This window comes from Arachis ipaensis, chromosome B7, assembly GCF_059453495.1.
Source record: "Arachis ipaensis isolate K30076 ecotype BB chromosome B7, ASM5945349v1, whole genome shotgun sequence".
In the NCBI taxonomy this organism is placed as follows: Eukaryota; Viridiplantae; Streptophyta; class Magnoliopsida; order Fabales; family Fabaceae; genus Arachis; species Arachis ipaensis.
Genome location: NC_142442.1, coordinates 21150197 through 21222285, shown reverse-complemented (window position 1 = coordinate 21222285; position 72089 = coordinate 21150197). Strand labels below are relative to the sequence as shown.

The window sequence follows — 72089 nt, the reverse complement described above, 5'->3', positions numbered from 1 at the left end:
ACTAGAAAGGTCTAAGGAATTAGGGTCTAGTCACATATAGTTTGCCATGAATTAAATCTTGCATGATTAAAATAGTTAGTAAGAAAAGTCAATCCGAAAAATAGATATCTCTGAATCCTTAACTGTTTCTCCATATATTATTCTCATCAATTTACTGCTTGCTGTTTTAATTTCCGAATTATTGTTTAATGCTTTTGAATACCAAAACACTCTTTTCTGTTTGTCTAACTAAGCCACTCACTCAATCATTGTTACTTAATCCATCAATCCTCGTGGGATCGACCCTCACTCACCTGAGGTATTACTTGGCACGATCCGGTGCACTTGCCGGTTAGTTTGTGGTTATAAATTCCACACCAAGTTTTTGGCGCTGTTACCGGGGATTGATAGTGATTAACAACTATCAGTTGTTTGGTTGCTTAGATTAGGTGTTTTAGTTTTTATTTTATTTAAATTTTACTTTAGTATTTTCGAAAAAAATATATAATATATATAGCACTAATATTTTTCCTTAATTTCTGAAATTAAGTTTGGTGCCCCTTAGTTAATTTCATTTTAATTTTCTTGTTTATTTTCTCTGTAAATTTTCAAAATTTTTTGGTCTAATTTCAGTTATCATTTTCAAAATTTTTCTGTTTTATTTATTTAGTATTTCTATTTTATTATTTTACATAGGTTACCTCACTGGGAATTCTCTACACTCTGACGTAGAGATTCCCATCTTTTCTTGTTTTCTGTTTGTTTATGCGCAGGAACAGAGACAAGGAACATCTCTTAGATTTTGATCCTGAACCTGAAAGAACTTTCAGGCGGCGTTTGCAACAAACAAGACTTTACAAGGCTGCAGAATCTACTATGGATCCTAATAATGCTGTTAATGCCAATGTGGCAAATTCGAATGGAAATGATCAACAAAGGAGAGTGCTTGGCTCTTACTCTGCTCCTACTGTAGATCTTTATGGAAAAAGTATTGTGGTGCCTCCTATAGCTGCGAACAACTTTGAGTTGAAGCCACAATTGGTCACCCTGGTGCAACAAAACTGACAGTATCATGGTCTTCCCCAAGAAGACCCAAATCAATTTATTTCTAACTTTCTATAAATTTGTGATATTGTGAAGACAAATGGAGTGAACCCAGAGGTGTACAAACTCATGCTCTTCCCGTTTTCTCTGAGGGATGGAGCAAAGCTATGGCTAGATTCCCAACCCAAGGAGAGTTTGGATACTTGGGACAAGGTTGTTACTGAGTTTCTTACTAAATTTTTCCCACCAAAGAAGCTGACTAAGCTTAGGGTGGAGGTTCATACCTTCAGGCAGAAGGATGGTGAAACTCTTTATGAAGCTTGGAAGAGGTACAAGCTATTGACTAGGCAATGCCCTCCGGACATGTTCTCTACATGGACCCAATTAGATATCTTTTATGATGGCTTGGGTGAAATGTCCAAGATGTGCTTAGATAATTCTGCAGATAGTTCATTGCAAAAGAAGAAGACACCGGAGGATGCTATTGAGCTGATTGAATTGGTTGCTAGTAACCAATATTTATACTCATCTAACAGAAATTCGGTGAACTCTGAGGCTCCTCAGAAGAAGGGTGTTATGGAAGTAGAAGCGCTTAATGCTATTCTTGCTCAGAACAAGCTTATGTCTCAACAAATAAATCTACTTACTCAGCGGATGGGTGGCATGCAAGTCTCAGCTATCAACACCCAAAATCCACCTCAAGAGGTCTCTTATGACATGACAGGTAATTTTGTGCAAAATGATAATTATGATTATGCTCAATCCTCTTCTGAACATGTCAATTACATAGGGAGTACTCCTAGAAATCCCAATAATGATCCCTATTCCCAGACCTACAATCAGGGGTGGAGAGAGCAACCTCAGAGGACACAGAATTTTAATAATAGTTCTCAGGGTAGTTTTCAACAGAAAAATTTTAATAACCACCAGTTTCAGTCATTTCAACAAGCAACTTCTCAGCCCCAGCAGAACAATGATTTGGAAGCAATATTGGCAAGTTTTAGATAGGAAACCAGAGCATCCATCAAGAACTTGGAGATTCAGATGGGTCAACCAGCCACAAAAGTTAATGAAATTGATCAGAGGACCATTAATAGCCTTCCTGGTAACACAATTCCAAATTCAAGAGAGAAATGCAAGGCTATCACCTTGATAAGTGGACAAGTGGCAAGTACGGAAGCACAAGTTAATGAGGAGCTAGTTGAAAAAGAAGCTTCAGATGAGAAGAAGGAAGAAGTAGAGCATGTGCCTCCAAAGCGTGCAGACAACCCATTCCCAGACTCTCTTGACACTTATCCTACATTGCCAAAAGCCCCTGAGTACAAACCTAAAATGCCATATCCTCAGAGACTTCAAAAGAAGACCAAGGACAAGCAGTTTTCAAAATTCTTGGAAGTCTTCAGAAAGTTGCAAATCAGTGTTCCTTTTGCTGAGATTTTGGAGCAAATGCCTCTCTATGTCAAGTTCATGAAGGAGTTGTTGTCAAAGAAGAAGCCTTTAAAGGGAGATGAGACAGTGGTCCACACTAAGGAATGTAGTGCCATCATTCAGAATAACTTGACAAGGAAGATGCCGGATCCAGGGAGCTTTCAAATTCCATGCACCATTGGGAGAACAACCTTTGAGAAAGCGTTATGTGATCTAGGAGAAAGTATAAATCTAATGCCCTTATATGTGATGAAGAAGCTGCAAATCCAAGAGGCACAACCAACAAGGATAGCATTACAGATGGCAGACAAATCTATGAAGCCTGTATATGGATTAGTGGAGAATATCTTGGTCAAAGTGGGTAAGTTCTTCCTCCCAGTAGATTTTGTGATTCCTGACACAAGGGAGGATGAGAATGCCTCTATAATTCTAGGAAAGCCATTCCTAGCCACTGGGAGAGCTCTAATTGATGTAGAAGTGGGTGAATTAGTGCTTAGAGTGCATAATGAGCAACTGGTCTTTCATGTCTTCAAAGATATACATTCAGCAGGTAAAGAAGAGAAGTGCATGCAGACTGAGCTTATTGTTCCAAACCTTCAAGAACCCCCTGATGACGCACAGCAAAAATTGCGACTCAAACCTCCTTTAGTGACAACCAATAAAACTCCTCCTGACATCAAACCTAAGTTTGGTGTCGGGAATGCATCATCCACTAAGGAGGAGGTCCCCAAAAAGAAGAAAGTACCCAAGGGATGGAGAAACAAAAAGATCCCACTGAAGGTTTCTCCCCAGGAATGAAGGTGGTGTTGACTAGGAATCCAGTATAGACTTATACAGTAAACAGAATCCTCTCTCTGGAGCATATTGAGCTAATTTATGGAGACACAGGACAGAAGTTCAAAGTAAGGGGTGAAGAGCTAAGCTCCTATGATCCTCCTCCTTAGAGGAGCTGACCGTCATGCTAGTGACGGTAAAGAAGCACTTGTCGGGAGGCAACCCGATAATTTCGTATCCTTAGTTTTTTTTCGTAATAGTAGTTTTCTTACTTATTTAATTCTCATTGAGTTTTTACTGTTTTTCTTTCGTTTTACGTTTGTTATGATCATGCAGCTATTTTAGAACAGGAACCGAACACTTCGAGAAGGATTATGCTCGAAAAAAAATGAGCACACGATGCGCAAGTATCGCTGACGCATACGCGTCATATGTGTGTGCGTGAAAAATAGAAGTGAACAGAGAGTTGAGTGGGAGTGGCGCTGGAACTATGTTTTGCGCACAAACAAGCCCACGCGTGCGCGTCGTTTGTGCTTTTAGCCATCCACGCGTGCGCGTCCCTGACGCGTACGCGTGACCCTGAAAAACGACGTAAATGAGTGTATGGCCAGAGAGTTATGATGGTGTGGGGTTAGAATGGTGTTGGGAGCACAAGTCCCATCACGCGTACGCGTCCCTGACGTGTGCGCATCCTTTCCGAAATTGGCCATCCACGCGTGTGCGTGCATGACGTGCACGCTTCATCTGAGAATTTTTGTTTCCCAGGCCACGCGAGCAGAGAGTTATGCGTGCGCGCGGCCTCCTTCGCGCGATTCGCACAAACCAAGGGCACACATACGCGTGCCAGACTCTTACGCGTCACTTTCAAAATCTGGCGACCCATGCATACGCGTGCCTTATGCGTACGTGTCGCATGCGACGCCGAAATTAAACCCCTCAGCACCTGATTTCATATCATCCACCCCCAATCCTAATTCTCTCTTGTTCTTTTATCCTTTTATTCTTCTTTCATTATACTATTTTTTTATATCTTTTTTTTATGTCCCTCTCTGTTTTCAGTTCTTCTTTGCTTGAGGACAAGCAAACCTTTAAGTTTGGTGTTGTTGCTTCGCTTATGGCTTTTCTATGGGACCAAAGGGAGGCAAATCATCTTCACTGAGGAGCATAGCTGGAGGAATGAGATGGCCACCAACATAACTGAGGTGGTTGAGTTCTTTTCATTCTATATTCCTTCCCGCTCTTACTATGTTATGTTTCGGTTTTCTGCCATTTTGTCTCGTTTATTGCATGATCCTTTATTAGATAGCTTTCTAGGTTCTAGTTTAGTCTACTATTTTGAATTTTTTTGTTATTTGCTTTAATGTTGAAAGGTGCCTCATGTATTGCCCACTGAGCTTGAAATCAAAAAGAAAGAAGAAAAGATGTAGTGCATGAGAAATTGAGTTTAATTTTTTAGAGTAGTCTCATTTATTCAAATGTGGTGGTATTTTCTGTGACTCTGAATGCATGACATGAACAATGCATATTTAAATTTGAATCAAAGAATGTTGATGTACAAGGATTATAAACAAAAATTTAATCCTTGAAGCAAAAGAAATAGCCAAAAAAAAAGATATAAAAGCAAGGTCCAAGGCTCTAAGCATCAATGACTAGGGAGGTTAGACATGATTAAAAGCTCAAAGAGTTGTTTCCCTAGTCATATGCTTGTGATGTTCTTGTGTCAAGTAATCCTTGAGATAAAACATTTAGAGTCGAGATCAATTGCAATCAGTAGAGTATGCTAAAGGCTTTGAGCACCACTGTCTGGGAGTAGCTGAAAGAAAAATCAGAACTTCAAAAGAGTTCCCCAGTTAAGTGCTTGTGGTGTTTCTGTGTCAAGTAAAGCTTGAGACAAAACATTTAAAGTCACGGCTAGGCTCAAGGTGCAAAGCACCAAAGAAAAGAGAATTAAAGTAAATTTTGCTGTGTTCAAGGATTAAACTGGCGTATAAAGATCAGAGAATTCATAATATGATCCGGATTCTAATTCCGAATGACACTGACATCCTTCTGATTCAAAGATGAGTGAGATGCCAAAACTATTCAAGATTGCAGTTGTAAACCCCACTATAAGAAGAGACATGAGCTTAATCGAACTCTCATTCTCATGCAAATTCACATTCTAAGCCTATATTTGTTTGGTTGTTTGAGGACAACCAACAATTCAAGTTTGGTGTTGTGATGCGTGAGCATCTTTCCTATCTTTTCCTAGTGAATTTGCATTTAAATTGTTGAGTTTAATCAAGAATTAATTATCTTTTATCCACTATGGATGCTACTTTGAGTCTTGTGCAATTCTGTTTATTTTATGTAGCATTTGGTTAGATTTGATGGAGCTTCCGCAGAAAAAGAGAAGAAGGTTATATAGGTCAGGAATGGCTCAGAGGATGGAGAGGAAGCTTGCACAAATGGAATCAACACAAGAATTAAAGGACATGACAGCGAGGAGCGACGCGTGCGCGTACCTGACGCGTGCGCGTGATTTGGAGTTTTCCATGGCGACGCGTGTGCGTACCTGACGCGTACGCGTGAAAAGCGAAGTTGCACAGCGACGCGTGTGCATACCTGACGCGTACGCATGACACGCGAAGAAGACCATCGACGCATACGCGTGACTGACGCGTACGCGTGACATGTGCCACGTGCAAAAAACGCAGAAAATGCTGATTTCAAATTCTGATTTAAACTTTAATTATTTTAAAATAGGAAAAGATATTATTTTAGTTTTTAGAAAATATATTTTAAACTAATTAGGATTAGATATAAAAGAGAAAAGAAACTTCTCTATTGGGGATTCCAATTAGTTAACTTTTCATTCCACCTCAGCCCAATTTACAATCCTTGTTTTCTCTCTGAACCATGAGCAACTAAACCTCCACTGTTAATGTTAGGAGCTCTGTCTATTGTATGGATTGATACTATTATTTTTCTATTTTAATTCATGTACTGATTTATATTTCAAGAATTGTTTTCGTTCTTTATCTTATGAATTTGGGTGGAACGGAAGTATGACCCTCTTTCTAATTGAGTTCTTGTATAACTTGGAAAAGCTCTTTACTTGAACAACATCTTGAAAACAATTTCTCCTAATTTTTTAATTATCTGGACTTAACGGGATACGTGACATATAATCCTCTTATATTTGGGTAATTAGGATTTCTGTGGCATATAAACTAGAATTGAACTTCACCCTCTAATTGGAATTAAGTGACCAAGGAATTGGCGGTTGATGAATTTTAGAGGAGACTAAAAAGGTCTAAGGAATTAGGGTCTAGTCACATATAGTTTGCCATGAATTAAATCTTGCATGATTAAAATAGTTAGTATGAAAAGTCAATCCAGAAAATAGATATCTCTGAAGCCTTTACTGTTTTTCCATATATTATTCTCATCAATTTACTGCTTGCTATTTTAATTTCCGAATTATTGTTTAATGCTTTTGAATACCAAAACACTCTTTTCTGTTTGTCTAACTAAGCCAATCACTCAATCATTGTTGCTTAATCCATCAATCCTCGTGGGATCGACCCTCACTCACCTGAGGTATTACTTGGTACGACCCGGTGCACTTGCCAGTTAGTTTGTGGTTATAAATTCCGTACCATCAGGACCGTTTGTGGTTACCAGAGCTTCACCATATGGTCATGTGGAAATTCAGGAAGAGAATTCTGACAGAAAGTTTACAGTGAATGGCAAAAGGTTGAAGCATTATCTTGGAGGCGAGATTGATCGCCAGAGGTCCACTTATCTGCTGAACTAGCAGAATTGACCGTCAAGCTAGTGACGTTAAAGAAGCGCTTGTCGGGAGGCAACCCGATAATTTCGTATCCTTAGCTTATTTTCCATTGCATTGATTTTATTATTTATTTGATTTTTATTGAGTTTTTATTGTTTTTCCTTTGTTTTACGTGTATTTTGATCATGCAGCAATCTTAGAACAGGAACTAGACACTTAGAAGAATTTTTGCCAGCCCTGGAGCCATCTTATTCGGATTGGTTGGTGCCAAACTTTCAATTTCCAAGTTCGGCGCCGAATACTATGTGAATCAGGGTAATTTGGGTCCGTAAGGTTGACGCCAAACTTGGGCCACTCAAGTTCGGCGCTATATATGCGTGCACAAGAGGAATTAGGCTCTGGAAGGCCCACGCCGAACTTGGAAAATCCCAAGTTTGGCGTGGAGAATGACGTAAAGAAGAGAAAAAGGGGAAGAATTGGCGCTGAACTTAACCCCCTTCAAGTTCGGCATGAGAATTGTGTACAGAAGGAGAGAAAGCTCTGCCAGGGGGACGCCGAACTTGTCTCTCCCGGCGTTTGGCGCAGAAAATTCTATACAAAAAAAAAGAGAGATGGTGCCGAACATGGCATACACCATGTTTGGCATGGGGAGGGATTACTCGTTACGGAGCCTGCGACGCCAAACTTCCCACTATTCAAATTTGGCGCCGGTTTGGTTAAATTGAAGCATAATCAAAGCAATCTCAGCAGATCCTTACCCAAATCCCATCCCATCTGGTCCCCACCCCCCCTTCAATGATCCTTTCTCTTTCCCAATCCCCCAACCTACCCGTGACCCCCTCCCAACACTGCCACACCCTCTTTTCCTCATCCCATTCCCTATATATTCCTTCAAATCCCCATAACCTTGCCACACTCCCATTGACCAGACTTCTTTCCTTTTTCATTCTTTCTCCAAGGACCCCACATACCCTGCGACCCTCTTCCTTTGACCACATCTGTGACCCAACCACAATCCCTTCCTTCCCTTCCCAATACAAGGCCTGAACCCCTACCCCACATTAAACCAACGTAACACCCCACCCTCCCCAACCCCTCCGCCTATATAAAGCACTCCTAATCACCATCTCTTCCAACCACATTCACCTACTCTTAACTCCCTCCCTCTACCCCCCCTTCTCTATACACTCCACACTCAAAGCTCCCTCCCTTATTCTACACTCAGAAAACTCCCATTCCCCCTTCTATATTCGTCACCTTCCTCTTCTTTCCCTTAACCGCATCCTACTAGCCACATCTCTTTCCCTTTTCACAACCACAAACCATTAACCCCCACCCCAGCCGTGCACCCCCCTCCTCTGTCCCTAACCCCCCCCCCCCCTTTTCTTTTATTCTGCTTCTTCTTTTCTTTATTTCAGTAAAAAAAAATATTCAGCACAGCATATTCCTTTTAGCATTAATTTTTATTTTCTTCTGTTAAAATTTCTGCTCCTCTTTCTTCTTCCCTTTTGTATTTCTTTAGAATAAATGACCATATGTACCCATGAAAGATGAAAACGCTGACAATTGTATCCATAGAAGACCGAAACTAACTTTGTACCCATTCAAGATGCGGTCCGTGTGACAGAAATACCCATCCTTGGTTTGACACTAGCTTCGTTCCTATACGAACCTACGTGGCACTCCAACCCCCCCCCCAAACCCATATCTACGTGGATTTGAACGTTGCTATAAGGATTAACCCATGAAATGGAAACCCTAGGGAGTCATATTCTCCAATTCGAACCACACCCCAATAAATGCAATCGAGTTCAACCTCATCCAGTGTCAAGTGCACCTAAGGAGGGAAGGAATTTTTTCGTGAGCCCTGGCATGTCTTTGCGAAGATTTAACTCTCCTGCAAGTGATGAAAGTCGCAGCAGTTCTTCGAGTTCGAAGAGGATGAAGGAAAAGATGCTCGACGGCAAATGCTTGTGTGGGAGGGATGTTGTGTTGATAAAGTCTGGCACCATGACAAACCCTAATAGATGGTTCATCAGATGTCTTGGGTGGGCGGTAATGTACACACGGTGTTGTTGTTCAGGTTAGAAATCTATTTTTGCCATTGTTGTTGACACTTTGGTTAGGTTTTTTTTTCAGACAAGAGATTGCAAATTCTTTGTGTGGATGGATGAAATTGAAGAAGGATGGGAGGGCCTAGCAAGAGCTTTAGCAAAAAGAAATTCCGATCAGTCTTATTCAAGGCATGAAGATGGTCTGACTGTCACGACTGGTGTGGAAAATCAGCAAGCATCCTCAATGATGGCTAGTAAGTTAGAAAAATTCAGGGGTGAAGTTAGGGGTGAACTTAGGGTAATGAAACTGTTGCTTTCAACCATTGCGTTGGGGGTTGCCTTCTGCTTATTTTGTGAGTTGTATTTGGTGATAAAATTGTAAAATGTGTATGAGTTGGGAACTTTGGTATGACATGATGCTTAAGTGATGGTAACTTTGATATGGTTTTTATTAATTCTGATGCATTAACATAGGCACGAAATCTTTGATCTCTGGTAGCGTTTTGTTTAGTTTGTAGTTGATGCAAACATGTAAATTGTCGTAAAGTTTATCTTGAGACAATGCCAATGTAAATTCACCTGACTCTGTCTATTCCTCCTAAGGAAGCAAGTATAACTAGAACAAGAAACATAGCAACAATATGCTTTCGGTGTCCATACCAAGGTTTCTTCCAAAATCAAAAGAAGGTGCTGTTAAAAGACTGATAAAATAACCATTCTAAATAGTGAATTCTGATTCTCAAAAAATAGTAGTTATGACATAAGCCAAAGAAGGCAAGTTTGGTTGCTCAAAAAACACACCCTCAAATCAAGTTTAACTAACTGATCCTAAACCAGACCATGAGGATTACCTAATACAAGAGTCTTGAGTTGCTCTTTAATATAACAAAACAACCAAATGCCAGCATGAGTTTGACGATCAAAGTCAAGTACATTAAAAAAAGAAAACATAACATTAATTAAGATTCAAATTCCTGTCTTGATTGGGTTTCCAAACCCATGACTTTCTATCAAACTGGGATTGAGTTATTGCTCCCACTTGAGACACCGGTTTTTGATCCGTTGAAAGCGCCTTTCCTTCCATGTCCCCTGCTTTGAAGTCTACCCCTAGCAGCTGTTCCTTGGCCTGTAGCACCCGTCGTTACTCCCAGTGTTGACATGAATTGCACAAACTGTGTGGATGTCCCTGCACTAGCACCTTGCAGTGGATGTGGTGTAGTTTCAGAGTTGTGTGTGGATGGGGTGGTAGATGGTTTGTTGGCAGATGGGGCAGGTGTTTGCTGTGTTTTTTCACTGGGAGGTGGTCGCTTAACACTTCTCCTTTTAACTTTTTTCCTAGTTGTTGCATTGTTGGTTGGAGGTTGTTGTTGTGTGGTTGTTTGCGGCAGCATTCCCTGTGGTGTGCCAAAATCCAGGAAACAAACCGATCTTAGGTCAATAAGTGATTGTTGCAGCAAACTAACAAATGCTAACTAATGTAATGCACTTACTTGAGCAGGGTGTAGTGTTGCGGAATCGTTTCCATCCTCAGTGGTTGCTGCTTCAGCATCTGCAGCCTCTAATGTCTCCTCCCAAAACATTTCTTCCAGCATGTCTTCATCAGAAACCCCTTCAGGCACTTGTGAAGCAGCACTCCCTTCACCCATTGCCGCTTTTCTCTTTTTACAACTCCTTTTATTATGACCAGCCTAAAGCAAAGAATACTTAATGTAAGTTGCGCATACATCATAATTAGATAATTATTACATTCGAAACTGATATCAATAAACAACAGTTATGGACACGCATACCCGGAGGCAGTATTTGCACACAATAGTCCCAATCCTCCTCTTTGTGTGGTGAGGGTCATTCTTATCACCGGGGGCATCGTTTCTCTTGTCTCTCTTGGTTGAAGGTCTCCCTATTGGTTTTCTGTACCGTGGTGGCAGAATGGGTAGGGTGTCTAAGTACTCCCATAACTCCTGGCTTGGAACTGGACGCATAGAACACTGATAGGCTGCATTATATTCACCCATGGTCAGCCAGTTATGGGCATACTCTTCGGGTCGCCTGTTTTGGTAAGCTAACGCAACACATGCATGTCTACACGGTAGACCAATTAGTTGCCAAAGCCTACAACTGCACGTAGCCTTGCCCAAATCCACACTCACCTTCACGAGCAGACATTGGACTTCGTAAACATTGCCCGCATCATTTCCGGTTGGTAGAGGCCTCCACTTGTTGCTCTCTCTCTCTTCTCCCTTTCTAACCTACTCTGCTGGGTTGGGGCTAACCTTCCACTATGCCCAACCAAGGCCTTCTTATTCCTAGCTATAATCCTCATTACGTAGAACCTCACCTCCTCTAACATTGTAATTATTGGTTTGCCTCTCATCTTCTTCACCTTGGCATTAAACACCTCGCAGTTGTTGTTTGTGTAGTTGTCTGCTTTCGGATATTCACTAAAATGTGCTCTGCTCCATTATTTTGGACTGATCTTATCCAAGTATTCCCATGCCCCAACATTGATCTTCTTTAGCCTATCCATGGCAGCATTGAAGTCCTGTGTTGTGGTTGACTTAGCACATGACCACAAACACATTTTCAACTATAAGTCACTCCATTTCTTGCAAAAGTTTTGCCATATATGCATGGCACAGAACATGTGGTTTGCATTCGGGTACATCTCCTGCACGGTAGGTATTAACCCCTGCAGACATACATCAAAATCAATGTCATAACAACACAACAACAAGATTGTTACCGTTCCTGCCAAGTAGAATATACAAGATACACATGCTTGATAGCAGGGGATAACTCCTATCAGTAATCATCCTAACACTAACTTAGAAACAGGGTGAATGTAGCTGGGTGTAAAATAATTAACACTTTCAGCAACCAGGAACATATCAGCAATCAATTACATTTTCTAAAATCTCCTATCAGCAATCAATATATCAGCATTCATGAACATTTTCTAAAGTATCCTATCAGCAATTAACATAGCAGAATTCATGAACATTTTCTAAAGTCTCCTATCAGCAATTAACATATGTTCACAATTAAACTTATATTTGGACACATCAATATACATCAATTGTATACATCAACTACCCTAAACAAGCATAATGATATAGAAAGTGGAAACTCTCTTCAGAATACACCAGATTTCATTGCACTACATTAATAAAAAAAAGGTACCTTCTGCATATCTGACAAAAAGTTAAACCCGTTCGCCTGAAAATCTCCCACGTCCTCCTGAAGTATCTCTAGAAACCACTTCCAACTTTCTTTGTTTTCTGACTCCACTATTGCATAGGCAATAGGATAGATATGATTATTTGCATCCTGTCCTATTGCTGTCAATAACTGCCCCCCGTAGTACCTCTGAAAAAGGTCCCATCCAACCCTATTAAAGGTCTACAACCACCCACACATCCCTTCTTGCACGCATCAAAGCATACATAGATCCTCAGAAATAGAGGATTTGAATCAGGCATAGGATTCGTGTGTATCCTTACCGTCGAGCCAGGGTTAATCTTTAGTATTTCATTACCATAATCATGAAGTCTTGCATACTGTGCAATCTCGGATCCCTCAATCCTCTCCTTCGCCTTCTTCATAGATCTGTAAATTTTCCTCTCATTGATGAGTACATCATACTCAGCTCTGAAGTATTGGTCAGCCTCCCTCACTGTCAAATTTGGTTGAACTCTAATCCTCTCCTCTAGCTCATCTATTATCCATTTTCTATCTGCTGACATACAGTGATTATTTCTGCTGCAAGTGTGTTCATTTACAAATTTCTTTACCTGATAACTTGTGGGAAATGTTCTCTTGGCACAGTAGATTTACCAAGGACAGTCCTCATCGTAGCATATAGCCTTTGACCTTGTTGAATCACAACGAGCAAAGAATATGCTCCTGCCAATGTGGATATTAAACTTTCGGATAGCCTTCCTGAACTGGTTGAGAGTCTCAAACTCCATCCCCAATTCCAATCGCACCTGGCTAACCGGAGCATCAGTATTGCTCTGAGGAAAAACTGGAGTCTTAGTATCATCGTCACTTGCTATGCTATGCAAGTCCTCTGACGAATAGCAATGATGTCCAGGGTTTTCATCAAAAAATCATCATCCTCAACTGGCACATAAAAGGTTGGCGGCTTGTCCGGATCAGGGTTCGGGATGAAGGATTGCCCTGTAGGGGGAGGCCTCCCTGTTGATCTCCTCTTGTTCACCTTTGGCCATCCATCAACCTCATCTGAAGGATTACTTTGATTATTTTGGGGGGGGGGGCTATTGGAATCAGAGGATCGGCCTGAATCAGGGATCGATTGTGAAAGTGGATTCCTACATGGCTGTGGGGTGTATTGGGTAAGTTGTTCAGGTGCAACAAGTTCAAAAACATTGGCTTGAGACTGCGGGGCTGGATCTGAACCATCATTGTGTGGTGGTTACTGATCTTCTTCAAATGGTGGCTGGGAAGGTTGGGACTGACTTGATGGTGGCTGATCTGGTAGGACAGGTGTTGGAGGAGGCTGAGAAATCTGTCCTGCTTCATGGGATGATGCTAGTGGTGGATCTGCTGTCTCCTGGGGCATACTAAGACTGTCCTCTTTTTGGGCCTCAACTTCAGCCTGTTTATTTTCTTCATAGGCCTCTTCCCTATCCTAGGCCTCACCCCTTCTTTGGTCCTCTTTTCCAACTTGCACATTACCTACAATTTCAGCATCGTCATGATCTTCCACTACTAGCAATCTTCTCTTTGGACTCTTCTTTGGTGTTGAACCCTTTTTGGCACATGTCTTTATTCTCCTCTTTGACGGAGTCATATTGTTCTCCTCAACTAACACAGGCTGGTCCACCGGATGCTCTGTATAAATATTTATTTTGTTACCATTCTTTATGGCTGCCTCATACATTCTAACTACGTCCATATCAACCCTTAGGTCTCTCAACCTATCATCAAGCTCCTTCCCAGGTTCTTGCCAGTAAAAATTAGAAACGGACGTATATCCAATGTCCTTCAACAAATCAGATATGAAAAAACTGTTCAGTGTATCAACGTTCACCCTATTAATTTCTGTGACTTTACCACCAGTATAACTAATTATCCCACCAGGCCCTCTCTCAAACCGTCGTCTATGATTAATACACAATGTTATATGGATGGTGGTCATTCCTGGAAGTGAAAATAACCAACACAAGCTAAGAAAAGATTGTATCTAACCACAGGTAACACAAACCCTAACCCAACTTTTCTAGCAATTCTCAGCAATTACAGGATTTAATTAGGTACAAGAATATGTCTAACTAATGGGAATGACATGAAATTAATCAACAATGGCTATGAGATACCTCTGTTCGCTACGCAGCAAAGGTAGTAACCTCTGTTCCGTCCACTACGAGACCCCTGGGTTACGTATTGGCTTCGTACTGTCTTCTCCGACTTGGGAATGATAATGACGAAACCCCTGGATTCACCTTGTTCGCTTGGGAGTGCTTCACAAGACTTCTCCAACTGGGAAAGCAAGCGATCGTGACCTACAATCTCTGCTAGGGCACACCTTTCCTCTCCCGCGCAATGTTCCTCAAAAACCAAACAGTTAGCAACAAAAAAAGGCTTAATCCACGTAGATAGGGGTTTGGGGGGGTTGGAGTGCCACGTAGGTTCATATAGGAACAAAGCTAGTGTCAAACCAAGGCTGGGTATTTCTGTCACACGGACTGCATCTTGAATGGTACAAAGTTAGTTTCGGTCTGCTCTAGGTACAATTGTCAGTGTTTTCATCTTTCATGGCTACATATGGTCATTTATTCTACTTCTTTATTTTGCTCGGAGACGAGCGACAGTTTTAAGTTTGGTGTTGTGTCACTTTGCTGTTTTATTCTGTTATTTCTATGGCACCAAAGACCACACAACCTTCCAAGAAAAGAAAAGGAAAGGAACCGGCCACCGGTTCTCATGATTCAAGAAGATTCCGCTCTAAACTGCATGAAGAGCACTTTTATGATGTTACTGGCAAGAGACCGGTTCTACCGGAAGTGCGGTTTAATCTCAAACTGGATGAATATCCGGAAATTTAGCATGAGATTCAGAGGAGAGGGTGGCAGTTTCTGTGGAATCCGCACACACAAGTGGGACAATTAATGGTTCAAGAATTTTATGGGAACCTGTGGATTACTTACAAGGATGCTGGAGTTAATGAAAGGAACCACAGGAGTTTTGTGAGAGGAAGAATCATTGACTTTAGTCCAGAGACCATCAGACAGACCCTCCAATTACCACTCGTAGACCATGATGAAAAGGAATGCTACAGTGAGAGGGTAAACAGAGATCAGCAATTAAAGCAAGTACTCGCTAATATTTGCATTCCGAATGCCCAGTGGAAACTGGGGGCAGAGGGGAAGCCAGGCCGTATCAGAGTCGGTGACTTGACGCCTTTGGCTAGGCGATGGCACCATTTTATTCGTCGGTCTATCATGCCCACAAGCAACCGGTCCGAATACACTGTGAACCGGTGATGGATGGAAAAATGCCGGTTAAGAAATTTTAATAAAAAGCAGCGTTGTCAGTTCAGTTTTAACCGACAAAATTTCCACTACCAATTTAATTTATGTCACAATTAAGATTAAATAACTGGGAATAGAATTTCCAAGTCGTTTCCCAAAGAGTTGACACAGCAATGTAAATTATTGATCAGGAGTTTTCTGAGTATTTTTAAGGTTGAGAACGAAAAAATTAAATAAGCAAAAATTAAAGCAATGTATAATGACAAGAGGTGTTATGTATTTGAAATCAAAGGCCTTGGCTAGGAGAAGATTAATTGGATTTTGTATCCTTGTTGACCTTCCCAGGTATAATAGTAAAAGGTTGTTGCTTCCACTTAGTGATCCTCTAACTACTAAAGGAAAGTCAAGTAGGTGACACTAACTCTGATTCACAAGTCCTAATCACTTCACAGGGAAGGATTAGAGTTAGTGAAAATTGAGTTATCCAGCAATTTCCAATTACAGATTAATACTTGAGTATTCCAACTCAAGAGTTTCCAATTAATTAACTCCAAAGCCAAGTTGGGAGCTCTACTCCATTAACATGAATGCCATTTTCACAAACATGTAAAGGGAGTAGATAGGAGACATGGTAATTAAAATTAAATTAATAAAAGTAAATTTGGTGCTAATAATTAATTGAAAGAAATCAAACAAGTAATGGAATTAAATATAAAAATAGTTTATTGCATTAATAAATTCAAAATTAACAATATCCAAATATGACCACAAGCAATTAAATGAAAAACAAAAGAGTAGAATGATAGAAAGGCAAACTATAACGATGAAGACTTCAATCGAAGGTAGTAGCAGCTCTCTCAATATCCAATCCAAAAGCCAAAAACTGAGAATGCTTAAAACCCTAGGAGAAGTGGTGTTTTTCTCTAAAATTCAAAACTAAAAACTAAAACTAAGTGAAAGTGAATGTATCTTCTGTCTCGGCTTGCCCCCTGCCTCTAGTCTGTGTGGGGAAATGTGGAAACTTTGGTTGTGTTGAGGTGCTTGAGCTTGCCTTTGGTGAGGTGTCTGGTAACTTTGGCCTTGGTTCTGCTGTTGGTATGGAGGGTTTTGTTGATACCGGTTATGTTGATAGTTGTTGTTCCACCTTTGATTTCCACCATTGTCTCTGCCTCCTTGGTTGTGGTTGTCCCTCCATCCTTGGTTGGAATTGTCTTTCCAACCTTGATTGTAGTTACCACCTTGGTTATAATTACTGCCTTGTTGATAGTACCCTTGATTCGGACGATTGTAATAAACATTAGTAGCCACCAAGGTGTTGTCTTCTTGGAGTTGTGGACATTCATCAGTGTAGTGAGAATAGCAAGCGCATATTCCACACACTCTCTGATGGACCAACTGTTGACAATGTTGTTGTGGAGGAGGCTTAGGTTGTTGTTGATTGAGCTGGAGCTGCTTCAGTATATTGGTCATCTCTCCCAGAATCTTGGTGAGAGCAGTGGTCTCACTACTAGAGGAAACTTCTGCAATAGCCTTGGAATGATTATTCCTTTACATTGTATTTCGGGTAGACTCAGCTAGATCAGTGATCAGTTGCCATGCTTCTTTTGCCGTCTTGTACTTAGTCAGAGAGCCATTACTTTTAGCATCTAAGATGGTCTTGTCTTGAGGCTTCATGCCTTGGCAGAAATAGCTAATCAACACCAACTGGTCAATCTTGTGATGGGGACATGAATCAAGAAGATTCCTGAAGCGTTCCCAATACTCGTAGACAGTCTCTAATTTGCCTTAGATGATGCAGGAAATTTCCTTCCTCAGTCTATCTGTAACCTTTGCTGGAAAGAACATGTCCAGAAATTCCCTTCTGAGCAAGTCCCAATTAGTAACAACAGCTTCTGGTTGAGTGTAGAACCACTCCTTTGCCTTTCCCTCAAGAGAAAATGGGAAGACATATAGCCAAACAGTAGCCTCATCCGCACCATGCCGCCTAGTAGTTGAGCAAGCTGTCTGAAAATCTCTAAGGTGCTTGATAGGCTCTTGAGAAGGTAGGCCCTGAAACTTAGGCAGTAGATTAATCAGAGCGGTCTTTAGTTCAAAATTTGCAGCCAAATTTGGATGACGTGCTTGATATGGTTGCAATGTAAAGTCCGGAGCTCCTGCTTCCTGGAGAGTAATCCGTCTAGGCTCTGCCATAGTACCTGCACTTAAATCAATAGAAGAGGCATCAATAGAATCAGTAGAAGAGTGACTAGTTTCTTGCTCAAATGACGCTTCAGACTCAACCTCAGATAAGACTGGTGAATTGGTCAAAACCCCTTCACCACCCTGAGAGGCCAACTGACGCCGAGCTCGCCTAATACGTGAAATAGTTTTTTCAATTTCATGATCAAATGCGGCTAAGCTCGGATCTGGTAATGAACGTGTCATTCAATGAAAGAAACATAGAGCTCATGGTAATAAAATATATTAAGAAAATTAAATAATAAAACGACTAATAAACAAAAACACAGAATAAAATAATAAAAATAATGCACTTATGTAAATATAAAAAATATTTACACCAACCAATAATTTAGCACACTGTTGCAACTCCCCGGCAACGGCGCCAAAAATTGATGGATGGAAAAATGCCGGTTAAGAAATTTTAATAAAAAGCAGCGTTGTCAGTACAGTCTTAACCAACGAAATTTCCACTACCAATTTAACTTGTGTCACAATTAAGATTAAATAACTGGGAGTAGAATTCCCAGGTCGTTTCCCAAATAGTTGACACAGCAATGTAAATTATTGATCAGGAGTTTTCTGAGTATTTTTAAGGTTGAGAACGGAAAAATTAAATAAGCAGAAATTAAAGCAATGTATAATGACAAGAGGTGTTATGTATTTGAAATCAAAGGCCTTGGCTAGGAGAAGATTAATTAGATTTTATATCCTTGTTGACCTTCCCAGGTATAATAGTAAAAGGTTGTTGCTTCCACTTAGTGATCCTCTAACTAATAAAGGAAAGTCAAGTAGGTGACACTAACTCTGATTCACAAGTCCTAATCACTTAACAGCAGGGAAGGATTAGAGTTAGTGAAAATTGAGTTAGCTAGCAATTTTCAATTACAGATTAATACTTAAGTATTCCAACTCAAGAGTTTCCAATTAATCAACTCCAAAGCCAAGTTGGGAGCTCTACTCCATTAACATGAATGCCATTTTTACAAACATGTAAAGGGAGTAGATAGGAGATATGGTAATTAAAATTAAATTAATAAAAGTATATTTGGAGCTGATAATTAATTGAAAGAAATCAAACAAGTAATAGAATTAAATATAAAAATAGTTCATTGTATTAATAAATTCAAAATTAACAATATCCAAATATGACCACAAGCAATTAAATGGAAAACAAAAGAGTATAATGATAGAAAGGCAAACTATAATGATGAAGACTTCAATCAAAGGTAGTAGCAGCTCTCTCAATATCCAATCCAAAAGCCAAAAACTAAGAATGCTAACAACCCTAGGAGAAGTGGTGTTTTTCTCTAAAATTCAAAACTAAAAACTAAAACTAAGTGAAAGTGAATGTATCTTCTCTCTCGGCTTGCTCCCTGCCTCTAGTCTGTATTTTTGGGCTGAAAACTGGGTCTAAAACAGTCCAGAAATTGCCCCCAGCAAGTTCTGATGAGTGCAGCACGTGACGCTCTGCCACCGCGTACGCGTCGCTGGTCTTCTGTGCTTGTCACGCGTACATGTCGATGTACGATGCGCCAATTCACGCGCACGCGTCAGCCATGCGTGCGCGTCGATCCTCGCTACTCAGCTCCTTAGTTTCTTGTGTTCCTTTCACTTTTGCATGCTTTCTTTCCATCCTCTAAGCCATTCCTGCCCTATAAAACCTGAAAACACTTAACACACAGATCACGGCATCGAATGGTAATAAAGGAGAATTAAAAATTAGTAATTTAAAGGCTTAGGAAGCAAGTTTCCAATCAGGGAACAAAATTAGGAAGGATTTGTAAAATCATGCAGTTTGTATGAATAAGAGTGTGAAGAACTGATAAAATCCACTAAATTTAGCACAAGATAAACCATAAAATAGTGGTTTATCAACCGGGCCATTCTGATTCATTGCATCATGAGAGGAGAGATAGTGGAAGTGGAGGACGTCATTGCCCAGCAGATTTACCATGTCGCTGCCAACACTAAGGATAATGCCAGGTTGGGCTTCCCACATCTCATCTTCCACCTCTGTGAGGCTGCTAGGGTGAAGATAGAGAATGATTTCCCTATTCCAGTCGAGAAGCCCATCACAAAGAAGACTATGGAACTGGTAGGGGACTATCAGAGACTCCCAAGAGTCGAACAGGCTGAAGAAGGAGCTCAAGAAGAGCAGCCACTGCCTCAGGGACAATACTTTCCTCCGACGGGACAATAGAGAGGTTCAAAGCAAGACTGGTAATTTTAAAAAATAATCAAGTGAAAGGCTTGGGTTACAATGAAACGTTTTCTCCCGTGGTAAAGATGGTATTAATTCGCACAACACTCGCAGTGGCAGCAGCCCAGGATTGGGAACTCCACCAAATGGATGTCCACAATGCATTTCTTCATGGAGAACTTGATGAGGACATTTACATGAAGTTTTCCCTGGTTTTCAAGTGTCTCAACAAGGACTGGTTTGTAAACTTTAGAAATCTCTCTACGGATTGCGACAAGCTCCACGATGCTGGTTTGTAAAACTTTCATCTGCTCTCCTTCGATATGGTTTCAAGCAATCCCCAAAGAATCATTCCTTGTTTAGCCTTCGCCACAATAGTGTGCAATTGGTAGTTTTGGTATATGTTGATGACCTTGTAATTGCAAAAAATGATGGTGCTGCAATTTAATATTTCAAAGAGTATTTACACACATGTTTTCACATGAAAGATTTAGGCCGGCTGAAATACTTCTTGGGAGTTGAGGTTGCCAAATCTCCTACTGGAATCTTTCTGTACCAAAGAAAATATGCTTTGGACATAATCACCGAAACGGGACTTCTAGGGACTAAGCCTGTAGCAACACCGTGCGAAGAGAATCATCGACTGGGGTCAGCTACAGGTTCTATTTTATCCGATCCTAGCATATATCGTCGACTTGTTGGAAGACTAATTTATTTGTGTTTTACTCGGCCTGATCTGGCCTACATTGTTCACATGTTGTCCCAGTTCATGAAAAATCCACGCATCGAACACTGGCAAGCTGCTTTGCGTGTTGTACGCTATTTAAAGGGACATCTTGGACAAGGAATTCTTCTCCCACGAGAGACTGATTTGCAGCTCTGTGGATGATGTGACTCCGATTGGACTAGTTATCCACTCACTCGCAAGTCAATCACAGGCTGGTTCATCCAGCCTGGTAACTCACCAATATACTCAGAAATAATAGACAGTGTCTGCCTGCTGAATATCGTTCAATAGCTCAAACAACAAAAGAATTGAAGTGGATTAAAGATATACTCTCCTCTCTATACGTGCCTCATCTTGCCCCATTCGTCTCTATTGCGACAGCTCTTCACATTGCTAAAAATCCAATTTTTCGTGAATGCACAAAACACATTGAAGTAGATTGTCATCTTGTTCAGGATGAGATCGTGCACCAATGCCTCCTTCCATCTTATGTTCCCACTCAAACTCAGTTGGCCGACCTTTTTATTAAAGTTGTTGGTGCCAAAAAGTTTGAGGCAATATTGATCAAGTTGGACATTCAAGACTTGCATGCTCCAACTTGAGGAGGTATTAATGGATAATTTAGATATACATAGAAATATTATATTAATAATATTTATATAATTTAAGTATAAATACGGTACTCCAAGAGTACTCTCATGTATATCTTTACTAGGATAGAAAATTATGCATTCTAATTTGTTAGGATCGTAAATTATGCTTTTTAAGATAGAAAATATTTGATATAGTTTCATATCAAAAGTTGTATATATATGTATTCATGACTAATAGAAAAACAGATTGAATTTTTTACACATCTCTTGAATAAATAATTTATCTATATTTACAAAACTTTTTTTTATTTTCTTAAATGCTACTCTTGTAATTAGACCAGTTGATATATAACAATTTTTAATTTATCTCACAGAACTCATCATATCATACATGCCGAAAGATATTTTGGAAAGAAAATATATTTATATAATATAATTAAAGTTAAAATAAAGTATAAAATATTATTTTTTATTAGTCAATATTAATCAATTTTTTATTATAAAATTATTTTTATCTTATTTTTAAAAAAATTTAAGATCTAAAATTAAAATTTAAAATTTAATATTCAAAATTTAAAATAATAAATAATTTTAAAAATTGACTGATATATTAATTAAAAATTGTTAACTCTCTAAGGCTGTGTTTGTTTATATAGACAGGACACACAGAGACACTGAGACACAAAATTGTGTTTGGCAGAGGAGACATGGACAGAGACAATGTATCCAGAAACAGAGAAGGACACAGAGACATTAACAAGGGACACAACTTATTTTTTATTTTTCTTTCATTATTCTTGTTAATTTTTTATAATTATATTTTTTATTGTTATGTTTTTCATCTCAAATTTTTTGAATGAAAAAAATAAGAATAAATTGAATTTTCATAATTTGTTCTAATTTACCACCAAACAGAATACAAGAACACAAAATTTTGTGTCTCTGTCCATCAATGTCTTGTCCTGTCCTGTTCTTAGAAACAGACGCAGCCTAATTGAACTAAAAAGTGCACCATTCCTTAAGGTAGCATTTGGTGGAGAAACAGAGACAGAAAGATTGAGACTGAGAGACAGAGACTAAGAGACAGAGATGGAAATAAATTTCAATATTCTGTTTGGTGCAAAATGGGAGACAGAAATTGAAACAAAAATGAAACTCTAATTTAATTTGCACAAAGAATAAAATTGGAATTAATTAATTGAAATAAGGATATTTTAGGTATAAAATGTTATTAAAATTTCAGTTTTCATCTCTAAAAATTTTAGTCTCCTGTGTCCCCACTTTTTGGAGGTACTGAAATGCTGAAATTTTGGAGACAAAAACAAAAATTTTAGTATCAATCTCTCAACTAACAAACATGATATTGAGTCTCAGTCTCGCAGTCTCTGTCTCAATACCTCAAAACAAACGCTACCTTAGAGTCACTTTATTATACCACGAAATGGATAATTGAGTAACAGACATGGATCATAGGAAGAGGCCAAGAAAGTGATGCTTACATGTTAAAGCTCAGAGACAATTCTGTGATGAACCTTTTATCATTTTCTCTACTATTATTGTAGCTTTGATCCGCTAAATCAGTTCTATGTCCTCCAACCAAATTAAATGAAACTATCTGCAAGTTCATAAGCATCAATTATACGATAACAGATTGGTGACTCTCTTTTTTATGTAAATTTGTTGAAGGCAATTACGATAGTAACCAAAATCCTATATAAAGGATAATTTATAAATTAACCTCAAAATTATAAAAGATAAGATAGATAAATTATACTACATCAACATCTTTCACTAAATTTGAAAAAATTCTTTTATGGAACATCTATATATTACTAAATTAACAACAACCAATAATAGTGAATTCCTATTTCCGGAAAATTACGTTTCATCACTCTTCATATAGATTTTTTTCATTATTAGGTTTATAACGCTTTATCATGGGTCCAGGAGCAAGGAGAGTGTTTCTTCATTGTTGTTCTCATTATTAATTTGTTACAATTATTATCATGATTAACTATATATATAAACAGGTATGTAATGAGAAAAACCGTTACCTGGCCTTTTCCCTTTTTCTTTTTTATTTCCCTCTTTTTATGATGCAGAATTAAGCTATTTGGAGGAATATAATTTCAAAATAAATAAATAAAAAGTTATATGTTTATGAGATTTTATGCGCGATTATAATAATAATAAGCGGCAATGCGGTATGATACATTCAAAGTACTGTCCACTTTCCAGCTAATTTTCTTCCATTATTAACAACATTATAATTATTAACCGGGAAAAAATAAGGAAGCATCATATTGTATATTAATTAATATGAAGACTCATTCGAAGCCGAAGGAGGTCATAGGACGCTAATGAGTAATAGGTCAAATGATATAAATTTTTCATATTTAATTAAGAGATTGCGGGTTCGAGTCTCCTATCTTTCCAAATTTTTAGGCCAATGAGTAATAGCTCAAATGGCATAGTCTCCCCATACTCAATTAACAATGAGTTATATCTCAAAATAATATCATTTCTCTATTTTATTTAAAAGTCTCAAATTTAAATTTTACTCTTAATTTTAGAAAAAAGAATGTAGTAATACGATATTAACGAGCTGCAAATAATAATAATAATAATAATAATAATAATAATTTTATTAACAGAATAGTAATTAAAGAAAAAAGTATAAAAATTCGTAAATTTTTCAATGTATTTAATGCTTGATACTTTAAAAAACTTATATCTATATTTGAAAAATGTATTTATTTATATATGATATCTTTAGAGTAAAATATGAAAATATACTTTAAAAAAAAATAGAGTTGAAGAACTCATATTTAAACATATTCCCACACCAACCATGTTTTGTGTGTGATAATGCACAATCTGTCCGAAATTATGATGACAGCTAACAAGAAACACAATAAGCTGGTTATGTGATGCAATAGGAGGAACATATGCAAGTATACACTTGATTTGCCACGGTTTTTTGCCACATTATGTCTATAATTAAATTCAACGGTTGGTAGATGGCTGGTTAATTTGATTTGTAAGAATGCGGTGGTATCGAAATCCCGGAAGGAAAACATAATTGGATTTATTTTATTTTGGTTCAAATATACTGTTTGCGTTATTTTTAAATTTTGAAATGTGTAATTTGGCATTTTTCAAAACATGCTTTATAACGTTTATTTTTATTCCAAAATCTCCTGCACTTGATATGCTAAGTTATGAAAATTATCCCTTAATAAAAACTTATGCATTTCTTATATTGTAAAGGTGTTGAAGTTGTCAAAACTTCCTTGTTATAAGGAAATTTAGTTGCTCGTTCTCTAGCTAAATTTGTCCTTAGTTAAACTTGTCCTTACCATGTTAAAATACAGTATAGGTGAAAAAAGTTCCAACAGATATGTGTAACTTAATCCATTTAAACATTCTAGATTTTTTTTCTAAATTAAATATCATATTCTGCTTTCAAAAGAAAATGTATATTTTATAAAATGTATTTTCCCAACAAAAAAAGACAACCACCATATTTGACATATTAACTGGTCACGATTTAGATTTTTTATATAAGTTTTATGTAACTGAGATCTATTAGAGTTTTTAGAAATTTAATTGATGTTCTCCAACATCTTCAAAACGACAACAATAACAAGATTAATTTGGAAAATTTAGAGCTCTAGGAACAACAAAAAGTTTGTTTAAATTTTAATAGGTATCAATCATATAGAATCTAGGCAAGAAACCCAAATCGTAGCAAGTTAAATGATTTCTCAACAAGGGTGGTTTGGGCAGCGTATTCCGCAGTGAAATACGACAGTGTAATGGACGAATATTCCAATATGGTGAAGGAGCCAAAAAGAGGGAGAGACAAAAAAAGAGAGAATTGATGCTCAATGTTAAAACTCACACTTGATGAGGAGATTGTTAAGGTTGTAAATGTGAAGAAGTTAATAAATTAACTGCAAATAAAAAAAGGAAGAGTAACAAATTTATAAGATAGAGACTCCATTAACTTGATATTTTAAAGTTTTGAGTTGAATATAGCGTTTTCATTTTATGATCTCTTACTTAATTCCTTTCTAAAATTTCTCCAATAATAATCGAGAGCTCCGCACAGTGCCCAATAGGTTTGGCATGTAAGACTCGATCACATATACCCCATGAATTATTGCCATGAAATCTGCATGGCTGTTAACCAAACATAGGGAGAGAATGCTACAGCACAGTGCATGCATGTAAAGCTTGATTTATTTATCTTGTGTTACAACTTTTGGACCTTTCCTTGTACCATATACAAAACACCTAAAGCAAAAGACAAATAATATAACTGCTACTACATGTGAACCTCTTATCCTCTGCAAGCAACACTAGAGTTTGACAGAACCATAAGGAGATACAAAAAAATTATTGAAATCAGAGATAGAGTTCAAGAGTGTGTTCTTCAAGAATAAAATTTTTGTATAGTCCTTGTATTTGAGTTCCAAAATCAAGCACTGCCTTAATCACATGGTGCCTATAAATTTTGTGCCTAAATTGTCCAAACGTGAGTGTTAATTGATGGAACCCACTCTTCTATAAAGTTGAATCATATGTATTTTATAGATACCATAAAACACACCTTAATCATAAACTACTAGTATTCAGTATACTTTATCCCAAACTCACTTTATTAGACTCCTTTGGCATATAAAAGATTTGGAAAAACAAGGCATAAAATTGCCAACAATTGAGAAAAACAAGAAGAAAAGGCAAGCTATATAAATAGAGTAATAATTATTCTAATTTTTGCTTTCCATTATGAGGGAAGCCAGACAATTGTCTGATATATAAACAATACAGTAAGACACCCTTAATTTATTTTCAACATTTACAGAGAGGGAAAGAAAAATGTAAAGAAGAAGCATAAATATTCATCATCATCATCATCATTGCTGGAGTCTCCACCAATCCTCCAATCAACATCATCCTACAGTTCAAACATTGGCAATATCCATGGCTGCCAAAACTACACCATGACCCACCATGATTACTGCGTTGGGTCTCTCAACAGCAACACCACCATTGGCAGTAATAATCCCATGTGTGCCAGAACTACAACATGACCCACCAAAATGTACATTTTGGATACAATAACAATAATAAACAACAAATATTTCAACCTATATATATATGTATATATATATCTTTGTTTTTCCAACAAAAGACTTTTTAAAAAAAAAAGGGAAAGAAAATGGATTAAAAGAAAGGGGCTGAATAAGATCAGACACTAGCAACTTGCTCAGACTCGGAAATCTCCGATTGAGTCTCTGCTGAATCAGAAATGCTATCACTTTCTGTGGTAGCATTACTTAACAGCTTAGGTGTCAGTTTGTTCCTCCACATATCCCTAAATCCGAAAAGATCCCCGGTTTTCCTCGTTGCCTCCACCACAACCAGGTTGGCAGTTACCCGGCAAACCTCCACCACAAGTCCGAAATTACTATTTTGCCCCTCTAGCTCCACACCACATTCTTTCAACCCTCTTACTATAAGCCCCTCTGCCACAGCCACCTCCTCCACCCTAGCCAAAACCGCCTCAACTGAACCGTTGAGCATGAGCCTCTCGGTGTCCTCTGCGGCCGCTGATGTGGAGGCGCCACCACCAACAAACAATCCAGAAAGATTCAAACCAGAAGAGAATGAGATTATATCAAAAGCATTCAATTCCTTCACCTTGTCCTCAGACCCAAGATTCCAATCCTCATGAAACTTGATCTCCTTGTAGCCTTTTCTAAACCAAGGGTCCCTGGTGATCTCATCAACGGTGAACCTTGTCTCGGGGTTGATGTCAAGAACCCTTGAAAGGAACCGTCGTAGATCCGGCGACATCCACCGTGGACACCGGTACTCCCCCTTGTAGATCTTCTTGTACATCACCATCAAGTTTGGATCATTGAAAGGTAGGTACCCTGCTGCAAGAACAAAGAGAATCACCCCACAAGACCATACATCAACCTTTGCACCGTCGTAGCCCTTCTTTGCCAGAATCTCCGGTGCCACGTAAGCCGGAGTGCCACACAACGTGTGCAACAACCCATCAAACCTCACCTGCAAAAAGGATAGATGACCGATTATTAATTAGGCATGTTCGATCATTCAATTGTAAACCACTATTATTTGACGTGTATCATTCAAAATTCCTAGGAATCATAATCGAAAATTGGACCTACTCTTAATAAAGGTTTACCTATCATCATAGGAGAGAGATCATTAATTGTTTTAGAGCAAGAAAGATTGGTGTTCCAGAAAATATTAATTCAACTAGTCATTATTATTGTTCCCGTACATTATCCTCAATATAAATTACTAAATTAATGTGCAAGCCATGATTTTAAACTCTGCAACCAAGATTACGGCATTGATGTTACAATTTTCTAGCCCTTTACAACAATTACAGCAGCATCAACTGCAAATTTTACTGCAGCTAGAATTGCAACCACAAATCCAAACCACAAATTTCTTCAATAAACCATTTAATTTTGTAACAAATTAATTAAATTCATAAATTTAGAAGCAATCCTCCAGCACCATTGATTACCCTAAACACAGGACTCTAAAATCCACCATCTATCACATTAATTACTCTGAACTCTAATTTGAGCTCTAGCATTTCAGTTCATTACGGTAAGAATTTTGACAGAAATTTTTTTGTTCAAATTCGTTATGAAAAATCAAATTCTCCAACAATTTAACTGAACAAAAAGAACATAATGATGCTGTAAATGCAAATTACAGTATTTTGGGGCTGACCTGGTCTTTGACGGCACTGAGTCCAAAATCGGAGACCTTGAGATTCCCATTCTCATCAAGCAAGAGATTCTCCGGCTTCAAATCACGGTGGAAAACGCCGCGCGAGTGGCAGTACCCTACGGCGGAGATAAGCTGCTGGAAATACTTGCGGGCGAGATCCTCGCTGAACCTCCCTTTCGAAACCTTAGCAAATAACTCACCGCCTTTAACGAACTCCAACACGAAATAGATCTTGGTCTTCGTCGCCAGCACCTCGTGCAGCTTCACGATGTTCGGGTGGTTGAGCTTGCTCATGATCGAAACCTCGCGCTTCACGTTCGAAACCAGCGACGTTCCCATTATCTTCTTCTTGCTTATCACCTACGCATTCCACAAATTCAAATACGTATTTTAACGAATTCGATCACATTGAAGAATTCAATTCAAAATTCAGAAGTTTCTGCAAATCATTCCTTAATTATTAGTTATTTACCTTTATCGCCACGCTCTGCATCGTTTTCACGTTCCGCGCGTAGTAAACCTTCGCGAACGCGCCGCATCCTAGGAGTCTTCCTAGCTCGTATTTTCCAAATAAGGCGGAGGTGGTGACGGTGGATGTGGAGGTGTTACTAGTTGCCGACGCCGCATGCGGCGGCGCCTGTTCGATCTCTGGCATCGTGATTTTTGACACCAGAGACCGAACCTTCTTTTTTTTGTTTTTTTCTTTTTTTCGATCTAAAAGCTATGAAAGAATAAATAGTTGAGAAGGAGAGAATTTGATGTTGTGATTGGTGTTTTTGAATTCGCTCGTAAAAAAGATTTTGATTTATTGCGGAATATGGTGTTTTCGTTTATTTTTCTTGTTTTGTGGGTTCTCATTCCGTTATTTTGTGCGGAAACACAGGATGTTCGGAATTGCACGGCGCTTGTTTTCTTTATTATTTTATGGTTGTTTCCGTATTTATATTTTTCTAAAATTTGCTTTCAGGACAAAGGTTTCCTATGCTTTTGCGTTTTGTTTTCCCGAAAAAATTAAAATTGCATCTCTCCTCCCTAATAAAAGATAGAGAAGAGTAGTTATTTGTATCTCAATTCTCAAATTCTCAAGCTGTATCTGGATCCCGAAAAGGAAAATATTTAAAATTAAATTTGTCAGCAATTAATTAATATTTTAAATTTTAAATTTATCTTTTATTATTTGTATTTATTCATTATTTTGTTGGATAATTATTGTATTAAATAAGATTAGTTCTTTAAAAAACTGATGAGAAAATTAATGTTGTTTTCGAAAAAATTATTTAGTATATAACAGAAAATTCTCACTTTTAAATATAAAAAAAAATTTAGTTTATTGAAGATAAAAAAGGGTTCGTTTCCGTGTTTTTGGGCTACGCGGGTATATAGTTGGGAGTTGAATTGACGAAAGCTAAGTAACTGCAGCTTTGTTTTGAAAGCGGAAAGAGTAGTCACGCTGTTTTTTATTACTTTTCTTTTTTTAGGTATATTGAGAGGTAATTATAATTGGCCATACACATGTTGCATTGTGATTAGAAGATATAGTTGATAAGTTGAATATAATTTAGTAATTAAAAATGACACGTCGGTGCCGACTTGAGCCGTCTCTTTTATGAAATAAAATAGACTTAATTTTTTCAATTTACATTCATCATCTTGTCTTCTTTTTTTTTTTTTAAGAGTTAACTATTAATTTAGTATTTAAAACATTTGACAATGACAAAAATTTTTTTAAAAAATATTATTAACAAAATAATTTTTAAATTATTTAAAAATAAATAAAAATAAGCAGTAAATATAAGATTTTTATAAATATTAAATTTCGTATTTAGTAAATGAGTTATTCATTTAATCTAAATTTTTGTATCAATATTTAAATAAATATTTAGTAGATATATTAAAAAATCAGAGTAAAATTTAATCTTTAATTTTTTTATTTTTAAAAATTAGTAATTCACAATAAATTTTTTTTTTAAATTTACTTGACATAAAAGTTATAAAATTTTGAGGATGAAAAGATTTTATTTTTGTAATGATGCTTGCAAAAAAGGCATCAAAATATGATTTCTAAAGTATTACTTTAGAATATATATTTATAGTTATACTACACATTTATATAATTTTTCATCCAAGTTCATCCAAGTTAGTCCAATACCAAAAAAACTCAATCTCATTAAATGAAACTGACTTCCACGCACCCAAACACACGAAAAGTTAAACATTCATTCGCGCTTCATTAAGAAAAAATGTTCCTTCTTCAACATTGAAACCGCTACTGTAGAAGTTCGAATCTCTCTCAAAATCAGTCAAACTTCACTCGTGTTCTCTGTGAAAACCGCTACTGGAGAAGAATCGCGAGAAGATTTCGGAAGGAAGAAGCAAAACGAACGAAAACAGCAACAAAGACTGCGAAAAGTATGAGAAAACTACTGTTCATTTAAAATCTTGCAATCTCGCATTTCTCCTAGTTGCATTTTAGGTTTAATGGATTGAGTTGCTTTGTTTAGTAGATCGACGTATTCTGATTTTACAGCGTAACTAGGGCTTGGAACGAAATGTGTTCTTATTTTCATTCAGTTCAGTGGAGTTGCTAATTTTGATTCACTTGATTGTTAGTGTGTTCAGTTGACTTCTTTTACATGGAGAAATACTATTCTTGATGATTGAATGTTTATAACGTTTTATTCAGCACATGAATATTGCTCGGTCTAGTGGAGTTACTCATTTTCATTCACTTGATTGTTAGTGTGTTCAGTTGAGTCCTTTTGCATGCAAAAATATTTTTCTTGATGATTGAATGTCTATCACGTTTTATTCAGCACATGAATGGCGTTCGGTTTAGTGGAGTTGGTTATTTTCATTCACTTGATTGTTAGTGTGTTCAGTTGAGTCCTTTCGCATTCAGAAATACTTTTGTTGCTGATTGAATGTTTATCACGTTTTATTCACAACATGAATAGTGTTCTGTTCAGTGGGCTTGGTGATTTTCATTCACTTGATTGTTAGTGTGTTCAATTGAGTCCATTTACATGCATAAATATTTTTCTTGATGATTGAATGTCTATTATGTTTTATTCAGCACATGAATGGTGTTCGGTTCAGTGGAGTTAGCCATTTTCATTCACTTGATTGTTAGTGTGTTCAGTTGGGTCCTTTTGCATGCAAAAATGATTTTCTTGCTAATTGAATGTTTATCACATTTTATTCAAAACATGAATTGTGTTCAGTTCAGTGGAGTTGCTAATTTTGATTCACTTGATTGTTAGTGTGTTTAGGTAGGTTCTTTTGCATGCAGAAATACTTTTCTAGCTGTTTCATTATTTATCATGTTTTATTCAGTACATCAAGGAAGTTTGGTTCAGTGGGCTGGGACATTTTCATTCACTTGATTAAAAATATGCATACTTGTGCTTGTCGGTGTATTGAGTGAAGTATTGGCCAAATTTTTTTGTCCTTACAGCAAAAATGAAGAAGACAATGGTGACAAAGAAGGAGAATTCGCGCTATAACGTAAGCACATTAAATATATTTATCCGCTTTCAGTCGAATAAAATCTATTTTGTATTATAAATATATCGTGATATTCTGTTTCAAAACCTTGCAGAAAATTCACAATTGCAGATGCCAGACAAAGGCAATAGCAAATGTGTTCAAGGATATGAGTCAGGAAAAGAAAGATATTGTTAAAGAAATGGGATTCAGTGCACTGGCACATGTCCTGGAAATGAACGTCTCTCACAGCCTCTTGAGAGAATTGATTGCTTGCTATGATGACTATCATGACTCTTCATGGGAAGATATACATAACACCTGCCAAGGTAGCACCTGCGCTGGGCATAAACCATGGCGGTAATACACTTTCCACTTTCTGTTTATTTTCGGTTCATTTGGGTACAGAAAATTAAACTGAGCCTTTTTGGCTGATTTGTTGCTATTAAAATATTGTAGGAAATCGTTTTCCTGAAAAGGTTGAGTATGGCAATGATAAACCCTAATTTTGTGGTTTATCTTGTATTGAATTTAGGGGATTTTATCAACTTTTCTCACATTTATTCAATGAAATAGCATGATTTTGTGAATTTCTCCTAATTTGTGTTTAAAAGTAAAAACATGCTTTTTAGGCCTAAAAATTAATAAATTTAATTCACTTTAATTTCATTCGATGCCTTGATATGTTTGTTAAGTGATTTCAGGATTAGAAGGCAAAGATTGGGTTGAAGGAATGAAGAAAAGCATGCAAAAATGGATAATTCATGAAGAAATGAGGATTTGCTGAACTCAAGGCCACGTGCATGCGACACCTACGCGTATGCGTGAAAACGAGATTTTCCAGCGACGCGCACGCGTCACCCACGTGCACGCGTGAAGAGGAATTTTGCCAGTGACGCGTACGCGTGACCCATGTGTACGCGTGACAAGCAGCATGTGACCTCACTAAAGGCAATACGCTGGGGCGATTTTTGAGCTCAATGAGGCCCAAATACAACTCATTTCTGATGCTTTTGAACCCCAAGGATTGCAAAGGAATTGGGGGCAGGGGAAAAGTAGTCATAGTATAGTTTTCATCATATTTTATGGTAGAATTCTAGAGAGAGGCTCTCTCCTCTCTCTAGATTTTAGGGTTCTTATTTCAATTCCTTTTAGATCTATATTTTAATCTTGTTTCATTTTAGTTTTCCTTTACTTTTATTTGTTCTAACACTTTAGTTTATCTACTTCTCTTGTTAATTTCTTATTTTGCTCTCTTTTATGTTTTTGAAGCCTTGTTGGATTTTTATTTTCTTTCAATGCAATTTTATGTTTCCATGTCTTTTTATATTTATCTTAATTGCTATTGTTGATTTCTTGTTTGTGTTAGTTATGGGTTTCATTAATTCTTGTATTTTGTGATGTTTATTTTTATTGCACTCTAGATGTTTGATGAAATATTTTCACTAGTTGTAGAGTAGTTTTCTATACTCCTGGCCAAGGCTAAGGGAATTAGGTGACCTTGAGTCATTGTGTCTCATTAAATTGGTGATTTGAGAACCCTTAGTGGTCAATTTGATACCCATATACTACTAAGTCAATTAGTAGCTAGGTTGGGACTTATGGGTTGATGTTGATCAAACCTATTTGACGTACTTCAAGCATAGAAGTAGACTTGATGGGTTGACGTTGGTTAAGCCTATTTGACGTACTTCAAGCATAGAAGTAGACTTGATGGGTTGGTCCTTCATAATTGTCAATACATGGTTCGTAGATAAGGATGGTGATCTCAATTTCCATGCCTTAGCCAAGAGTTCTTTTCATTCCCTTTATTAGTTAATTGTCATTTACTTTCTTGTTATTTAATTTTTTTGTCAAATACCAAATCAAACCCCCTTACCCCTTCATAGCCAATAATTGATCACTTTATTACAATTTCTTGTGAGATGACCCGAGGTTTAAATACTTTGGTTTATTTTTATTGGGGTTTATACTTGTGACAACCATTTTTAAAACTTTGAATGAGTGTTATTAGTTGGTTGGAAACTATACTAGCAACGGAATTATTTTGTGTGAAATTCCTAACCGACGAAAATACTCTTTCAGGCAGCCTAAATGAGGCAGACAAGGCAATAATTGACAGCCTCAAATGTGTTACATTGGCGTCTTTGACAAAGTATGTCCTCAATTTGAGTGTTGAAGGGGAGGAGAACCAGTAGAAATTCCAGAGAACTTTTGTCATCTTCGTACAGAAGTGTTTCTTGTTGCCAACGACAGTAAGCATGGCCTCCCCGATCCATAAGCCACCTGCCCTTCGTGTGGACAACATTCGACAGTGGAATTGGGCAAATCATGTGCTCAGTTTCTTGAGGAAGGGAATCGAAAACAAGAGAAAGGGAAAAAAAATAATCCATTGACGGCTGTGTTTTTGTTCTGATGCTGATTTATTTCCATGAAACCAAGTTTCCTCATTTGGATGGACCTGATGCTCCCCTGCCACCGTGGGTGGCCCACTGGACAAAGAAGATGATGCTTGACCGGATTACTCAGAAAGCAACTGACACAATGGTAAATTAAACAAAAATTTCCCCCTGAAATTTTGTTTTAGATGCTTCTAAAATACTCTGCTAACTAAATAAGCTTGTGTTTTATGTTGTAATTAATTTATTTCTCCTAGTTGCATTTTAAGTTTATTGGATTGAGTTGCTTCATTTAGTAGATCGACTTATTCTAATTCTATTTTTCTCGCGTAACTAGGGCTTGGAATGAAATGTGTTCTTATTTTTTTCTGTTCAATAGAGTTTCTAATTTTGATTCACATGATTGTTAGTGTGTTCATTTCAATCCTTGTGCATGCAGAAATATTTTTCTTGATGATTAAATGTTTATCACGTTTTATTCAGCACATGAATGTTGTTCGGTTCAGTGGAGTTTGTAATTTTGATTCACCTAATTGTTAGTGTGTTCAGTTGAGTCCTTGTGCATGCAGAAATATTTTTCTTGATGATTGAATGTTTATCACGTATTATTCAGCACACGAATGGTGTTCGATTCAGTGTTTTTGCTCATTTTAATTCACCTGATTGTTAGCGTATTTGCTCATTTCAGATGCTTCTAAAGTACTCTGCTAACTAAATAAGTTTGTGTTTTAGGTGCTTCTGTATAGAAAGCAAATAAAAGAGGAAAAACAAAAAGAAAGAAGGTGGAGAAGCCAACTTTTTTTAGGGGGAAAGAGAAAGGAAAAGGGAAGAAAGAAGAAAAGAAAATTGTTGATCTGGATTCTTCTTCGGAAGAAGACACTTTTTCCGAATCAAAATCCGAATCCGAATCCGACAAAACACCGCCAGCTAAGAGAACAAGACAACAGAGGTTGGTTAAAAAATAAAACATTGTTACGATGGATTCAAAAACAACAAGAGAAACTGAAAGCAATCCCACGGATTCAAAAAGCAGAAGTGAATCCGAAAACCAGTAAGTTTGATGTTCATATTGGTTTCATTTTACTTGTATTTGGTTAACATTGTTCTTATGTGCTTGTTCTTATGTATTGCAGAGAAGAAGAAGAAATTGAAAAAATAGCGACAAAGAAAAGAAAACAACCACAGAAGGTGGTTAAAAAAGAAAGCAAAAAAAGGAAGACTGTGCCGATGGATTCAGAGAGCACATGCGAATCTGAAAGCCAGTAAGTATTGGAGATGTTCATTTATGTGATTGTATGATGTTCATCTAGTTTAGTTTTGCTTTTATTTGCTGAAAATTGTTTATGTATGCTTGTTAAGTAAATTACAAATGTTATATTGTTCAGTGGAGTTGGTCAAGTTGATTCATTTGATTGTCAAGTGTTTAGTTAAGTCCTTTTTCATGCAGAAATTTTTTCTTGATGATTGAATGTGTATCACGTTTTATTCAGCACATGAATTGTGTTCGGTTCAGTGGACTTATTCATTTTTGTTCACTTGATTGTTAGTGTCTTCAGTTGGGTCCTTTGACATGTAAAAATGTTTTTCTTGCTGATATTTGTCTCCGGTATAAATTCGATGTGTTTGTGTGTGTTGCAGAGAAAAAGAAATCGAAAAAACACCCATAGTGAAAAGAAAACAACCGGAGAGGGTGGCCAAAAAACAAACCAAATCAGGAAAGCTTGTTCTGATAGATTCAGAGAGCAAAACTAAATCTGAGAAGAAGTAAGTTTCTGGAATCATATTTTCGGTTATAGATGCTTTCCTTTTAAGTTCATTGATACTTATTTCATGAATTTTCAGAACTGAACAAGTAAAGGACAACACTGAGGAAAGAAGAAGACAGGCGTTGCAGATGTTAAGAGAAAAGAGATCAAAGCTAAGAAATGATGGAGCTCAGACAACAAATGTTGCTCCGGATCGGTTTGACTCGACAGAGGCGCGAAATGATTTCTCCGAGACGTAAGATTCAGTTTCTTATATCGAGTTCTTTTTCTTTGTTTGCTAACTTTTCCTAGAACTTTTTCTAATTCCTCTGGATTCACTGAGTAATATTTATTTATCTTGTTTAGACTGCTGACTGTAAATCTGGGTAGCAAACCTCTCTTATAGACTCAAACGAGCTTCATACCGTCTATAAATGCCCCAGACAATACCAGGTAAATTCGTTCATTGCAAGCTTTACTTTCGATTTAGTGGGTTCTAAAAATAAATTTCATGTGTTTCTAGACCTCTGCTTTTAATCTTGGTTGCTGATTTTAATTTGGTATCTTTTTTATTAGAAAAAATACCCCGAAAATCCTGGTAAAAATTTTTAGAAGAAAGAATATCCATCAAAAATAGAGTTTAAAAACCCCACCTATGTAAGTTAAAAATATTTATGTTGCTCTTTTAGATTTACGTAATAATTTTTATTTAATTAATCACATAGAAATTGTGTTTAAATATCAGTAGCACTACACCTGATTCTGATTACAAATCATTGAGGTTCGAGAAAAAAAAATCATTCTCAACCTTTGGAAATGTGATTTTTTCAATGGGCAGATTTCGATTTCACGGTACATATTCTAATCGTTCAACATTGACTTCTTCCTTGTATACATTCCTTAGATTTCCTATTGCGGTGTCTCTTCCGAGTTCTCTTAAAGAAGAGTTAATGAAAGATGACTTTATCTATGGCCCTTCAGAAAGTCAAACACAAGAAACTTCTGTTAATGAGTAAGTTGCACATAAAATTCTTTTTATTAATTTTAATGATATAGGATAATAATTTGGGGTAATTATTGAACTGTTTTCTGTTTAATGCAGCAGCCCTCTAGAACCGCAACAGCAGCCCTGTGAAGAAGCACTGTTGATGTGTAAGTTTTACTGCTTGTTTAAATCTGGAGGTTCACTACATGGCTTAATTGTGGTTCAGTTGAATTCACAAATGAATTCAATGTGTTCTTATTTTTGGACTCTCTTCTGTTTCTTACAGCTGCCCTCTGGAACCTGAAAAGCAGGCCGCCGAGGAATCTTCCCCAAGGATGACGAAGCCAGAACCTCCGTTGAATGTGTAAGTTTTAATTAATATCATTTTTTATAATCTTTTGTCTTATATGATATTTCTTTTTCATTGTTCTTTTAAGTTGTAATTAGAATTTTGTTTATTAGTTTTAATGGTACATGATAATAATTCTGAGTCGTTATTGAACTCTTTTTTATTTAATGTAGCAGTCCTCCCGAAGAACAACAGCAACCGTGCCAAAAAGCTCTGATGGCACGGCAATTGGAAGAAGAAGCACAGCCTGATTTGTAAGTTTTCTACTTGTTCAAATATGGATAATTTTGGTTCACTACATTGTTTAATTTCGATTCACTACATTGTTTAATCCAGAAATCAATTACTCCATTCTGTTTATTATAGCTGCCTTCCGGAACCCAAAAAGCAGGCCGGCAAGGGATCTTTTCGGAGGAAGACGGAGCCAGAACATCCGCTGAATGTGTAAGTTTTAATTAATATCATTTTTTTATTAGCTTTCGTGTTATATGATATTGCCTAAAACTTTACTTTGTCGTCTTGCAGTGCTGTTGGTCCTTCTTTGTGGCAACATGATGCACCTTCCTTCGACCTTGGCATAAGTCCCCCGACATCTCAACCAACTCCCCCGACCTCTCAGCCGACGGTATCACAGCTTGAAGTCCTGGCAGACGCAGTGGTAGATGCTGGGGTGACGGCGGCATTGAAATTTGCTGAAGCAACGAGTGCTGAGCTGACCTTCACAACTGCTGAAGTTTACAAAATTGCGGAGAAAGAGAAAGAAATCACGGAGGAATTGAAGGAGAAATGTTATCATTGGATAACACATGTAAAAGAAACCAAAGATAGTACCAATGAATATGACCCCTTATTTATCTTAAAGCATCAAGGGAATTTCGAGGGGCTTAGACATCATTTCATGTCTCTAATGCCCGGACAACATGTGAGAAGCACGGTAAATTCTTTGCCTATTGCGTTAACATTAATGATTTTTCTAAAGACTCTTATACTGCATATCTCATAATTTTCTTCCTGTAGGTGGTCAATACACATTACATGATTCTAAACGATATGTAATGTCCCCGGTTTCAGAAAGATATATACTGTGTGCCGACGAATATTGTCATAAGCCAAATTTTTTATTCCCAACTGTTTGAATGTGTATCACGTTTTATTCAGCACATGATTTGCGTTCGATTCAGTAGTGTTGCTCATTTTCGTTTACTTGATTGTTAGTGTCTTCAGTTATATCTTTTTGCATGCAGAAATATATTTCTTGATGATTGAATGTGTATCACATTTTATTCATCACATGAATTGCATTCGGTTCAGTAGAGTTTGTCATTTTCGTTCACTTGATTGTTAGTGTCTTCAGTTATGTCCTTTTATTCAGCACATGAATGTGTTTTACTGGTTCATTTATGATTTAACTGAGGTTTATTTTGTAGATGTTTATTTTGGAAAACCATGGCGAGAAGTACATTGATCCAAAGACCAAGAAGGCGTATCGGTTTGATGTCGATAGATATGCACACTACTGCCAGTTTCTTGACAAAAGAAAACTCGCATCGCATCTATTTGTAAGTCGTGATTTCTAAAACTTCTTTGATAATTCTCTTGTTTGCTATCATTTGGACTAAGATATTCCATCATTTTCCCAAACTTCAGCTGTTTGTGCCGATTTGCAATGGAGTGCACTAGTGGTTGTCGATTGACGATATCCGAAAAAAGGCATTCTATGTGCTTGATCCTGTGAACAAGAAAAATAATGAAATACCTTATTTGAGAATTAAACTGAACAAATTTATTGTAAGTTATTTAAATGTTTTCCTTGTTGATTCAATGTTTATGACGTTTTATTCAAGTCATGATTGGTGTTCGGTTTAGTGGAGTTGCTGAGTTTGATTCACCTAATTTTAATTCACTCTTTTTATCCCTTTCAGGCATTAATAGTCTCCCAGATGAGGGTTTACAATGGGGCAGAACCCTTAATGGAGGACAGAGACGGAGAAGAAGCAAAGTATATCAGGCTGGATGGTCAAACGTACAAGGTAAAAATCTTTCTCCTCTATATTACTATTTTTAATGTATTTTATTTTGTATACTATTAATCGTATTTTACTTAAATTCTTGCTTAGCTATGATTGTACGATATACATCTTGAAATGGCTTGAAACAATTGATCCTCAAAAGATCAAAAGCGGGAAGAGGTATCAATATAAAGCTTGGACACAAGTAAGTAGTTTCTCAATTAATAAAATTCTTTCATTTCTTATTTCAATTGGGTTCATTTCTTAGGTAACTAATTCCTTTCAATTTAAATATAGGAAGAGATTGATGCTTTCAGGCTTGAATATGATCCAAATATTCTATTGCACAAACTGAACAAAATTAGAGACCAAGTGATTCGGACATCTGAAGCAATAAGACTCCCGAAGCCATTTGTTGCCCTCTCCAGACCTTATTGTAAATTTACGTCTGGGGATATATATAGTAAATAAGATATACTTTGTTTGACTGGTTGTAATTAACACTACTTTGTTTAAAAAAGTAAACACTGCTTCTTTCAATGTATATATCTGAATATTAATATAAATCTTAATGTATATATATAATGTTAATGTTAATATATATACCTAAATGTTAATGTTAATATTTATATCTGATTCAAGATGTATATATCTATTGGAACTGTCTGGCTGCAGTTTTGTTCCAGGTTGATAGTGAATGGAATCAGGGTGTTTATCAAACATTAAGAGCCCCAAATAAACAAATGAACCGAAATTAATACACAGAGTGAACTGCAAAAGTGCATACATCAATATAGCAGAGAGATAATTTGAAAAAAAATGTATATATCAGTATTCAGTTTCAAAAACACCTGAACTCTCTGACATAGCACAATAAATTGACTATTCAATAAACAAAAAAGTGACTATTGAATAAAGAATTTCGCAAAAGCTAATATCAAAAACAAAAAAAGTGACTATTCAATAAAGACCTACAACAGTAAAAAATTAACCCTCCTATAACTTCAGTGAACCGAAATTTGCTCATAGATGAAAGAAAATTTATGTTAATAAAAACTGAAACTCGTATAATCCTCTCCGGGATAATTCATATCCGGTGCATTGTAAAAGCTGGAACTTGACTGAATCGTTGATCCGCCGTCTAAAAGATTCAACTGCAAAAAGAGAAAATAAATCGTATATTAGCAACATGTACAAATGAATATTTTCCTAACCCTAATCTCAATATTACCTCGTTTGGAGCTGGCTTTTTCTTTTTCTTCATGGCGTTTGAGATCTTTTTTTCCAGGTTTGATCCCAGTCTATTCTTGGGCCGGCCTCTTGTTCTGACACGTGGCGGGCTTTGAAGGTCGTTCATGTCGCTCAACGTGGCTTCTTCGTGGGATAACGAACTTTTTTCTTTGCTTCTCTCTTGATATTTTTGCAACTCGGCCATGACATTGTCAAAGGCCTGGTGCAAAATTCCGGCTAGCCTCTCATACTCTGACGCAAATTCGCAGATATTGTGCGACCGAAATACCAAATCGTCGAATCTCTTGCTTCTCGGCTCCAGTAGAGGCTCGTCTTGGCTGCTCTTGATGTGTGTGTGCCTCCTCTTTATGTTCTTGCTCCAGCATTCCAGTATGTATTTCGGTGCCACGTTATCTACTCACTCAAAGCTTAGGACGCTCAGGGAATGGCGGCACAGTATGCCCCTTGACTTGAACAGCAGGCACTGGCACTTTACTTCTCATGAAACTACGTCGTAGGTGACGAAAAACTTATTGAATGTGGAGTTAGAAACCTGATCTATGACTTCATATATTATGAAACCTAGGGTGGAATGCATTGATCTTGTGATGCAGTTCACCTTTTCTCTGAATTGTCCTTGAACTTCCCTGAACTTCTCGTGGGTATACACATGCTGAAACTGGGCCTCTATTGCTGATTTGTTGCGCACGATATCACGGCGTCAAAATCTGTAGCGTTGAATTCTCTCTCTCTTTGCTCTTTACTTGCTAGGTAATTGTCCTATTGCTTCACGAATTGACTCATGGAGCTGTTGCGTGTGATGAACTTGTTGAACAATGCGTGCATGCTCTCGCTCCTTTGTGTGCTTCTCATCCCGGCCCAGAAATGGTGATCCAGGTAAACTGAAATCCATATATGGCGATCCTCGTACAGCTCTGCAGAATGAACCGAACCAATGAGTTGTACTAAACTGAAATCTGTGCATATTTTGACCCAAAAGGTAATGGTATGAAAATAATTCGAATTAAAATCTCGGTTACCTGAGAGCCACTTGTGCCTCCGAGGCGTACTTTCTAATGAAATCGTTCCAGTTTCTGTCGAATCCGTCTTTTGTGAACGAGTTCCAAACGACGTGGACCACGTAGCTCATCTCTTGTTCGATTTTTTTGTGTCGCTTGTAGCCGTTTAGTTTATTTGAGATCTTCTTCATAATGTGCCAGATGCACTAGCAGTGAATTGTTGTTGGCATGCACATCTCGATGGCCATTTGCATCGATGTGCATTGGTCGGTGAGAATGCCTTTTGGTGCCTTCCCTCCCATGAAACGGAGCCAACACTCGAATAGCCATTTGAATGATTGGATACCCTTGTTTTTCATCAGCACGCATCCGAGAAGTCTCGACTGACCGTGGTGATTCACGTCCACAAAAAAAATCAAAAACTAGATTGTACCTACATAAATGGACACTCTCGCAATGTGATGAACCGAATGTGTAGATTTGGTGAACGTAAAGACTTACTTTGCGTGAACCGAATATCTGTTTGTGTTGTAGGTGGTGTCGAATGAAACCATGTCTCCGAAATACTCACATGCAGCCTTGCTTCTTGCGTCGGCCCATAATGCATTATTGATGGAGTGATCGCCTTCAAGGTTGAGCTCGAAAAAGAAATTTTGGTTCTTCTCTTTCATTCTTAGCAGGTACTTCCCGAATTCTTTGGCATCGTCTTGTTCGGAAATATTTTGTACTTCCCTTGTGATATAATTCCTCACGTCTTTTTCTATAAAACTTGGTTTCCGGTGACTGCCGGCTGTTGCTACGAATGATTGGTAAGTTTTGCTCAGTCTGATACTAGCTTTCTCGTTGGTTTCGATGGTGCGACGCACGAACATGCTTAGCTCCCTGTGTTGTTTGAGCATCTCTGCCCGGTCTGGACAGCAGGGGTGTGAGTGATTCAAAACGACTTTAGAAATTGTCCAGAAGCCGACGTCCTTCAATATGTGTATGTAGATCCTAGCTGGACAGTTTATGCCGGCTGAGGGATTTGTCTTCAGAGTAAGAGATATCTTGGATTTCCATATCCCCTCTCTGTTGTATACGATTAGTTGATTCTTAATCTCGTCTCCCTTTCGAGTCGTGTTCCTTATTTTGGTAAAAAACTGGCAAGTTTAGAATAATTTTTGTAGAACTTTCCGGCTTCTTCTAGTGTCTTGAAAATATTTCCAACCTTTGGAACAAATTATTCATCCACAACACACTTGGTCTGCAAAATGAACCGAATATGTTATTATGGTGAAACAATAGTATAAAACTAAATGAATGAAACATTATTCATTATATAAATTTAAATTCAAACAGCTTTTTGCATAAAGTTTATTTAAAACAAAAAACAAAATCTTTGCCAGAAAACAATATGGTACAAATTTTGCCAATTACAATTTTTTACAAATATTACAAATAATTTCGAGAATATAATATGCATTATCTTTGTGTATTTTTTTACAATTTTTATTATTTTGGTATTAAAAATGATTAATAAAAAATTAAAAAAATTATCTTTTATACTATAAAAACATTCTACAAGAAACTTCTACACAAATATAGTACAAACATAATTTTTGTGTAATTTTTGGTGATTTACATTTTTGCTTAGTTATTATTCCAATCAAGAGTCAGCAAAACGTTTTTTTATCATAAAATAAAACTTATTATCATTATTGTTAATTGAGTTGTTAAAAAGTGACACACCAAGGTGCTAATACTGCAAGGAAAAAGGTTATTTGAAGTGAGAAAATTGAATAAAACATACTGTAAAAAATTAATTACAGTTAAATTTATAATTTTTATAATTTTTATCATATAATATGAGTTTTATTACATTAATTGATTAGATTCTTATTTTCTTACTTTACTATCCTTATAAATTTAAAGAGATTTAGTCAAAGAGCTATAATTCAAATAGTATATATAATTTTTCCATATTTACTTAAAAGTTACAAATTCGAGTCTCACTTCTAAAAACAGAAAAAAATAGAGGGATTTAATTCGAAAAAAAAATAAATAAATTGCACATAAAAAGAAAAGTTGGAAACGGATTCTATTAAGAAATCTCCCCCACCCCCATGACAAGTGATATCAGAAAATATGGTCGAGATCGATTTGTATTAGGTCCACCATTAAGCATAAGTATATTAATTATATTCAAACAATGAAGTGATATACAGTCTTGTCACAATAATTTGTAACCAGCTAAAGCAACAATGCATCCGCAAAATTGACAACACTATAAGCTCCATTGTTTTTCCCTTCGATCAGAATCAGAATCAACTCTATTTAACAGCCCAGTGGACCTAATACATATCTCCACCACATTTTTCCAATTGATGACAACCACTACTCACTAAAGTCAAAATTACCATAACCACTTTCTCTAGTAAATTATAATTATATGTAATAGAAAATTGTGAGGTTATTAGAGTAATCACAAAAAAATATTTTCAAAAAAATTTAGGACACTATAAATGATTAAAGAGTAATGTTAGAAAACTAACTTCTTTCAACTAACTATTTAAATTATTTTATTTATTTTAAATTTTAGATTATAAATTATAAATTGTTAATTTTAAATCCTAATTATAAATTTTAAATTTAAATTCTCTAAAAAATAAGAATTTAAAATTAAAAAATAATATTTAATATTAACTATACTTTTTTATATTTTTCATCAGTAAACAATAAAATAATGTAGATCCAGCAACGAATAGCTTATACATGTTCTACGAATAACTTGGGTTTGTAGAAGCTTGTAAATTGTTATGTACTATATAAGGCTCTCATGTGTCTACAGGTATATGGACTATGAAATTGGACCTTTAGGCTTTAGTTATGTTCCTCGTATTAATGAGTGGGAGATCTCACTTGGATACCTTTGTGTCTCCAAAGGGTAGGGGTACGTATACGTGTAGTGAGTATACGGTTTTTTGAGATAATACTGTGGTCCTATTTAAAGTCATGTCCGAGGTAAGGTATTATGGTCTTTTTCATCTTCATGTTCATTCCACCTCTAGCGTACGTGTGTCAGCAGAGGGATACGGACATAGATACACCACTATATGAGACATATTTAGATACATTCATTTTAATTTTTTATCAGATACAAACACATATAAAATATAAAATATTTTTTACATAAATTATCATAATATTTTAATATTTTATTAATATTAAAATATAATTATTAAATGTTTTTAATATATTTTTTAAATATATAAACTATCAGTTTTGTGTACCAAAATAAAAAATATCAGTTTTGTTACGCATTTAAGTTTTTTGGATAACTAAGTTCAATAAAATTAGTTTAAATACAATAAAAATTAATTTTATTAGTGAGAGCATGAATACATGCTCTAACGATTATTTTCATTAACGTAAACGTTCATATTCCGCATTTTTCCTTCTTTCTCTTCCTCCTTCTCCTTCGCGTTTCTCCTCCTTTCTCTTCATGTTCTTTCTTTTTCTTCGTGTGTTTTTTCTCATCGTCGTTCTTTTATTGTTGTATTTTTTTTCTCATCTTTTTCCTAGTGATTTTGCAACATTATGTGTTTCTTATTTTTTCTTGATTTTATTCTTATTAAAAGAGTAAAATAAGAAGAATTATGAGAAGGTAAAATAAGAAGGAGAAGATGAACAAAAAAAGAAGAAAAAAATATGATGATAATGAAGAAGGAGAAGGAGAAAGAGGAGGAATTTGTTTGTGTGTCGTCATTATTAAATAATTTCGGTGTATTCTGAATTTAAAATAAGGTATACTTGGTATGTGCTTGTTTTGAACTAAGTTTGTTTATAATTTCAATACATTCTAGATTTAAATTAGGTACACTTGGTCTGTACTTATTTTGAACTGAATTTGCTTGTGTGTTGTAAGATCCAAAATTTTAGAAAATCTTATTATGAACTAATTTCAATTTATTTATTCACTAAAGATTTTATTTTCATAAATTATTTTATTAAAAATAATTAAACCAAGTTTTAATAATTAAAATAGAAATTTTTCTCTATTTTTCTTATATTTTGTAATTATTAAATTATTTTCTAAATTTAAATTATAAAGTTTAGTAGTTATATAATAATAAGATTTTTATATGATTTGATTTAAATAATTGATATTTTTGTAATTAATGCTTTTAAGTTTCATAAATGAAGAAAATTAATTATATTATTTTATATTTTAAATTAGAGTACTTGATTGAAAGCCAATTAAAAAATTGATACAACAATTTTAAAGATTAAATTAGATTTTAAATTAATACTCTGATCCTAATTTAATTAAAATTAAAACAAAACCTTAATTTTTCTACCATAACCCTCCTAACACTACCCACCGCCATTAACCCTCCTCCCCCAAAATCCAATACTCAGCAACTTCAGAAAAACCAAAGAAAGAAAGAAAGAAAAGAAAGAAGGAAAGAAAGAAAGGAAGGGCGGAGAGGACCGAGGAAGAAGTGGGTCACGCGAGGAGAGGGGAGAGAGTACGTCGTGGTGCTTGTGCCGCCGTGCTCCTTGCCACAGCCGTCGTGTCGCGCCAGGGGGCGGCTCAGGACCGAGGAGGAGAGAGAGGAGACGTTGGAGGAGAGGAAGGCCATCGCAGCGCCGCCATTCGCGCTTCTGTCGCGGTCAGAATTGCATGCCGCCGCCGGAAGGATCTTCAACGTTGCCGTTGCTATTTGCGAAGGGAGAGAAAGCAAGCATGCCAAAGGAAGCAAGAGAGACCGAAGCTGCGAGAGAAGGAAGTGACGAACGAAGCTATCGTGGGAACCACCGTCGTAGGGGGACTTCACCGCCACTGATGGAGTTCACCGGAGCCGTGCGGGGGTTGCTGCCGTTCTGTCATCTCGGTTCCTTCTTAGTGCAGTAAGTTGTTTTCTTTCGAAACCCTTTTAGTTACTGTTCTGTTATCTTTGCTGAGGTTTTGCAGCGTTAATTGCTATAAGATTGAGTTTTGGTTATTATATATTACGATTAGAGTTGTTGTGGTTGATGTGGAAGTGATTTGGAGTTGAAGTTGCGGCTGCCGCCATTGCGGGCCAAAAGAAAAAGAGAATTTTGTCGCGTAGTTAAGTCGTAAACGAGGTAGGGTTTTTCTTAAAATTTATTTTATATTACAGAGTTGTTATAAATAGATATTGAAGTGAAAAATATAATTCTGTGATTATGTTTGTCTTATGGATGCGGTTGTTTGCTAGACTGAATTACTGATTGCTTGAGTGGTATGCCGTTGTTGATGAGAAATTGGTTTGTAAAGTTTTTTAGTTGATTATTATGAAAAGTAATTCTTCTTGGTTTTGGAATCAATTTGATAATGTAAATGAATCGGCTTTGGAAATGATTTGAGATATGAAAATGAATTGATTTTGGAAGCGGTTGAATTTTGAAAATAAATTGATTTTAGAAGCGGTTGAATTTTGAATTAGTTTGATTTTATAAATGACTTAATATTGGAGCCGGTTGATTTTGAAAAGGATTTATTATTGGATTTGGTTTGATTTGAAAATAATTTGATATTAGAATTGGTCAAATTTTGGAAAATGATTGAGATTTGGAAATGGTTGAGAAGGGTTTGAGGAATGTTTGGATGGACCCGAAAAGGGTGGCAGAGTCCGAGTTTTAGAGAAGATGCTGCCAAAATTTTATAAAAATTGGAAGCTTCGTTTGAAGTAATTATTTAAAAAGATTTGGTTTTAAAGATTATATGTTTTAAGTTTGATTTATTTAGAAAATAATGAATTATGTTTTGAACTGAAATTGTTGATGTACGGAATGGAAGAATGGATGATGATGATTGAATTTGAATGAAGAATGATGAGGATTGATTTTAAAGTATGATTTTTGAATGAATTTAGAAGTGAGATATGACTTGATAATGAAAGTGAATTAAAAGTAAATGAGACTTGCAAAATTGAGATAAATTGTTGACTCTCTGTACGAAAGATGTGACCGAGCACTTTAACTTTTCAGGTTCTCCCATGGGCATGCATATATATGAATTTGAGCTTGGGGCTTTGTCTCTTCCCATGGATGAGCTTGGAATTTTTTCCATGGATATTATTGAGATTGGGGATACGCATACAGAGGGACTGTCCAATGGGTTAGCTACTAGGACATGTCGGGTTGGCAGTATAACCAACAGATGATCTCGTTAGTCATAGGACAGACATTCATTATTTGCATCTATGTGACATTGTTTGGGTGTGCATATTGTAATTAGTTTGCCTATGTGAATAATTCTGTTTAATTACTAATTGTTATACTTGACGTAACTGCTCTTGATTGTGTTTGAACCTCATTACTTGTGTTTGTGATTGAAATTGGTTGAGTTGTGGTGAATTGGATATTGATTGAGCTGTTTGGGCCTGAAGCCGTGATTGATTATGTGATGGGTCGGAGGTCGTGATTGGTTTGTGTTGTGGTTTAGTAAAGTATGAAATATCAAGCTGGTTAAGCATAGACTTAATGAACCTATGTTTGGAACAAGTTGATCATTCATACTGTTAGAAAAATTTTAAAATTCTTTTATTTGAAAAGGGAGTTTGAATTTCTGGTTAATTAACTGATTTCTTTTAAAAAGGTTGTGGTCTTTTGATGGTTAAATCATCGGTTTTTAAAAGATTCATAAGACAACGTGAATCACTAAGCTTGAACACGATTTTCTTATTAATTATCTTCTTCTGACAATTCTGAAATTCAGTGGTGAGACCGTGTGGTTAGGTTCTCACCCCCTACAGTTTTATCTTTTCAGGACGGACGAGGAAATTTGCGGAGTTTTAGTTAAGTTCCTAATTATGATATTTTTATCTGTATACATATGTTATAGACTTTTCCTCGCCTTTATTATTATATCCTTGTAAGAGGGATATGAGTCGTAACTGTAATAATATATATGTATATAATAGTTGTAAGTTGTTTGAGTAGAAAGTTTTGTACATATGTATGTGCTTGTTTATTTTCAGTTAAAAAGTATTTCCGTTCTTTTTTAAAAAGAAAACAGCGACACGGTTTCGAGTCAAATGCTCCTATTTTATTATTAAGTATGTGAAGTCGTTGTAATTCTTCTTACTATCAGAGTAGCGCAGCCGGAAGCGTGATATTCTGATAGTGAGGGTGTTACATGTGTCGTCATCATTAAGTAATTTCGGTGCATTCTGAATTTAAATAAGGTGCACTTGGTCTATGCTTGTTTTGAACCGAGTTTGTGTGTCGTCATCATTAAGTAATTTTGGTGTATTCTGGATTTAAATAAGGTACACTTCGTCTCTTATTTTGAACTGAGTTTGCTTGTGTGTCATCATCATTAAGTGATTTCGGTGCATTCTAGATTTAAATAAGGTGTACTTGGTCTGTGTTTGTTTTGAACTGAGTTTATTTGTGTATCGTCATCATTAAATAATTTCGGTGCTTTCTGAATTTGAACTGTTATACGTATAAGAAGAAGTTGACGACAATAATAACGATAATGCTAACGATAGATGATGATGGAGGAGGAAGAAAAAAAGGAAGGAAGAAATCAAATTCAAATGAGAAAAGGAGGAAGAGGAGATGGAGGCTGTGGTGTGGTGTGGTGACGATGACGATGATAATGAAAGAGATGAAGAAAAAGGAGAAAGAGGAGGAGAAGAAGAAGAAAAAATAGCAATATCAGCATCAGAGGTGGGACGATTAGAGGTGTGAGAAGAAGAAGTGCGTGATGTAAAAAACGATTATAATAATTTAATTCGACATTGTTAAGTATTTTAATTAGTTGTAAAACTTTATTTATAAATTATTTATGATAATTTTTGTATTAATAAATAATAATATATATTATTTTTAAATTTATTTTAAGAATATTAGCCAATAATAAAAATGTATACCTGTATATGACGATACTTAATTATACCAAAATGTATCAAAAAAATATTTTTTATTTTTTATTAAAATATAATTAAATATAAAAGATACGTGTATGGCCAAATATTTTGTCTAAAATATATTAGATATATAGATACATACAACAACTCCACAAAATATTTGTACTTCATAAAATAAAAAAGAAGGTATGTAGTTGAAAATCAATCGGTTGTGGGTATTCGTATCCCCGTGTGGTACATGGTTCTTTCATATTCTTTACACACGTAAAAATCTGTTAGATTTTTATTATTAAGTAAATTGTTTTATATATATATATATATATATGTCATTATGTAACAATTTAAGATTTTAAATAAGTAATTTTATAATATAATATTAGAATTTTTATAACAAACAATCTAAAATTTGATATTTGTTGACTTTATTTTTATAAAAAGTAAAAAAATAAACGTAAAAAGAAAAATGTATACAGGATTCACTTTCAAATTAAACTTAAAAAAATGTGTCATATACATAGAATTTAATTTTATATATTATTAGTATAAAAAAGTTTTATATAAACATCTAATCTAGGGGTGACAACACTACTCGAACTCGCGGGTATCCACTCCACCCCTACCCACTCGGGGCGGGTTTTAACAGGACGGGTTCTTGGGTAGGCGGGGCGGGGTCGGGTTTAGGTTAAACCCGCCCTTACCCGCCCCGGTATATATAATATATATAATAATTAGTAAAATGATTAATAATATTATATCATATATAAATTTTTACTTTAATTTATGCTATGTATGTAAATGGTGATTATATAATTTTTAAAATTTTATTTTATTTGTTGGATTTAATAATTATAGGGACGGGTAGCCAATGAGTTGTAGCTCAAATGACATAGTCTCCCCATACTCAATTAAGAAGTTGCGGGTTCGAGTCTCATATCTTTGGTAAAAAAAAAAAAAGGACAAGTAGGAGCCGGGCGGGTACCCACAGGGGCGGGTTAGGTTTAACATCTTATTACTCGCGGGTAGGGCGGGACAGGTTTGATGCGGGTTTTTTGTAGGGCGGAACGGGGTCGGGTAGAGCAAAAACCTGCCCCTATCCGCCCCGTTGCCACCCCTAATCTAATCGTATAATATTGCATTATTAAAACAACTAATTTTTTAATTTATTATTTAAAAAATTATTTAAATGTATAAATCTAATTGAATAACCCTATAAAATTGTTTATACTAATTAATTTGACACATCACTTCATAAACATTGTGGCTAGCTCAAATAATGAGTTGGGACTCTTTTAGACCGAATTCAAATCGGATCCAATTTTAAAGCCGGATAAATTTGACTTTTACTAATGTTTTTTGTACAACCCCTTATTAGTCACTAATGCTTTCATTAATTGGTTTTGATCATTTCAGAATATTAATGTTTGGAAATGTTTAGTAAAAAAAATTTAGTTAAAATCAATTAAAATTTATCTTATTTAATATTTATTAATTATTATAATAATTAATAAATTTAATAATTAATAAATATTAAATAAAATAAATTTTGATTTTTTTTGTTTCTTTAGTATTATCGATTAATATTGTGTTATATGTGATTGTTGTTTTGAATAGTTTGATTTTTGAGGAGTGCTAGGAGACAGCAGATTTTGTGAATTGTAGCCATCAATTAGCCATTAATAGTGTATTTAATGGTGTGAGATTTTATCTAATGGTAGAGAATCACTCATTTTTCTTTTGCTGGCTAAATGCTGGCCAGATTTTAATAAATCTACTGATCCCCTAGACTTTCCCTTGATTATTATGTATAAATGCGTCTGATAGTTAATTGAGGAAAAGAATTGGATAAATTTAAGTGTGAACATGTTTTGTTATTCTAAACTTTGAGTTTGATTACACTATTGAAGAGAAAGAGGAAAAGGAAGTAATCTTTATAAAAGAAAAAGAATAAAATAAAATTTGTTAGAATGAGATGTTAGAATTTAATTTTGAGGATTTAAAATAATTTAATTTAAAAAGATTTAATTTATTTTAGATATGATTTAAAATTTTAAAAACATCAATTTTTTGGATTTTAATTTTAAAAATTAATTACAATTTCAGTTGTGTAAACAGTTTCAAGGGTGTACATATAATTGAATCATTTTGTTTTTGTTTTTCAGTTTTTCTTTTACAACTATTGAATAAAGTAATAAACCATCCATGGAGAGAAAAGGCCAATTTTAGCTTGTTTATTCTTAGGTAAAATATACTTTTTGTTTTTAATGATATTAAAAATATTTTTAATATTTAATTTGATTTAATTTTATTTTTAATGTTTGAAATAAATTTTATTTTTTTATATTAATTTTTATTAATTAAATATTTTCTTTTTTATTATACCCCTGATCATATAATCATGATCATATAATATCACATTCCTTAAATATTAAGAATATTTTAAAAAAATATTTTGAAAATCTTAAGAATAAAAAACACATAATTATATGGAACTGCAAATATAATCACGTGAAACGCATGCAACATGGATGTTTTTATTGTGTTGTTTATCGTGTTTTATTTTATTATTGCTAGTCAATTTGGCATTAGTTTTTACTTTATTAATATTTTAAATTTAAATTAATAAGTAATAATAAATCTATAATATAATACTGACATAAAAAATAATTAATAAATCACAACAATATAATAATATTAAATTGTTCTCAAATTATCTAATACTTTTTCCACTATATATTCTGTTAATTTTATATTAATTGTCACTTTTATTTTAATTTTTTGGTACATTAAAAAAAATCCATAGGCCACATATCATTAAAGTAATAAGGCAGTAGAGACAAAAAAAAAAGTAAGACAATATATAAATAAATTTAATTTTAATATATTATTAGTATAAAATAACATTCGATAATTATTATTTATATTAATTATATGAATGATCATATAAAATAATAAATATAATTAAATAATTATGTAAAATTTTATATAAAATAAAAATTTATTATACTGATAGTATAAAATTCGTTTTTTTAAATAATTATTCACGTAATCAAAATAAAAAAAAAAACTATTTTATTCCAACATTTTATCAAAACTAAAGAAAATAACTCCAAAAAAGTTGGAGCAATAACGTAACCTGGAAGAAAGCGTGTAAAAAGTGATGAAAAGGGCATGTTTCCAAACTCCATGCGTTATGTGACGAGTTTGAAGAGTGTAGAGAACACACTGGAAATTCAAATCAGCGTTCCATTGAATAAGTTAGCCATGTAGGGTAACCCCCCGCCCCACGGTTTAAGTTTTAACACGAGTTTCATGCATGTCATTTAATTAATTAGGTTATGGTAGATGGAGCCATTGGTAACATTATGTGGGTCTGTCTATCACTCTATCTTACTTATTATCTAATCGGATTGTGATGCCTAGCTAATAGTCTTTGGGAAACTATGACTTATGACTTATGGTTAAAGCTACCGTGTAGCTTCCTCCAATCAATTAATCTCAAAAGTCAAAACATTTGGTTTCAGAATTTATAAAATCTTTTTCAAAATTAATAATTCAATTTTAAATTAATCTCAAAATGTTAAAAAAGACGATTAATTTGAGGAGGGACTATTAAGAAAAGAAAATGGCTCCAAAGTCCAAACCATTTTATTTTATAAATAATAACATTATGAATGTTGTTTGAATGAGGTGGATTCTAGTATTTTTATATTTACGATAATTACAGTAATTATGTAAATATTGTTAAAATTAAATTATATATTTTTTAATATTTTGGTAATATTTTTTTTTAGTAATATTTTTTAAAAAACATTGTTAAATAATAAAAAATATTATTTTAATTTTAGTAATATTTTTTAAAATACTATAATCTACTAGAATGATCTTTAAAATAAATGGTAGGACTGCATCTAAATTAATTTCCTACATAAAATATAGCATTGAATTTCCTTTTCAAGAGATAGAAGAAAAAAGGCGTGTGAATCTTTTGTTTTTTCTCTGGCCAACAAAAAGCCTTTTTTTTTTGTTTGGGGGGAGGGGGGGGGGGGGTTTCAAAAACAATGGGACCTATTAAGTATTAACATCACAAAAATGTGATAATATATAAAATTCATTATCCATTATTACCAAAAAAAAGAGTTCATCCATAACATCTAAAACTTCTAATCTCCAATCTTAAAACGGTAAAACCTATAGAAGCATGATTGAAGTGCATTTCCTTGTCAACCACAATAAAATTATGACTAAAGGATAATCATTATAATTGGGATACCTTACAATTTAATGAAAGAACTTAGGTCATATGTATGTAGCATCACAATGACATTCTTGGTCTGCACCAAATTGAACAAACCTACTAATTACCACCTAGTTAAAATTTATTATACAAATTAAAAAGAATTTAATTTTGATACATTAATATTAAAAAGTTCTTTACACAATTATATTCTTTCTCTTAAACTATTACATATGTGATAAATATGAAAAGTAGTTATTTTAATTAATATTATAATACATAAATAATATATATATATATATATATCTTTTTTTTTATATTAACAGTATATAAAAATTAAATCCAAGTAAACAACATCAATAATTACAAAACTTTTATTTTCAAAAAGAATTAGGACGCAAAAATATGAAAATTAATAGAATAATTAGCAAGTATTATATATATATATATATATATATATATATATATATAATTCAAATATTAACATCTTCCTAAAATAAGGACGTGAGCAGGGATGGACCCTGTTTAAGAAAAGAAGAGACACTTATTCCCACTAGAATTTTAAAAAACTATTAGTAATTATATATAATAACTGAATATATTTGTCTCTATTATTATATTATTTTTGTCCCAACAATAAATTATAAATGACTTTTTTGAGAATCATATAAAAAAATTTGTTAAGTTCAATATGCAAAACTATAAAATTTATTAAATTTGATTTAGTATCAAAATTTAAAAAAATAAGTAGTAATAATGTTATTTCTAAAACTAACCAATTAATTAATTACCAAATTAAAGCTTAGTATTTTAAACATAAATAAAATTATTAATATTTTTTTTTTCAAAAATGGATTGAAATAAGAAAAAATATTATCTATCTGTTAAACAATAAAAAATATAAAAAATTAATTTTTAGTTGTCTAACATTAACTAATTTTTCTTTTTTTATTCTAAAAAATTGTTATTTTTTAAAAAATTTAAAATTTAAAAATTATAATTTTGAATTAAAAGTTTATAATTTAGAATTGACTCCTTAATTGAATTTTAATTAATATTTTTTATTTTAACTTTTATACATAATTATTCTAAATATAAATAAAATTATCATTTTTTATACTTATACATAATACTAATTATAAATTATATTCAAATTATAAATATATCGATGTCCAACTAAATTTATTTTAGTATATATTTTTATTCATACTACTAAAACTTTTTTAGTCCTGTGTCACCCCACGCAAGTGGTGGGTGGCTTGGTTACAAAACTAAGCAAAAACTCCTCTCCAATACATGACAGGAGTTACTAACGAATCAAAACACAAAATAACAAAACCAACAACAGAAAATTAAATCAGATTTGCAATCACTCAACATAAACATACACACCTATTTTATTCAATGCCGTTGAACTGTTCTATTTTAATTCCTTTCCCATAGTGCATCACTTCTTGCTTCATCCTCTCAAAGTTTATCTCCTTTTTATTGAATATTTTATTATTCTTAACTTTTCATATACACTAAATAATAGTAAAAGAAAAAAAATAAAAAATAAAAAATCATCCATACTTCTTTCATGCCTTTTCTCAGTATGCCTTACATTTATATATCGAAACAAGCTTTTGAGTTTTCTAGCCAATAAATAAGAATTTCGTCCTTATTATATATGAGTGAATATTTATTTTGGTGTGTGTAGGAATGGATCCAAAAATATTATCATGGGATCAATAATACATATAATATTAAAAATTATGTAAAAAATTATATAATATAAAATATATTTCAAAAATATATCGATAGAGAATATTTTAAAGTACAAAAAATATGTGTATATTTTACTAACGAAGTGGTTGATTTCTCATATCATAAAATTTATCGATAATAGAATTTGTGTCAAAATTTTCAGCAATTTTCTTTTTAATATAATTAAAAGACAATTAATAAGAAATTCATTTTTCATTTTATTTCTGAGTTATTTTTCACAATATTCATAGTTGAAAAAGATCTCTTAGTTGTTGCAGTTGAAACAGAGAAAATTAATATCAAATGAATAAAAAAAGATGGTCACAAGAAGAAAAAAAAATTCATTTTACGAAATTTAAAAATTTTTATTTAATTAAAAAAATATTATTGATGAGTTTGAAAAACTCCAAATTAAATTGATGATCAAACATTATTAAAATAATTAATTACAAAAATTATTAAGTTAAATTTTAATTCACATTTGTTGATTAATAATTTTTGTTGTGCAGATTTGTTTTGGACCGAAAAATGGCAAGCTCAACATGTTGAAAGAAAATCAGCCTTGTGTAAAATTATTATATTAAGTGGCTGAATTAATGTTATGTTTGTTGGGCCAGGAAAATCAAACTTGAAGCCCAACAAAGCGGCTGGTCCGAAATCAAAAAAGAAAATGGGGTACAATATTTTCTCTACTCATTTAACATGATGAAATTCATTTCTTTAATTATATTGCTGCATGCTTTCAACGGATCCCACTTTTCATCATTTGATGGATTTCAAATCTTGATTAAATGAACTTAATGCAGACATTGGAAATAGGAAAGAGAAAGTGGAAATTGATTTGATAGCCTTTAATGTATTCCACGTTACTAGACATGGGCTTTGGAAACTTAATTCGTTTTATTTCCTCTCTTAATTTCTTTTGAAACCTTTTCTGCTTTCTCTCTCTTCTCTTTCTTCTCTATTCGGTCACTTCACAGAAAATATGGAAGAAAGCACAAGCTATCAGAAGAAGGTAGAAGAAGCTAGACTCAAGCATGAAGCCATTATGATGATGGCAGTAAGAAAAAGAAGATCCATAGTAGGGTGTGGCTGAGATCTTTGCCACTTATGGTAAGAAGTGGTGAGGAAGTCTCAAGCTTTCCATACCCAAAAATGGAAAAGATCCAACTCGGTCAGAGGAAGAAGATCCCTTGGGAGCATGGCTCGTCTCTACTTTTGCTCAACCACTACAGAAGGTAGCTACTGTAGCTACGTAGAGGATGAGGCAGAAGATAAGAGCAGGAGGAGCTGTCAAGCATCAAGGACTCATCAAGGGTTAGGAATCCTTCTTGGGGAACAAGTCAAGATGGAAGGCCCGGATTGATGGAGCTTGGTGAGAAGGAAAGACACAGAGGTAATTGCATGTTGGTTTTAGCGTTCAGTTTCCTTTCCTCTCTCTCTGACCGAACCGGTTTTTGCATGAAGAAGAAGAACTTAGCTCGGTTCAACAGTTTTAATCTTGGAGGCTTCCCCTTCTATAAATAAGGGAGAACAGCCAGGGCTTGAAGTAAGGAGAAAAGAGTGAAAGCACAGAGTTCTTATAGCTACCCAAGCTAACAGAAGTTCTTCTCCTTCAATGTTTTCTATTTTGTAATTTTCTGTTTAATTTTGTCTGTCTTGAGTCTCATGAAAAAAGGCAAACAGTGAGGTTTGTAAGAAAAAATCATAGAGCGAAAAAAGGCAGAGTATACAAAATTAAAAGAAAAAGTCATAGATGTCCTAGAGGTCCTTTGTACATCTGTGTTATGTTTCATGATTCTGTGGGAATCCCCTTGCAAGTTGGGTTAGCACTTAGCAGTTGAAAGCTTGGTAGGTTACCAAGTCAAGTTCAGGATTGGGATAGATTCTGAACTTGTCCCATATAGGAAGGGTAGTTCCTAGGGAGAATTGGTGTCTGTAATCAAGATGATTATAGTGAAATTCCACCATTGTTGTGTTGGAGACTGGATGTAGGCTGCACTGCACTTAGCAGCTGAACCAGGATACTTATGGGTGTGATTTTCTCTCTCTACTCTACTCAAATTCTAATTCTGTTCGAAGGAGACAAAATTGAAAAATATCTCCTCATTGGTTACGATAAAAAAAAAAGTCTCTTGACTAGTGACGAGACAAAAAGCATAAATATCTCCTTAAGTATTTTAAAAAGGGCAGCAAGATTCACTAAGTAAAAATGGGCTAAGATTCAAACCTCCTTCTCTTAGCCACTGATAACCATCAATTAGTAATAATATCTTTTTTAGATTTTTTTAATATTATTACTTACCTTTTAGATATTAGAAATTATTAATATTTAGAGTAAAGAACAAATAGGTTCCTGACTTTTTTTCCGCGGACATTTTCGTCCTCAAGGAACGAAAAATACATTCATGTCCCTGACCCCTGTAAAACATAGACATTTTAGTCTTTTCGTTGAATTCAGGCCGTTGGACCCGACGAAAAACTATGACCTGGCAATGGTGGCACTGACCCATCCGTTATGGAGTCCACATGGCAGTGAGCTTTTGGAAACTGGATATATAAGTCCCCAGACACGAAAACGACGCCGTTTTGTTACCTCTCCCAATCTTTCAAATTTTTCTGTCCCAATCTTAGAAAATACACTAAAATTTATTTTTTATTCATAGAAATATATTCAGACCAGAAAAAGATTCAGTTTTAAGCAGAAAAAAAAAACGAATTTTTTAACATGTTACATCATCATTTGTATTGATTTAGAAATCATAGAGACTCATATTTGTCTATGTTTTTACTATTTAAGATTCTTTTGAATACTTTCAGTTTATAGTTTAACATAGAATATATCTAATCATTTTTTAATATTTAGATCTAATTTATTTCTGTTATCTGTAAGTGTCGTATGACTTTTTTCTGTGAATGAAAATTTTTTTTTCTGTAAAAAAAAAAAACTAGTAATAGATGACCAATCTTTTCATATTCTACTTGAAAAATATTCTTTTTGTATAAAGCCTTTTCATTTTGTTTTTGGAGGAGGGGTGTTTATTCTAGTTTTCAAAAGCATTTGGACCTATAACTTGTGCATATTCTGGTGGGATCTGTTCAACAACATTGTGGACTATAGTTAATTTAGTAATTGGGCTAATTTACTTGAATATTTTTTGTACTTGCTCGAATTTTCTAGTTAAAGCCGGCTTAAAGCCCATGTGGATTAAAAACAAAAAGGCAATCTGGAAAAAGATACCAAAAAATGACTCGTGTTTTTTAATACTATATCAAAACAATCTATGTAACAGAACAAAAATAATTAACTGAATATTAAGGGCAAATTGAACACGGTATATAGCTTATTTTTTAATAAACATGCCCAAATAACTTCACATCTTTTTTAATTAAATGAATAAACACTTTAAAACAAGTCCTCCAAAAAATATTGAAATCCAACTAACAGATTTATGTCTTTGATGATACACATAACATTCTAACATCAAATTAGTTTTAGAAAGATGAATCATTTTTTAAATTTATTTTTGAAAAATTTTATTAATCACATTAATCATTTAAGAATTATAAATTAATCATATTTGTCATTCCATTACTCTCTTAACATTTTTCGTTAATAATTTATGATGTAAAACATTGACTGATAACATACATGATATCTGACATATCTAATTAGATACTGACCAGATGTATTTATAAAAACTTATCAATCATTTCTCTAATTACATAAACTTTAATTTCAATATAATCTAGGAACTAAATTGATAGATTTTTATAAATATATTTGATTAGTATCTAATTAGATATACTAGGTGTCTTGTATACTGTTAGTTGACATTTTACATTATCAATTATTGATAAAAATTATTAATGGAATGATACAAAGATAAATGTGATTAATTTATAATTTTTAAAAGATCAATTTGATTAATAATTTTTTTTAAAAAAAATTTAAAAATAATACATCTTTCCAAATTTAATTTGACCATTATTTAACCCTTCTAAGTTCTAACAACTTGTTGGTAAATGATACAACCTAAAAGTTTCAATGGAAGCAAAGCTACTACACTGGATTTTACATTCCTAGATAAGATTTCTTCAATCACTTGGTCAATATAGAGATAATATTGTGCTCCTCCATAATTGTATTCTAATATCTTATATGAAAAACAGAAATAATAAGGTAGTGTTTGATTGAGAGACATAAATTGAAAGATATATATTAAATAAGTTTTAGTATTGTGTTTAAAGTGAGAGAAAAAGATTGAATCTCTAATTTAATTTGTCCAAAAAATAAAGTTAAAATTAATTAATTAAAATAAAAGTATTTTATGTATTAAATATTTAAATATGATTAAAATTTAGTTTTCGTTTCTAAAAATTCCAGTACCAGTTACTAAGCCAACAAACATGATACTAAATCCTAGTCTTCCAGTCTGCACATGTCAGTACCTCAAAACAAACTCTACCTAATAAAATCTTATCCCACTAAATAAGTCAGTCGGTCAACTACATAAATCAAAGAATTTCATTATATCCTATTATATACTATACTTACAGTGAATCCATGTATCAAAGCAAATCAACCTGTTGTTGGCCATGCTGCTTGAGCTGACATAATGATTCCAACAATAACTCCAAATAGAGAGCACTACCAAAAATTTCAATCACAAGAATCTTGACAAAGAGAGAGGAGCTTTGACTTTTGAGCATCATCAGACAACGCACAACTGCTTCCAATTATTCCTACACACAATCCACAAACAAGATTTGCGAAGCCAACAATAAGTCTAGAAGCAAACATTGCATATCAAGCCCTAAGAAATGAAGGAATGATTTCTAATTTTGTTTGTAGAATAATAGCCACAATAACACCGTATATAGCAACTGCTTCACAGAAGATTACACTAATCAGATTCTTGAAAGTAATTCGGGGAGCCTTCATTGCAGCACCGATCAAGCTGCTGCGAGTGATGTAAGTCCCCCAAGAGCTGGATGTGGCGCTTAACCACACAGGAAGAAGCCTCAAAAGGAGGCCAAAAGCCCAAAACTAAACGTTTCTTTTTTTTTTTTGGTCAAGCAGATTGGACAGCCATAAATCCTAAGCATTACACCCATGTTTCACACACCCACACAACACACTCACACACACTACCATGGGTATTATGGGTTCTTAAATAACATCCAACTTCAGCTGAAATTTAAACCCGGTACACCTCCTAGCAAGGCAAACATAGTTGCCACTAAACCAAGCCTTGCGGTGCAAACTAAACGTTTCTCACCTTTGTGAAAAACGGCAAGTCTTTTAGAATGGGAGGTTGCTTTTTGTTTTTCAGCAACTGGGCCAAGATAACCCAGCCCAAAGAACAGTAACAACAACTAAAGCACAAAGTCTAACCTACTTCCCAGACAAAAAAAAAAGTCTAACCAACTTCGTTCCAAACAAAAATTATAACCAACTAAAATTGATCTAGTGATTAACTCATGCATTGTACAGTAATCTGTTGACCAAAGACAAACTCCTTAAATAGGACTCCGATCTATTTTTTTAATCTGTTGAATTGAGAGATACCATTAAAAACAAAAAAAAAATAAAACACAATGTCTAAGCAAAGTTTCTCTCCTCTAACCAACAAAAACAAAAAAAGAGTTTCCCTCCTTGTCATTGACTCTATATCCTCTCTTATCCTAAACTAACTACCACTTTTAGTTGAGGCTTTAATTCAAATGGCAAATCATGATGCATCTTAAGATGCTGCACCCAATTTTAAAATTTGATATGAATAAATAATAGATGAAAATATTTAAAAATTGTGTGTAAGTTTGAGATGTTATAATATTTAGAATTGGAATTGTTCAATCCATTTGATAAAACAAAAACTAATTATAGCTTTAGAAAGTTAAATTCCATCGAAGAAAGTCCATTACTAACTCTGTGCTTAGCTTTTTTTTGTGTGCGTAAATTTAAGAGAATATATTATGAAAAAAGTCCATTAAAACAGGTATTTTAGTTATAGTCATATGTGTATACATTCATATTATATAAAGTTACACTCAAATTGTAAAGACAGCAACTATATCCGACATAACACATAGAAAGGCTAAAGTTGTAAATTTCCCTAAACTGAAATGTTAGTTACGGTGGTTCGGATTAGATTTGAAAAATTAGTTATGACTCATCTCTTGTTGTAACAGATTTAGCTTATAGTAACTTAGGTGTATATAAGGCATTGCCTTTATCTGTATCAAACTCAATCAATGATATCAATATAACATATTCATTTTAAAACCAAATCCTCTCTTAATGTTCTTCTTTATTACTTACGTACATAAAAAAAAAAAAATTAATCATCATATATTTATATATATTTATACATATTATTTTACATAAATTTTTAACAAAATAATCACTCAACAAAATAATTAAATTTGACATAGTAGAATAATCAAATATGTTATAACAAAGTAATCAAATTTTCTTACAGCAACATAATCAAATTTCTTTTATGAACACCAAATATGTTGTAGAATAAATAAAGACAATATATATAAACTAAAGAAGTATAAATAGAAGACTCTAGTATTAATATTTACCAATATAATAATCTCACTATAATATATTTCATATATAGTAATGTATATAAAAGAGAGAAGAGTGTTTTAGCAACATGAAGAGAGAGAGAAAATTTTATTGATTATATTTCGTTTGCTTCATATCACACTCCTATTTATATGCACATAGGAGGTAACATTTTCAACTCATTAAATTAATCTCTCTTGAGAATGTGAGCCACCCATATTAAATGATGGTCATCCATCTCATTTGATCTTATCACAACACTTCCCCTTAGATGACCATTTAGGATTATGCCTCATTAAAACCTTATTAAAGAAAAACCCAATGGGAAAAAACTTTAGTGAAGGAAAAAGAGTACATTATCCTTTGTGATGGGAACTGCCTCGTTAAAAACATTGTCAAGAAAAACTCAATGGAAAAAAAAACTTGATCAAGGAAAAAAAAACTTGATCAAGGAAAAAAGAGTACAGTCTCCCCCTCTTGTCGACATCATTTAATGTCTCAAAATCGGCACATCCCAATCTCATATACCAATCTTTCAAAGGAGGATTTTGGGAGTGACTTTGTAAATAAATCTTCCAGATTATCACTTGAGCAGATCTGTTAGACATCAATTGTCCCTTGATTTTGAAGATCATGAGTGAAGAAGAATTTGGGAGAAATATGCTTTGTTCTATCGCCTTTGATATATTCGCCTTTAAGTTGAGCAATGCATGCTGTATTATTTTCAAACAGAACAGTTGGAGCTATCTTATGATCAATCAGTCCACATGATGACAGAATATATTGGATCAAACTCCTGAGCCAAAAACACTCGCGACTTGCTTCATGAATCGCTAGTATTTCGGCATGATTAGAGGATGTTGTCGTAATCATCTGTTTTGTGGACCTCCATGATATAGCTGTACCACCATATGTGAACAGGTATCCTGTTTGAGATCTCCCTTTGTGTGGATCAGACAAGTATCTAGCATCTGCATAGCTAACCAGTTGTGACTTGAATCCATATGGATAAAACAATCCCATATCAACCGTTCCATGAAGATATCAAAAAATTTGTTTGATTCCACTCCAATGTCTTCTGTTTGGAAAGGAACTATATCTTGCTAGTAAATTCACAGCAAATGATATATCGGGTCGTGTATTATTAGCAAGATATATTAGCGCTCCAATGGCACTAAGATATGGTACTTCAGGACCAATGATATCTTCATTTTCTTCTTTAGGACGGAATTGATCCTTTTCTATATCCAAAGACCTTACGATCATTGGGGTACTCAAGGGATGTGACTTATCCATATAAAATCTCTTCAAGATCTTTTCTGTGTATGTTGTTTGATGAATAAAGATCCCATTTTTTATATGCTCGATTTGCAGGCCGAGACAAAATTTAGTCATTCCAAGATCTTTTATCTCAAACTCTTCTTTTAGAGTTTTTATAATTATTGGAATCTCTTCAAGAGTCCCAATGATATTTAAATCATCAACGTACACAGCAATTATAATGAATCCAGATGCAGATTTCTTTATAAAAATACATGGGCAGATATCATCATTCTTGAATCCATTTTTGGCCAGATACTCAGTAAGACGATTATACCACATTCGTCCAGATTGCTTTAGACCATATAAAGATCTTTGCAATTTGACTGAGTATAACCTTGCGAATATTCATTGGATGGTTTAGATATCTTTAGTCCTTCAGGGACTTTTATATAGATATCTCGATCTAATGAGCCGTACAAATAGGCTGTTACCACATCCATTAAATGCATATGCAGTTTATGATATGCAGATAAACTGACCAAATAACGCAATGTTATCGCATCCACTACAGGGGAATACGTTTCTTCATAATCTATACCGGGTCTCTGTGAAAAATCTTGTGCTACAAGTCGAGATTTGTTGTGTACAACTTCATTTTTCTCATTTTGTTTTCTCACAAATACCCATCGGTATCCAACAAGTTTTATATCTTCTGGTGTACGGACTACATGTCCAAAGACTTCACGTTTTACAAGTGAGTCTAACTCAGCCTTCATGGCTTCTTTCCATTTTGTACAATCATTCCTTTGTCGACATTCTTCGACTGATCTTGGCTCAAGATCCTTACTTTCATGTATGATATTTAATGCCACATTATATGCAAATATTTCATTGACAATTGTCTTATTTTGGTCCCATTTCTCTCCTGTAAAGACATAATTTATCGAGATCTCGTCATTTTCACAATTTTCAAGTACCTGAACATCTTCTGGCGTTAAAACTATATCAGAATTTTGGACAACTGCAGGTGTCTCTACTATGTCTTTTTCAACAGGAATCGTATTTACCTCTTTTCTTTTTCGAGAATTTTTGTCTTTGGAACCGACAGGCCTGCCATGCTTCTGGTGTGTATTTGCTTCGGTGGCAATTTGTCCAACTAAGACATCAATTCGAATTGAGGTATTTTCCACTGGTATATAAGACTTGGTTATCCTCTTTGTATCGAAAATGCATCAGGCAATTTATTTGCTATTCTTTGCAAATGTATAATCTTTTGAACTTCTAGTTCACATTGCCCTGATCAAGGATCTAAATGCATCAACAATAATGCATTCTAATTAAGTTCCTTTTCAGGAAGCTTATTCTCTCCCCCTAATGTTGGAAATTTTGATTCATCAAAATGACAATCTGCAAACCGAGCTTTAAATACATCTCCAGTTTGTATCTCAAGATATCTCACTATAGAGGGAGAATCATATCCAACATATATCCCCAATTTTCTTTGGAGTCCCATTTTGGTGCGATTAGGTGATGCAATGGGAACATATATCGCACATCCGAATATTCTTAAATGGGAAACATTTGGCTGCTGGCCAAAAGCTAATTGCATAGGAGAGAACTGATGGTAACTCGTTGGCCTCAAACGAATAAGTGCTGCGGCATGTAAAATAGCATGCCCCAAACCGAGGTTGGGAGATTAGTTCTCATAAGTAAGGGTCTAGAAATTAATTGGAGGCGCTTAATAAGTGATTCTGCTAACCCATTTTATGTGTGAACATAAGCTACTGGATGTTCAACACTTATTCCATTAGCCATACAGTAAGCATCAAAAGTTTGGGAAGTAAATCACCAGCATTATCAAGACGAATTGCTTTGATTGGATTTTCTAGAAATTGTGCTTTTAATCGAATAATTTGAGCCAGTAATCTCGCAAACGCCAGGTTGCGAGAAGACAATAAGCACACATGTGATCCTCTCAATGATGCGTCTATCAGGACCATAAAATATCTAAAAGATCCACATGGTGGATGAATAGGTCCACATATATCTCCTTGAATCCTTTCTAGGAATTCAGGGGACTCAAATCCAATCTTTACTGGTGATGGCTTTAAAATTAACTTCCCTTGAGAACATGCAACACAACAAAATTCACTAGATTTAAGAATCTTCTGGTTCTTTAGTGAATGTCCATGAGAGTTTTCAATAATTCTCCGCATCATGGTTATTCCTGGATGACCCAATCGGTCGTGCCAAGTTATGAATTCATTTGGGCTAGTAAACTTCTGGTTTACAGTGGCATGTGATTCAATTGCACTAATCTTGGTATAATATAACCCAGATGAAAGTGAGGGTAACTTCTCTAGTATAACCTTTTTATTTGAATAATGAGTTGTGATACATAAGTACTCATGATTTCCCTCATTCATAGTCTCAATATGATATCCATTTCGGCGAATATCTTTAAAACTCAACAAGTTCCTCAGAGACTTGGTAGATAATAGTGCATTATTTATTATGAATTTTGTTCCTCCAGGAAACAAAATTATAGCTCTTCCGGAGCCTTCAATCACATTGCCTGAGCTAATAATAGTATTAACATATTCTTCTTTTGGCACAAGATGGGTAAAATATATATTACTTTTAAGAATAGTGTGCGAACTTGCACTATCCGCAAGGCAAATATCTTCACAATATGTCCTTGCCATTTTTTTTAAAGACAAATAATAATAATAATAATAATAATAATAATAATAATAATAATAATAATAATAATAATAATAATAATAATAATAAAATGAGTAAAAATACATGAACAGTAAAATTATTCACATGAATACTTAACAAACACACATATTAAACTATTCCATCATTGATCAAATAGACAATATTTCCTTCAAGATCCTTAAAGAAATTAGATACATCATAATGAGTGGTGGAATTTTCATCATTTGAAACAAAATTTGTTTCTTTTCCTTTGTCATCATTTTTCAAAGATGCTTGATAAAGGTCAACTAGGTGCCTTGGGGTACGACAGGTACACGACCAATGGCCCTGTCCACCACAACGGAAACACTTATCCTCTGTTGATTTATTTTGCCCAGAGTTTCTTTCTTTATCCTACTTCTGGTAAGATCCTTTCTTGTGAACATAATTAATTTTCCTTCCATAATTTTTCTTGCAACCAAAGCCTTGCCATTTACTTCTTCTGGGGTTAGGATTTGCCACATTTGCTTCAGAAAATGGGGAGGCGCTAGCTGGGCACACTTCTTGATTTTTTTAAGAGTAAATCATTGTTGCACTCAACAACAAGAAGGCAAGAAATTAGTTCAGAATATTTTTAAATCCATTTTCGCGATACTGCTGCTGCAGGAGCACATTCTAGGCATGGAAGGTTGAGAAAGTTTTTTCTAACATATTGGGTTTGAGGAAGTATCACATGATTGTACCTTTCTTCAAGGCCTTTTCACAGATCTGCAGGATCTTTTAATGTGAGATATTCATTTTTCAATCATATGTCAAGACGACGACGAAGGAAAAATATGGCTTTGGCTTTATCCTTCTGGGATGTATTATTTTCAGCCTTAATGGTATCTCCAAGATCCATTGAATCAAGATGGATTTTAGCATCAAGTATCCATGATAAATAATTATTTCCAGATATATTAAGAGCATTAAATTCAAGATGAGAGAGTTTCGACATAATAAAAATTTGTTACCTGGAGTCTTCTAAAATTTGGTTAGAGTCTGGTGCTGATAACGTATTGTAGAATAAATAAAGACAATATATATAAACTAAAGAAGTATAAATAGAAGACTCTAGTATTAGTATTTACCAATATAATAATCTCACTATAATATATTTCATATATAGTAACGTATATAAAAGAGAGAAAGAGAGAAGCGTGTTTTAGCAACATGAAGAGAGAGAGAAAATTTTATTGATTGTGTTTCGTTTGCTTCATATCACACTCCTATTTATATGCACATAGGAGGTAACATTTTCAACTCTCATTAAATTAATCTCTCTTGAGAATGTGAGCCACCCATATTAAATGATGGTCATCCACCTCATTTGATCTTACACAACAAAATATATATTCTTATATGATAGTTAATTTATGGCTGACTTTTTTATGTCAATATAGTATGGTTGCGACAAAATATGCATAATTTTAAGGACTAAAGTAAAAGTATTTTAATTCGTATAAAATTATTGTATTTTAATTATAAGAGGTTGTTGCGGTATTTTGAGATGATGTCTGATTTGAGCATCAATTTTGATAAGTCAAATTTGATATTGGTGAATTGTGAGCAGGAGTGGGTGAATTGATGCGTGAGCATCTTTCCTATCTTTTCCTAGTTTATTTGCATTTAATTTGATTGAGTTTAATCAAGAATTAATTATCTTTTAACCATTATGAATGCTACTTTGAGTCGTGTGCAATTCTGTTTATTTTAGGTAGCATTTGGTTGGATTTGATGGAACTTCCGCAGAAAAAGAGAAGAAGGCTATATAGGGCAGGAATGACTTAGAGGATGGAGAGGAAGCTTGCACAAATGGAAAGAGCACAAGAATTAAAGGAGATGACCAGCGAGGAGCGATGCGTGCGCGTACCTGACGCATGCGCGTGATTTGGAGATTTGCACAGCGACGCGTGCGCGTACCTGACGCGTACGCGTGACACGCGAAGAAGACCATAAAAAATAGGAAAAGATATTATATTAATTTTAGAAAATAGATTTGTAATTAATTAGGATTAGATATAAAAAACAGAAGAAACTTCTCTTCTGGGGATTCCAACATTATTCTACCTCATTCCGCAATTTACAGTTTACCTGAATCTTAATTTTTCTCTCTGAGCCATGAGTAACTAAACCTCCATTGTTAAGGTTAGGAGCTCTGTCTATTGTATGGATTGATACTATTACTTTTCTATTTTAATTCATGTACTGATTTATGATTCAAGAATTGTTTTCGTTCTTTATTTTATGAATTTGGGTGGAACGGAAGTATGACCTTGGTTCTAATTGAGTTCTTGTATAACTTGGAAAAGCTCTTTACTTGAACAACAACTTGAAAACAAATTCTCCTAAACTTCTAATTATCTGGACTTAACGGGATACGTGACATATAATCTTTTTATATTTGGGTAATTAGAGTTTCTGTGGCACATAAACTAGAATTGAACTTCATCCTCTAATTAGAATTAAGTGACCAAGGAACTGGCAGTTGATGAAAGTTAGAGTAGACTAAGAAGGTCTAATGAATTAGGGCTTAGTCATATATAGTTTGCCATGAATTAAATCTTGCATGATTAAAATAGTTAGTCAGAAAAGTCAATTCGGAAAATAGATATCTTTGAAGCCTTAACTGTTTCTCCATATATTATTCACAACTTGTTTACTGCTTGCTTTCTGATATTCTGAATTTACTGTTAATGCTTTTGAACCTTCAAACACCATTTTTTGTTTGCCTAACTAAGTAAATCACTTAACCATTGTTGCTTGATCCATCAATCCTCGTGGGATCGACCCTCACTCACCTGAGGTATTACTTGGTATGACCCGGTGCACTTGCCGGTTAGTTTGTGGGTTATAAATTTCGTACCAAGTTTTTGGCACCGTTGCCGGAGATTGATTGTGATTGACAACTACTCGTTGTTTGATTGCTTAGATTAGGCGTTTTAATTTTAATTTTATTTAAATTTTGCTTTAGTATTTTCAAAAAAATAAATAAATAAATAAATAAATAAATAGCACTAATATTTTTCTTAATTTCTGAAATTAAGTTTGGTGTTCCCTAGTTAGTCTTATTTTAATTTTTCTTATTTAATTTGCCTAATAATTTCGAATTTTTTTGTCTTAATTTTACTAGTAATTTTCAAATTTTAGTGTTTGTTTTATTCAATATTTTTATCTCTTTACTCAGGTTACCTCACTGGGAATTCTCTGTACTCTGACGTAGAGAGTTCCATCTTTTTTTGTCTTCTGTTTGTTTATGCGCAGGAACAGAGACAAGGAACATCTCTTAGACTTTGATCCTGAACCTGAAAGAACTTTCAGGCGGCATTTGCAACAAGCAAAACTTTACAAGGCTGCAGAATCCACTATGGATCCTAACAATGCTGCTAATGCCAATGTGGCAAATCCAAATGGGAATAAGCAACAAAGGAGAGTGCTTGCTCTTACTCTGCTCCTACTGCAGATCTTTATGAAAAAAGTATTGTGGTGCCTCCTATAGCTGCGAACAACTTTGAGTTGAAGCCACAATTGGTCACCCTGGTGCAACAAAACTGCCAGTATCATGGTCTTCCCCAAGAAGACCCGAATCAATTTATTTCTAATTTTCTGCAGATTTGTGATACTGTGAAGACAAATGGAGTGAACTCTGAGGTGTACAAACTCATGCTCTTTCCATTTGCTCTGAGGAATGGAGCAAAGCTATGGCTAGATTCCCAACCCAAGGAGATTTTGGATACTTGGGATAAGATTGTTACTTAGTTTCTTACTAAATTTTTTCCACCAAAGAAGCTTACTGAGCTTAGGGTGGAGGTTCAGACCTTCAGGCAGAAGGATGGTGAAACTCTTTTTGAAGCTTGGGAGAGATACAAGCTACTGACTAGGCAATGCCCTCCGGACATGTTCTCCAAATGGACCCAACTTGATATCTTTTATGAAGGTTTGGGTGAAATGTCCAAAATATGTTTAGATAATTCTGCAGGTGGTTCATTGCACAAGAAGAAGATGCCGGAGGAGACTATTGAGCTTATTGAATTGATTGCTAGCAACCAATATTTATACCATCTAATAGGAATCATGTGAACTCTGAGGCTCCTCAGAAGAAGGGTGTTATGGAAGTAAAAGCTCTTAATGCTATTCTTGCTCAGAACAAGCTTATGTCTCAGCAAATAAATTTACTTACTCAGCAGATGGGTGAAATGCAAGTCTCAGCTATCAACACCCAAAACCCACCTCAAGAGGTCCCTTATGACATGACAGGTAATTTTGTGCAAAATGATAATCATGATTATGCTCAATCCTCTTCTGAATAGGTCAATTACATGGAGAGTGGTCCTAGAAATCCCAATAATGACCCATATTCTAAGACATACAATCAGGGGTGGAGAAATCACCCAAATTTTAGGTGGATGGACCAACCTCAGAGACCTCAAAATTTCAACAATAATTCTCAGGGAGGCTTCCAACAGAACAATTACAATAACCGCCAATTTCAGTCTCAGCAACAACAACCACCTCAGCAGGCAAACTCTAAATCCCAAGAAGATTCTAATTGGGAGATGATGAGGAGTTTTATGCAGGAAACCAGAGCCTCCATTAGAAACTTGGAGGTGCAAATAGGCCAACTGAACAAGCAAATACCTGAGAGGTCTGCAAGTACATTTCCAGGTGATACAGCAGTGAACCCAAGAGAAGATTGCAAGGTTATTCAATTGAGAAGTGGTAAAATAGCTGGCTCTGAGACAAAGGCCAATGAAGAGCTAGTTGAAAAGGAAGCTCCAGAGGAGAAGAAGGAAGAAGTGGAGCACGCCCCTCCAAAGCGTGCAGACAACCTGTTCCCTGACTCTCTTGACACTTATCCTACATTGCCAAAGGCAACTGAATACAAGCCAAAAATGTCATATCCTCAGAGGCTTCAGAAGGCTTCCAAAGAAAAGTAATTCTCTAAATTTTTAGATGTCTTCAAGAAGCTACAGATCAACATTTCTTTTGCAGAGGCTCTTGAGCAAATGCCTCTCTATGCAAAATTTATGAAAGAATTGTTGACCCACAAGAGGAATTGGAAGAAACAAGAAACAGTGGTGTTAACCAAGGAATGTAGTGCCATTATCCAACACAACCTTCCTGAGAAGATGCCAGATCCAGGAAGCTTTGTAATTCCTTGCACCATTGGAGATGTCACCATTCAGAGGGCTTTATATGATCTTGGAGCTAGCATTAATCTCATGCCACTTTCAGTGATGAAAAAGCTTCAAATTGAGGAGGTAAACCCCACTCGTATTTCTCTTCAACTTGCTGATCTTTCTATCTAATTACCTATGGGTGTTGTTGAGGATTTACTTGTGAAAGTAGGACCATTTATTTTTCCTATTGATTTTGTTATATTAGACATGAAAGAGGAGGTAAAATCCTCTATTATACTTGGTAAACCCTTTTTAGCTATAGGTAGAGCTCTGATTGATGTGCAAAATGGTGAATTAACCCTGAGGGTCAATGAAGAACAGGTGGTCCTTAATGTTTTTGAAGCTCTCAAGCACCCTAATGATTCTGAAGGGTGTATGAAAATAGATGTTATTGAACTACTTGTTCAAGAGGTACTGAAAGCCGAGGTGCTTGATGACATTCTGGATCCTATTTCTGAGTATGAATTAGTTTAAGTTGATGATTCAACACCCCAGAAGGCTATGGTTCACACGCCTAAAGCAGAGGAGGAAGCTCCCAAGCTTGAGCTCAAACCTTTACCTCATTCTCTGAAATATGTGTTCTTGGGTGAAAATGATTCCTATCCAGTGATTATTAGCTCTTCCCTGAAGCCTGAAGAGGAAGAGGCGCTTATTTCAGTGCTCAGGAGCCATAAAATAGCTCTTGTGTGGACCATTAGTGACTTGAAGGGGATTAGTCCAACCAAGGGTATGCATAAGATCCTCCTTGAAGATGATGCTAAACCAGTTGTGCAACCACAAAGGAGACTCAATCTAACCATGAAAGAGGTGGTCCAAAAAGAGATAATGAAATTATAGGAAGCAGGTATTATTTACCCTATTTTTGACAGTCCTTGGGTAAGTCCTGTGCAGGTAGTTCCCAAGAAAGGAGGGATGACAGTGATCAAGAATGAAAAGAATGAGCTTATTCCTACAAGAACAGTCACAGGTTGGAGAATGTGTATAGACTACAGGAGGCTAAACACTTCTACAAGGAAGGATCACTTCCCCTTGCCTTTCATTGATCAGATGCTTGAGAGGTTAGCCGGTCATGCTTTTTATTATTTTCTAGATGGATACTCTGGATATAATCAAATTGCAGTGGACCCTCAAGATCAAGAGAAGACAGCATTCATATGCCCCTCTGGAG

At 34.8% G+C, this 72089-nt stretch overlaps 3 protein-coding genes and 1 non-coding gene across 4 annotated transcripts; 1 reads left to right on the top strand and 3 right to left on the bottom strand.

Moving 5' to 3' along the window:
- Positions 1-1284: 1284 nt before the first annotated feature.
- Positions 1285-1391, bottom strand: LOC148550543 (small nucleolar RNA R71). Its single transcript, XR_015893622.1, has one exon. It is a non-coding gene; the product is annotated as a small nucleolar RNA R71 (small nucleolar RNA).
- A 7481-nt stretch (positions 1392-8872) lies between these two features.
- LOC148550542 (uncharacterized) lies at positions 8873-9436 on the top strand. The gene is made up of 2 exons (XM_088493121.1): positions 8873-9055; positions 9140-9436. The coding sequence occupies exons 1-2, from the start codon at positions 8873-8875 to the stop codon at positions 9434-9436; spliced, it is 480 nt and encodes a 159-aa protein (XP_088349247.1).
- A 628-nt stretch (positions 9437-10064) lies between these two features.
- Positions 10065-13596, bottom strand: LOC148550541 (uncharacterized). The gene is made up of 3 exons (XM_088492889.1): positions 13390-13596; positions 10545-10742; positions 10065-10448 (listed from the first exon to the last, which is right to left on the bottom strand). The coding sequence occupies exons 1-3, from the start codon at positions 13594-13596 to the stop codon at positions 10065-10067; spliced, it is 789 nt and encodes a 262-aa protein (XP_088349015.1).
- A 12445-nt stretch (positions 13597-26041) lies between these two features.
- On the bottom strand, positions 26042-29160 carry LOC107609029 (CBL-interacting serine/threonine-protein kinase 11). The gene is made up of 3 exons (XM_016310847.3): positions 28547-29160; positions 28075-28434; positions 26042-27372 (listed from the first exon to the last, which is right to left on the bottom strand). The coding sequence occupies exons 1-3, from the start codon at positions 28727-28729 to the stop codon at positions 26545-26547; spliced, it is 1371 nt and encodes a 456-aa protein (XP_016166333.1). The 5' UTR covers positions 28730-29160; the 3' UTR covers positions 26042-26544.
- Between the last annotated feature and the right edge of the window lie 42929 nt (positions 29161-72089).

Bases quoted from the DNA above. Each gene is read 5' to 3' on its own strand.
- LOC148550542 (XM_088493121.1), top strand. From the start codon at position 8,873: ATGTCTTTGCGAAGATTTAACTCTCCTGCAAGTGATGAAAGTCGCAGC. The intron at 9,056-9,139 runs GTAATGTACACA...TTTTTTTTTCAG, and splicing joins TCAGATGTCTTGGGTGGGCG to ACAAGAGATTGCAAATTCTT.
- LOC148550541 (XM_088492889.1), bottom strand. From the start codon at position 13,596: ATGAAGCAGGACAGATTTCTCAGCCTCCTCCAACACCTGTCCTACCAG. The intron at 10,743-13,389 runs GTAGGAATCCAC...TCTTTGCTTTAG, and splicing joins CCAATACACCCCACAGCCAT to GCTGGTCATAATAAAAGGAG. The intron at 10,449-10,544 runs GTAAGTGCATTA...GGCACACCACAG, and splicing joins CAACACTACACCCTGCTCAA to GGAATGCTGCCGCAAACAAC.
- LOC107609029 (XM_016310847.3), bottom strand. From the start codon at position 28,729: ATGCCAGAGATCGAACAGGCGCCGCCGCATGCGGCGTCGGCAACTAGT. The intron at 28,435-28,546 runs GTAAATAACTAA...TGGAATGCGTAG, and splicing joins TGCAGAGCGTGGCGATAAAG to GTGATAAGCAAGAAGAAGAT. The intron at 27,373-28,074 runs GTCAGCCCCAAA...TCCTTTTTGCAG, and splicing joins TCAGTGCCGTCAAAGACCAG to GTGAGGTTTGATGGGTTGTT.